The following is a 70611-nucleotide window of genomic DNA, read 5'->3' on the forward strand; positions in this document are numbered from 1 at the left end:
GGGTTCGCTGCAGGGGCCATGGAGAGAGACATGGGTCGCTGGTGCCAAAGGTCCAGAGTCAGAGCCAGGGAGGCCATGGGCCTGTCCTTATGGAGCTGTCGGGTCCTTGGGGTGCGGCCTACTCAAGGGGTCACTCCATGGACATTGATTCCAGTGTGGGGCAGAGACCAGACTCTGTGAGTCCATGACACGTGCGCTGCCTTTTGCATGAATTGTCTGTCTAGTCTAGTTAGAAAGTAACCTTTATAGGGCACTGACCATCTCCAACTGTGTCTGGGCAGCACCTGGTGCAACAGGGCCCTGATCTCAGCTGGGGCAGGGATTGTCTGTCACCGTGGGTCCATGAAGCGCCCAGTGCAACGGGGCCCTGATTGCAGCTGGGGCAGGGATCGTCTCTCGCCGGGGGTCCATGCAGCGCCCAGTGCAATGGGGCCCTGGTCTCAGCTGGGGCAGGGATCGTCTGTCACCATGGGTCCATGCAGCGCCCAGTGCAACGTGGTCCTGATCTCAGCTGGGGCAGGGTCTGTCTCTCCCTGTGTGTCTGGGCAGCGCCTGGTGCTGTTACCTCAGAGGGGTGTGGTGTGAGAAATAAAGACTGACTATAGGTACAGTTAAAAACAACAAGTAAGTGTATTGAGGGAATAAGTACAATAAAGGGAAGGGGTTAAGCATGAATAAAACAGCGGCTATGGAAAACTAACACAAAACAGTGAAACAGCAGCTTTAAAACAGGAGTATGAAGCTCAGACCCAAAATCACCCTGGGGCAATCAACCGTATAAAACCCCGATTAAGAGATCCCTAATTATCTCGCTATCAGCTACCAGGACCAGCACTCGTTGGGTAATCGAAACCCGCAGAGGAGGAGCACTGGAGATTCCCACGATGTCACTCGGGAAGGAAGAAGAGGATTGAGAACCCTCCGGTGGTATCGTCCCCAGGAACAGGAACAAGTAAGGTGCTGTACGGCTTCTTTCTTCTCTTCACTTCAGGAACAATGGTCTCCTCCGACCACGCACTGATGCTGCGAAGACCTGAACCGCGCACGCAGTCACTAGGGTGGCCTGTGCCACTTGTCTGTGGTCACAGTTCTTTTATGCAGTTTGTGGTGGGAAAACGTGGTACAGTCCCAGCAAAGGCGGGAAACAGTGTGAGGTAAAATTGTTCTTGAGATCGCTCAGTGGTGGGAAAAACCAGTTTGATCAAGTTATAACTAGGCCAGGAGGACAGGGCACAAAGGGGGTGACAAGATGGAGTTCACAAAATGGTGGGTCAGACTCCATTTTGAATTGCTGCTGTATCCTTACCAATTACATATTGGGTTTAACATACACATATTTTAATAAGCTATAACAGTATAACAAATCACACCCAACAGCGCAACGGGGCCCTGATCTCAGCTGGGGCAAGGATTGTCTGTCGTCGTGGGTCCATGCAGCACCCAGCGCAACGGGGCCCTGATCTCAGCTGGGGCAAAGATTGTCTGTCGTCGTGGGTCCATGCAGCACCCAGCGCAGCAGGGCCCTGATCTCAGCTGGGGCAGGGACTGACTGTCTCTTGTTGTGTGTCTGGATAGTGCTTGGCACTGCTAGGTGCTGCACAATCTCAGCTGGGGTTGCCAACTTTCTAATTTCTGAAAACTGGACCACCCTGCCCCACCTCTTCCCCCTGCATCCCCCCTCCGCTTCCCCTGAGTCCCTGCCCCCTCTTCCCTCAAAGCCCTGCCTCTTACCTGCTCCTCTCCCCCCGTTGCTTGTGGCTCTCCCTGCTACTGTGCTGCTTTAATGTGTATCCCTCCGCACTTAAACTGTGACATAAGAGTCACAGAGAAATAAATTCAGGCCTGGTGTAAGCAAGGGACCCGTCCCTAGGAGTTAACAGCCTCGGATCTGAATTTGGCCTCTTTGCTTTAAGAGGAGGCCTAACAAGCAGCTTCCCCTCCCAGCGGCACCTCTCTAAACCTGGGGCAACTGCAACGTGAGCAGCCCCAAGGGACTTGCAAACCCCAGACCCAGCAGGCTGCCTGGGAGAGCAGGTCAGAAGAGCGTCGCGGCCACACGGGAGCAGCCAAGCAGCCCCGCTGATGAGCTAAGACATGGCCCCCCTGCCCAGCAGCCTCCCGCCTCCCTCTGCGCTGCCTGCCCAGCAGCCTCCTTCCCTCCTCACCCCGGAGCTGCCTGAGAGCATGGCCGGGGGAAGTGCTGGCTGGCCAGGCAGTTCGCATTCCTTCCCTCCCAGGGAATGTCCCATACCCTGCTCGGCATGGGCCCCCCCACTCTGTCCTCTGTCACAGCCCCGCGGGACCAGCGGACCCTCCACAGGCAAGCCACCGAAGGCAGCCGCCTGCCATGCTTGGGGCGGCAAAATGCCTAGAGCCGCCCCTGGTCCTGCAAACCAGGCTCCCCAAAGGGGCCGCCTGAGCTGGTGCATGTGTGCTGCTGCAGGAGCCGCCTCTTCTGGGCTGGGCAACAGGCTGCCACTCCCGCAGCCCCTGCACTTGGGAAAAGACGGTTACTCACCGTAGTAACTGTTGTTCTTCGAGATGTGTTGCTCCTATCCATTCCAGTTAGGTGTGCGCGCTGCGCGTGCACGGCTCTTCGGAAGATTTTTACCCTAGCAACTCCGGCGGGCCGGCTGGGCGCCCCCTGGAGTGGCGCCGCTATAGCGCAGGATATATACCCCAGCCGGCCCGTCCGCTCCTCAGTTCCTTCTTGCCGGCTACTCCGACAGTGGGGAAGGAGGGCGGGTCTGGAATGGATAGGAGCAACACATCTCGAAGAACAACAGTTACTACGGTGAGTAACCGTCTTTTCTTCTTCGAGTGATTGCTCCTATGCATTCCAGTTAGGTGATTCCCAAGCCTTACCTAGGCGGTGGGGTCGGAGTTAGATGTTGCAGAGCGCAACCGCTAAGCCAGAGGCTGCAACAGCTCTGGACTCCCGGACCAATGAGGCAAAGGTGTGGACCGAGGACCAGGTAGGTGTACAACACATCCCCCGAAAGGGAATGCGAGCCAGGAAGGCAGCTGAGAAGCGTGAGCCCTGGCGGAATGTGCAGCAAGGTGGCTCTATGGCACATGGGCCGAAACAGAAGAGGTGCAGATGCACAACATCATTGAAGATGAAATCCTCTAGGAGGAGACAGGTATGCCCTTCGTCCGGTATGCCGGTACGATGAAGGTTGTGGGGGCGTTACGAGAGGGCTCTGTCCGCTAGATATAGATTGCGGACGCCCTGCAGATGTCGAAGGAGGGCAACCGTTGCTCTCCTTGCACAGAGAGTGGCTTCGGAAATAAGACCGGAAGGAAGATATCCTGGTGGATATAAAAGGCCGACACCTCCTTGGGGAGGCAGGTCGGACGTGGTAATAACTGCCCTTGTCCTTGAGGAACACAGTATCCCTTGGGCCTATTGTGAGAGTCTGACGCTTGGAGACTCGTGTGGCCGCAGGAAAGACTACAGGAAACTGCCTTGCAGGACAGTTATATCAATGAGCATGTTGACATTGGCTCAAATAGGGCAGTCATAAAACTGGGTAGAACCAGATTGAAGAGCCAGGTTTATGGCGGGGCCCCACTTGGGGGGGGGGTGTATAAATGCTCCAAGCCCTGAGGAACCAGATGGAATGGAGCGGGATCTCGGCGGGAGAAACCTTGCGCGTTTCGGAGCAGCATGAGAAACGCTTCCACTCGGCCAGATACTTTAATCGAATGGACGAATTTTCTACCACCCCGGAGAATCCCGTAGAACCGAGGCCGAACAACGTAACTCGGATCGGTTTAGCCCGCAGGAGTCCTGCCGTGAGGTGCAGGGATTACAAGACCAGGTGGTGAAGGTTGTCGTGATTCCGCGTCATGGGGTCTGTGCCAAGAGGGTTGCTACCGAGAGGTGTAGCAACATGGTGTGCCAGTGCTGCCCAGGTTACACTGGAGCGAACCCGATCAGGGGCGCTCTGTCCCTGCGGAGTTTGAGCAGGACCTTGTGAACCAGCGGGGACAGTGGACAGCGTATGGCAGATGGCTGATCCATGGCCTCAGGAAAATCCTCCAAGACCGAGCCTGGGGAGAGGCCTTGGAACGAGGAGAATTTCTCTCTCTCTTTCCGTTCTCGCGAAAGCGAGGAGGGCTATGCGGGGGAAGACCCACTTCTGGAAAACGGAATAGATAAAGACGGGAGGAAACCACCACTTGTGAGACAGGAAGGATCTGCTGAGACGATCCGCCAGCTGAATCGCCTGGTACACAAGGCAGACTGCTCTCAGCTCTCGGACATTGATGTGTAAGGCCAGCTCTTGCGCTGACCGAAGGCCGTGAGTGCGAAACTACACCAGGTGCGCACCCAGCCGAGAGATGGGCTGTCTGTCACGAGGGACCCCAAGGGGTGAGTGAAACAGCATCCCCGGATACACCGGGGAGGACGCCGACTCCCGGTCGAGGGAGCCTAGGCTGCTCGGTGGAAACGAGACGACCACGAGTATGCCATCTCTGCCCGGGTGGCACCCCCAGGTGAGCCACGATTGAAGTGAACAGAGGCAAAGCCTGGTATGTTTAGTTGCAAACGTGTAGACAGCCATGTGACTCAGGAAACCGAGGCAAGAGCGAGCCCAAGTTGGCGGGAAGGTCCGTAGACCTTGTACAATTGTTACCCTCGCCTGAAACCAAGGCTGAGGAAAGCAGGCTCTGGCGAGTCTGGAGTCCAGGACGGCCCCAATGAATTCCCTTCCCTATATGGGAATCAGAGTGGATTTTACTATTGATCATCAGGCCTAGACACAGGAAAAGGTTCGTGCCGATGCCCACATGACTGGTACTTTGGGCCCGGGGGTTCTTCGAATGAGCCACTCGTCTAGACACGGAGAACGTGTATCAGACGGTGGCGAAGAAAAGCGGCGATTACAGCCATGCACCTTGAATACCCCTGGGCTGTATAGAGGCCAACCGGGAGGGCCGTATACTGGGAATAACGATGGTAGGCCCCAAACCGAGGGTACCTTCTGTGTGGAAGAGAAATGGCAACGTGAAAAACACGCGCCCTTCATATCGAGGGCGGCGTACCAGTCTCCGGGATCCCAGGATGGGATGACGGTCGCCCTGGGTACCATGCGGAACTCATCTGCATCGTGACTTGTTGAGTTCCTGCAGGCCTAGGATAGGTCTGAGACCTCCCTTCGCTTAGGGGAATAGGTTTCGCCCTTAGGTACCTCCTGTATAGCTCCGATGAGGAGGAGCGTCCGCACCTCTTGCCAGAGGAATCGCTCGTGAGAGGGGTCCTTAGGAGGGGCGAGGATGGGTAGGCTTTTGCCCCATTGGTGGTCAGAAGGACCCTAATTCTGGCTCCTTTGGGGTGCGGATTGATGGCCACGACCGTGTAAGCCACGCCCGCTGGCCATGTCCTGACCTTGTCAAGGCGCAGGGTAAGAGCGGAGGTTGGGGACGGAAACGTCGACGCTGAATTACCGGCGTGTGCATGCCGAGAGAGAGAGAGAGAGCAAAGTGACCCTGCTGCCCTTTAGGTTCTGCAGCCTAGGGCCAGTGTTGTCAGAGAACAGACCTGTGCCACTGAAGGGCAAGATCTGTATAGCGTGCCGCAGCTGCGAGGGAAGGCTCGATAACTGGAGTCCTGAAACGCGCCGCGTGGCAACACCCGAGGCCAGAGTCATGGCAGCGGAGTCAGCTGCGTCCAACGAGGCCTGGAGGGAAGCTCTCTCCAGCTCCGTCCTTTGCTGCAGGAGGGCATCGAACTCTTGACGGGAGTTCCGAAGAACCGACTCTGTAAATTTGCCCACCGCCACCCACAGTAGCGGATAAGCAGGGCTTGCTGGTTCGCTACACGAAGTTGCAGGGCCCCCTCCGGGTACATCTTATGGCCCAGTAAGACCACACGCCCAGCCTCTTTGGATTTAGGGGCTGGTTGCATTTCGATTAGAGGAGGGCCGGAGGGGTATGTTCCTGCCCCCGCCTCATCTGGGCAGGAGGAAGAAGAAAGGCCAGGGACAAGCGGGTCCTGTGTGGGCTCGAGCTCCTGGACGACCTCCTGATCCGGTGGGATCTGGGAGCCCGGTGCTGAACCGGGGGTTGCTCTGTACCGGTCGGACGGGGACGACTAATTGTCACCTCTGGCACCCAGAGCTCGGAGGGAACGGAGCGAGATGGGATCACCGGTACGCCTCTGGCGTGGTAGCACACCCACGGCGTCCAGAATGACCACTGATAGGTCTCCTCGAAGACTCTGGAGGGCACATCGGAAAACAGAGTGCTACGCATATGAAGTGTCCGCACGGGACGACACTGATGCGTGGCTGGATGGCCCTGGAGGAGCTGAAAGCTCTTGGTAGAGTCTCCGTCTGTAACTGACGTCGCTCGATGCGGCACCGGGGATCGGTACCGGTAGACAGACCGGTACCGAGAACGGGACCTGCCACCGAAGCTGTGCCGGGCGGTCGACCGAGGGCGGTGCCTGAGGCTTGATCGGAGCTGAGTGTCCCGGACCGGCGAACGGGATGCTGACCGGTGCCGCGAGCACTACTGGTACCAACAGGGAGAACGGCGCCGAGACCTAGATCGGTGACGGGACCGAGAACATCTGCGGAACCGCGACCCTGAACGGTGCCGCTGTGCGGTGCCGAGGTAGGGTGGTCTGATCAAGGCAGGCTTGCCCATCGACTATGTAACCCCCACCGGCGGTGCCCGGGGTTGAGGCAGCGTAGATGCTGTCGTGGACACTGTCTCCGGCGTGGAGGGAATAGTGAGCTCGACCATAGCTGGCACCCCGGATGCAGCTTCATAGTGAGCTCGACCACGGTCCATACCGGGGAGTGTTCCAGCACCGGACTCGATGGCTTTTGCCTGGCCGGAGTTAATGGTGCGGGCATTGTCGGTGCCGCGGTAGACATCGGTGCCGGGCGATCCGACGGAGCATAGCGCTCGGCTGCGGAGCAGGCGGCTCGGACGCAGCTTCAGGGCGAGCTCGACCACGGTCCGTACCGGGGAGCTTTCCGGCACCGGACTCGACGGCTCTTGCCTGGCCGGAGTTAATGGTGCGGACATTGACGGTGCCGCGGCAGACATCGGTGCCGGGCGGTCCCACTGAACATAGCGCTCGGCTGCGGAGCAGGCAGCTCGGACGCAGCTTCCTAGCGAGCTCGACCACGGTCCGTACCGGGGAGCTTACCAGCACCGGACTCGACGGCTCTTGCCTGGCCGGAGCTAATGGTGTGGATACTGTCGGTGCCGTGGCAGACATCGGTGCCGGGCGATCCGACTGAACATCGCGCTCGACTGCGGAGCAGGCGGCTCGGACGCAGCTTCCGGGCGAGCTCGACCACGGTGCGTACCGGGGAGCTTTCCGGCACCTGACTCGACGGATCTTGCCTGGCCGGAGTTAACGGTGCGGATATTGTCAGTGCCGCGGCCGACATCGGTTCCGGGCGATCCGACGGAGCATAGCGCTCGGCTGCGGAGCAGGCGGCTCGGACGCAGCTTCATAGCGAGCTCGACCACGGTCCATACCAGGGAGCTTTCCAGCACCGGACTCGACGGCTCTTGCCTGGCCGGAGTGAAAGGTGCGGATATTGTCGGTGCCGCGGCAGACATCGGTGCCGGGCGATCCGACTGAGCATAGCGCTCGGCTGCGGAGCAGGCGGCTCGGACGCAGCTTCCGGGCGAGCTCGAACACGGTGCGTACCGGGGAGCTTTCCAGCACCGGACTCGACGGCTCTTGCCTGGCCGGAGTAACTCTTTATCCTCCAGGAGAGAGGTCCATGCCGAGGGTACGTCGGAGTCAGCGACGGCGGTGCCAGGAGGCCTTGGCGGCACCGGCGGTCCGGTGCCGAGGGAGCGCGCCGTGAAAACTAACTAGCGCTCGGCGCCGAGAGCGGAGGAGCAAGAGCTGCCTCCCTCAGGAGCTGTTTAAACGAAAGCCCCGCTCCCCTTTGTTCACTGATTAAGGGCCTCACAAATGCGGCACTTATCTGTGAGGTAAGATCCCTCGAGGCACTTAGGAGAAGATCTCTTGTCGGCAGCGGCTTGTGGCCGGCCGAGCATTAGAAAACCCTGTGGACCGGGCATCGGACCCGGCCCCGGGTGAGGGGAAGGGGATAAACCCCAACCCCTGTAAAATAAATACACTATACTATTCTACAAACAAACAGAGTTAACTACAACTATAAACAGAACGAGAGAAAACTACGAGTAGCTAGGGAAGTGGAGGTCAGCTAAGCTGTGCTCCACTGTTCCAACGGCCGTCACGGGCGGAAAGAAGGAACTGAGGAGCGGACGGGCCGGCTGGGGTATATATCCTGCGCTATAGCGGCGCCACTCCAGGGGGCGCCCAGCCGGCCCGCCGGAGTTGCTAGGGTAAAAATCTTCCGAAGAGCCGTGCACGCGCGGCGCGCACACCTAACTGGAATGCATAGGAGCAATCACTCGAAGAAGAACTGGACTTTTAGTGGCTCGTCAGTACATCTGACCGGACACTGCCAGGTCCCCTTTTTGACTGGACTTTTTGGCCGAAAACTGGACACCTGGCAACCCTAGCTGGGACAGGGCCTTTCTCTCGCTGTGTGTCTGGACAGTGCCCGGCCATCATCTCAGTGGGGTCTGTAGGTGCTGCCATAACAGTATAGGCTGTTTAAAACCAGTACAAGTCGCCTAACCGCAGAGATTAACTTCTATGGGATGGTTGAGAAAAGGGGCCATACGTCCTTGTTTGTATTACAGGGGAACATTAGCTCCTGTGATTACAGGGCCATTCTGCTAAGTGTTGTGCATAGCAAGAGACAGGTCATGAGGATTTTAACAATCTAAAGAGACTAAGGGTGGTGGGAGGAAAGTGAGGGGAAGGCCACACAGCAGCAGTGCCAGAAGTAGAAGCTAGGAGTCCTAGTCGAGCGTGTATCCACTGGTCCACACTGCCTTCCAGACACAGGGGGACTAATATTCCCACTGGCCAGCCAGGGAAACTGAGTCACATAGAGATTTAAATCTGTGGCAGATCTGGAATTAAACCCAGAGCCTCTCGGCACTAGTCTATATGCACAAAGCCATGATTCCTCTTGACAGTCCCACAGGGCTGCAAGAAGGGGGGCATTATCTGTTATCTTGCATCATATAATTATTTCACTTTTTGCTACTTCTACATTTTTTCTTTTCCATTCCCTATTTTTTCTTTCTTTTCACTTTTTCCACTTTGTCATTTATTTTTCTGCTGTTTTAAAATCTATTACTATTGTTTCTATGACTCGGCTTTTCCCTGGGGGTAGCATCTGTTTCCATTCCCTCCTGGCAAACAACCACCAGACGTCTTGACTCTGGGCCATCCTGAGGATAAACCACACCCAGCTTTCCCTGCAGCTGCAAGGGGAATCCCGCTTGTCCCCTTTGCAGATTCCTGAATGTATGGCTGGCTCCTTAGCAAACTTGTTGCTCAATTCCCTGGCCACTAAACTCCTAATTTGTTTTGGATCTAAGAAACTGAGCAGCTCCGTAGGTGCATCTGAAATTCACAAGTTCAGCCAGCGCTGGGCTAGCTAATTCTGTCTGTGTCCTGGTACACAATAAATGAGAAAGACAACGTGGGTGAGGTAATATCTTTTATTGGACCAACTTCTGATGGTGAAAGAGACGAGCTTTCCCAGACTTGAAGAAGAGCTCTGTGTAAGCTCAAAAGCGTGTCTCTTTCACTGACAGACATTGGTACAATAATAGATATTCCCTTGCCCATCTTGTCTCTCTAATGTCCTGCTACAAGAACACTACGAACCCAATAAATAACTCATCCTCAGCTCGCTATTAACGATCAAATAACTGGCATGGCTTATGTTGTGGGAGTGGTTTATTGGAACATCAGAAGAAAGTCAGTAAACCCACTTCTCTCCCCCTGGTTAATTACAGCTGGCCTCCTGATGGCCAGACATGAGTCACTCAAAGCCTTCATGAAGCAAGAGGCCAGGCTGCTACTCGCTTCCTATTTGGGTCCAGCAGGTGATGGCGAAAGTCCAGTCCCAGTGGAGCCGAGGGAACCTTTCCCAGTTAGCTCATCATCACAAGGATTTGGCATTTGGTCCCTATATAAAGGGAAGAATCAGAAGCAGAGCTACAGGCAGAGGGAGAGGGACAAAGTGGACAGCTGCCTCTTCTCCTCCACCTTTGATGCGATAAGTCAGAGGGGCTGGAGGTAAGTGCGCCGGCGGTGTCTTGTTCTGGCTCAGCAGCTGCTGCTGTTTGTTGAGAGGCTGATTGTAACTAATCCATCCAGACCAGGATCCTGCTGCTGATCTTGAGCCGGGCAGCTCCAGGAGAAGGGACCTGAACCTTCCCAAACAGACCTGCCTAGAGAGGACATTTCCCCCTGGTGCCGGCTCATGAGCGGTTGGCTTGTGTCCTAGATTGTGAGGCCCCCAGTCCTACCTGGCATGACCATGGCGGGGTTTGTTATCAACAGACATGTCTAAGCCTTTGGCAAGTCCTGCCGAGTGCTTTGCTTTGATTAGGTCATGTGGCAGTGTGTTCCACAGGCTGACTGTGCCTTAAGGAAAAACTGGTTTTTTGCCCCTTGAATCGCTCTTCAGTTTGTCCGCTGGCTCGGAGAAAGGCGGTGGGCTAGACTCCTGGCCTGGGACTCTGGACTCCTGGGTTCTCGTCCTGGCTGCACTGCTAGTTGACTTTAGGGAAAGTCACTTCCTCTGTCTGTGTCTCAGTTTCCCTGTGTAGAAAATAGAGATAATGCTCACAGCTGCCTTTGTAAAGTGCTTTGAGTGCCACAGGTGAAGAACTAGGTATGATGCTTCCTAAAGGGGCGCTAGTGGTTAGGGCACTAACCTATCTCTTAGGTGCAATGGCATCAAGTCCTTACTAAGCTACAGACTTCCTAGGTGTCCTTCAGCAACTCATGCAGCCTCCCTGTGTACTGGGGACACCTGCACTTCCCTGTACCCCCAGGGTAAGCACCATGATCACTGTGAGGTGCTTTGCTAATGGAAAGCCACATAAGTATCTAAGCTACAGAATAACATCTAGTGCTGTTCACCAGTAGATCTCAAACCATTTCACAAAGGAGGGCAGTATCATTATCCCTCTTGTACAGATGGGAAACTGAGGCACGGGGCGGGGCATGACTTAGCCAAAGTCACCTGACCAGTGGCAGGAATAGAACCTAGGACTCACACCCTGTAGCCCGGCTTCCTACTCATCAGCCAACATTGCCTCTGCAAGAGCAGCTAAGTCTGCGATAAAAACCAGACCATGGGTGGACATTTCTTCCCAGCCTCAGGGGCTGCAGCAGGGAATCTCGGCCCTGGGCTGTTTCTGTGCAGCGCGCTGTGTGCTCTCCATTAATTCGAGATGTGTCTTCCAGCTGCTGAACAATGCGCTCGGACATGGGGCTCGGAAAGGCCAAGCTGCTCCTGTGGGCCAGGATGGTCGTGCTCTGGGGTGAGTGATCCAGGGCTCACAAAGGCGCCTCTGTCTCTTTCTTCGCAGCTTGACAAGCTGATCACCTAACTGTGGGTGACGCCCAGGAGTTTGGGGCCATGTAGATAGAACCCAGGAGTCCTGACAGGGCTCGCCATGCTGCAGGGAGCAGGGTGGGAGCTCCGTAGGGGGCGCTGTGCTGCAGGGAGCAGGGTGGGAGCTCCGTAGGGGGTGCTGTGCTGCAGGGAGCAGGGTGGGGGCGCCGTAGGGGGCGCTGTGCTGCAGGGAGCAGAGTGGGAGCTCCGTAGGGGGCGCTGTGCTGCAGGGAGCAGGGTGGGAGCTCCGTAGGGGGCGCTGTGCTGCAGGGAGCAGGGTGGGAGCTCCGTAGGGGGCGCTGTGCTGCAGGGAGCAGGGTGGGGGCTCCGTAGGGGGCGCTTTGCTGCAGGGAGCAGGGTGGGGGCTCCATAGGGGGCGCTGTGCTGCAGGGAGCAGGGTGGGAGCTCCGTAGGGGGCGTGGTGCTGCAGGGAGTTGGGGGGGAGGCTAAGCAGTGGTTTCTGTGCTCCAGGGATTGCGAAGGGGGCACTGTGCTGCGGAGAGTGAGGGGTGCTCTGTAGAGGGCATTGTGCTGTGGGGAGCAGGGTGGGAGGGCTTATTTGAGGTTGCGCTTCCCCTGCAGTCAGTGCTGATCCAAGTAGAGATGGAGATTAAACCCAGGTTGCCTGAGCCCCATCTAGGGCCTTGACCAGAAGACCTTGTTCCTCGTTTTCCGTCTCTCCGAACGCTTGGCAATAACAGACAGCACGAGCCAGCAGGTCCTTGTGGACTGGTCTTAGTGCTTTAATTCACGGCAATGGTCATGACTGTCTTTATAAACCATTCAGCCTCCCCCGGCTCTATTCACTGCATGCTGAGTTGTAATGGAGCTGGAACCAAATGACAATAACCCCTTTCATCACAGCGTGTGATGGGCTCCTGTACCAATTTCCAAACAAGCCCCTTTGTGATTTCCCCCACGCTGCCCTGTATGGTTGGCAGGAGGACCCCACAAAGCTTCACAAAGCCAGCACATGCTCCACCTTCAAATCCTGCCACAAGGACTACAAAAATCTTGACAATGGTTACGCCGCTGGTCATCTGATAACCCACCATGCTGAGCGATGTCTTATTGGCTGTTCCCTGGTGCTCCACGTCTGTCTGTATCCATCTGGGGTTGCTTTTCTTATGCTTAGTTCACACACTCATCTTTTTGTTCTGTGGTCCATGATCAGTAATGCGACCCCTATAACAACAGCTGTCTTCTCCTTCCACTTGTGTCTCCAGGCATGCCTAACCTTCCTCTCAGTGTGGTATCTGGGGAAATTCTGGGGCCTTCCCCTCCGCGCCTTCTTGGAAGAGAATTCATCACAGCCTTCATGCAGAACGGCTTACAACAAACACTCAACAGCGACTTCCGGCTATTCATCACAGGCTACGCCCCGGCCACATTGATCACCATCTCCATGAAGAAGCCGGCGCTCAGGGTGCCCATCCAGGTGAATGCTGGCCAGACCGCAACGGTGTTAATCCCAGCCCACGCTGAAATGGTAGGGGCCAAAATCTTCGACAACACAGTCGTTGTCCGTGCTGACAATGATGTCTCTGTCCTCTCACTCAACTCCAAACCCAACTCGGCCGACACCACCCCCGTCTACCCAGTGCAGAGCTTGGGAACAGAGTATTACGTTGTCACACCGATCATGGGCACGGATCGCTTTGGAGAGTTTGCCATCGTGGCCTGGGAGGGCCCCACTACAGTTGATGTGCACCTGAAAGGGGCTGTCATTTTTCAAGGAAAGACGCACTTCGGAGGGAGCAGGCTTACCATCAAGCTGGAGGCAAACCAGGCTGTCCAGCTGCAGAGCCCAGTGGACATATCTGGCACCAAAATCATTTCCCAGAAGCCTGTGGCTGTCTACGTTGGACACACCTGCGTGACAAGATCCAACCAGTGTGACCACGTGTCTGAGCAGCTCCTGCCTGTCTCCAGCTGGGGGACCACCTTCATCGTGCCCCCGTTATCCTTTGAGATGCAGGGTGATATCGTCTACGTCTCCACCTCCCAAGCAACTGAGGTGGAAGTTCAAGTTGGGATGAGCAAGAGCAGCATGAGGCTGCTAGCTGAGAATGCTGTGCAGTACAGAACCCCTAGCTCCAATGCCTTGTACTTCTCCGCTAGCGCTGGGATCCAAGTCATCTTCTTCTGTGATGGTGGCACCAAAGGAAACATCAGATACGACCCCTTCTTCATGGCCATCCCAGCCATCTCGAGCTATTGCCAGTCCTATCACATCTACGGGCACAACGAGTTTGAGAACTACGCGCTGATCATCGTCAAGACATTGGAGTCCGCTGGGGTCACCGTTGATAAGAGACCACTGCGTAATGTCCTGTGGAAGCCAGTTCCAGGCACAGAATATTCTTGGGCTGAATACAGCCTTGGCAAAGGGTTCCAGGTCCGTAACGTGGAGCACGCCAGCTCCCCCTTTGGCCTCCTGAGCATTGGGATCGGAAACCAGAAGGCGTACGGCTCCCCAGCCATTTGTGCCAGCGGTGAGTATGGTGTCATGGATTCTGTCCACCTCTCCCTAGCACCCTCCTTCTCTCCCTTGATTCAGCCTCAGGATAGTTCTCTATAAATACGTCAAAGAGATAAACACCAGGGTGGGAGAGGAGTCATTTAAGGGTCAATGCTGGCAGAAGAACAAATGCAAGTTTAGGCTTGAAATTAAATGAAGGTTTCTAACCACCAGAGGAGTGAAGTTCTGGAACAGCTTCCCAAGGGGAGCAGTGGGGACAAAAAGCCGAACTTGTTTTGAGACTGAGCTTGATACGTTTATGGAGGGGATGGTATGATGAGACTGCCCACAATGACATGTGGCCCATCAGTGACTGCTGATAGCAAATGTCTCCAACGGCCGGTGATGGGAGACTAGATGAGGAGGGCTCTAAGTTATGACACAGAATTATTTTCCAGGTGTCTGGCTAGTGCATCTTGCCCACACACACAGGGTCTAACTGATCACCATATTTGGGGTTGGGAACGAATTTTCCCCAGGTCAGATTGGCAGAGACTGTGGGGGGGTTTCACCTTTCCCTGCAGCATGGGGCACAGGTCACTTGCTGGTATGAACTAGAGTAAAAGGCAGATTCTCTGTCCCTTGAAGTCTTTAAATCAAGATTTGAGGCTGTCAGTAACTCAGACACAGGTTAGGAGTTGGTTACACAAGTGGGTAGGTGAGGTTCTGTGGCCTGTGATGTGCAGGAGGTTGGACTAGATGATCATAGAAGATTAGGGTTGGAAGGGACCTCAGGAGGTATCTAGTCCAACCCCCTGCTCAAAGCAGGACCAATCCCCAGACACATTTTTACCCCAGTTCCCTAAACGGCCCCCTCAAGGATTGAATTTACAACCCTGGGTTTAGCAGGCCAATGCGCAAACCACTGAGCTATCCCTCCCAACAATCTCTTTTGGCCTTGAAGTCTATGAGTTAGTGGGAGCTACAGTTACTCAGTTCCATCTGGATTAGCCCTTGGGTATCCCATGGCCATCCCATGCCTGGCACCCAAGCTGGTTCTGTTGAACACAGGGGCCATGTCAGGCCTCATTCCCCAGCAAAATCCATTGGAGATGATGTTTTTTTCAGATCCATGCAGAACACTGAATTGCCGGGAAAAGGAAACATGCAGGATTAAGAATGGCCAGGCAATATGCTTCCATGACTACATGGGAACCTGCCAGGGGTCCCTGACCTCCCAGTACTACACCTTTGATGGTCTGACCATGGATATCCAAGACACCTGCACCTATACCATCACCAAGTACTGTGGCCATGACCCCACCCTGGAGCCCTTCACCATCGAGGAGAAAAACAGCAACATGGGGAAACAGGACAGTTCCAACCTTGGGTTGACCACCATCCACGTCTATGGCTACAACATCTCCATCCACAAGGGAGAGAGTGGAGAAGTCAGGGTGAGTTGTCTGGCTCGGTTCACTTTTTCACATATAATTAGAACTGGGCAATTTTTTTCGGATAAATACTTTATTGAACAAAAGAGGCAGTTTCAGTCAATCGAAAACTAGTCATGAATTTGACACACATGGTTTTAGCTAGTTACAAAATGGCTGAAGGAGTTGCTGCATGGCCAGTTTTTAGCCCACTCTTTAGGGTTCTTAGTTGGGAAACAAAAGACCCGTGTTCAAATCCTACCTCTGGAACAGGCCGCAAATGCTCCTTAGCAATTCCGCAAAAATTCAGATTCGGTTCAATCCGAACCACTTTTTCTTTTTTGCAGCCGGCGCCAAACTGAAAAATCAGCTACTCATCCCATTCTATAATACAGTGTTGTTCTGTAAGTAGCCCTCCACCCAAACTGTAGGGGAGTGAAAAACTGCGGAGGTGGAGACAGCTGAGCAAAAATCAGCATTTCAGTCCCCTCGTGGAAAGTCTGCATGTTTTAATGTTTGCTGCCATTGCAAATCGAGATGAAGTTGAAATATCAAAATTTTCATGCAACGAAAGTTCCCAAACATTTTGATTCGGAAATGTCACATTTCTAATGTTTCAAAGTTCTCTAGAATCCACATGCAAGCGCACATTGTCTAGAAACTTAATATGTTTGTTCGAGGCCGGGGGTAGGGACAGTGGCGTGAATTTGTAGTTTGCCCATAAGAACAGCCATACTGGGTCAGACTAATGGGCCACCTAGACAGGTATCCTGTCTCTGACAGTGACCAGTGCCAGATACTTCTGGCAGTTTGAGGTTTAGGGACACTGGAGCACAGGGCTGCGTCCCTGACCCTCATGGCTAATAGCCACTGATGGCCCTATCCTTCATGAACTTAGCAGATTCCTTGTTGAACCCAGTTATACTTTTGAACTGCACAACATCCCCTGGCAACAAGTTCCACACATTAACTGTGTGTTGTGTGAAGAGGTACTTCCTCTTATTTGCATTAAACCTGCTGCCTGTTAATTTCATCAGGTGACCCTCGGTTTTTGTGTTATCTGACGGGGTAAATAACACTTCTTTGCTCACTTTCTCCGCACCAGTCAGGATTTTATAGACCTCTACCACAGCCCTCCTTAGTCTTCTCTTTTCCAAGCTGAATAGCCCCAGTCTTTTAATCTCTCCTCCAGTAGAAGCTGTTCCACATCCCTAATCGTTTTTGTTTCCCTGCTCTGCACCTTTCCCAATTCCAATATACCTTTATTGAGACGGGGCGACCAGATCTGTGCAGAGGGATTCCAGAACCAAAGGGCTGGTCTCTCTGTTATGCCTCTCCTTGTGTCATGTTTTCGTGCACACCCGTGGCTCAAACTATGGTACTGAATTGCCCTAAATTGAGCTTACCTGGTTGAATCTGACCTCAGGTGGGGTCCAGCTCCCAATTCCAGGCTGAGCAGAGCAGTGTGTCGTAGTGGCTAAAGCATTCAAAAGACCTGAGTGTTATTCTTGGCATTGCCTGCTGAGTGATGGTGAGTGAGTCACTTCTCTGCTATGTGATCCAGTTTTCCCTTCTGTAAAATGGGGATTATGACACAGGCCCCCTTAGAAATGCACTTGAAGATCTACTACTGAAAAAGCATGATGTAAGAACTAGTGACCATTACTTTAACTTTTTATGTCCTGGTTTTGAGACATTTAAATTTAGCCACAGTCTAGATTCTGGAAGGGCACAAGGAAGCGCTGGGTAATCTTAACCCTGCATCCACAAAGTTTTTTGGTAATAATAATAATAGGAGATATACCAATCTCCTAGAACTGGAATGGGCCTTGAAAGGTCATTGAGTCCAGCCCCCTGCCTTCACTAGCAGGACCAATTTTTGCCCCAGATTCCTAAGTGGCCCCCTTAAGGATTGAACTCACAACCCTGGGTTTAGCAGGCTAATGCTCAAACCACTGAGCTATCCCTCCCCCCAGAAAAAAAATTAAGGATGTGGAAGGCTTCTTGAAAACTGTGCTTTACTCCAGGGTTCCTGGTCTCCTAATTCCCACAGAGACCCGACCATACCTTCTTCCAGGCTACAAAGCCCTTCCCAGCAGCAGCCCTTAAAGCTGTCCCCAAAGTGTAGCTGGAGAAGACTCCATCGCCCAGACCCTCAGCCACTAATTTGGCAGTGAATTTCCCTTGTCTTTTGCCTTGGTTGGTTTTTTGGATATTTGTGGCAGTGAATTGTTACCCAGAGAGCTCACAGTGGCAGTAAGAGCAGGTGTCGTGGAAAGAGCAATAATGCCTCCGTTTCTTCCCCCTTCTCTTTCGTTAGTTAAATGACAAGAGCGTCCGCCTGCCGGTCACCCTGGAGGCTGGGAAAATCAAGCTCTCCCAGAGCGAGAGACGTCCCGTCCTGCAGACGGATTTTGGGCTCCAGGTGCGGTATGAGAGCGACTGGGCTGTGCTCGTGACTCTCGCCAGCAGCTATTTTGGGAGCACTTGCGGGCTGTGTGGGAACTTCAACGGTGACACTGACGATGAAGAGACGCTCTCCAATGGCACCAAAGCCTCTTCCGTCCTGGCCTGGCTTCATAGCTGGAGAGTGGAGGACTCAGACCCCTCCTGCAGGGATTCCTGCCAGGGGAAATGTCCGGTGTGTGAGGAGAGCAAGAGGCAGCTCTATGGGGGGGACAGTCACTGCGGGGGGATCAGCAAAGCGCCAGGAGGGCCCTTCAGAGAGTGTCACCCCAGAGTGAGCCCCGACGAGTTCTTCCACAGCTGCGTCTACAACGTGTGTCTGAATGAGGGCGACAAGAGCATCCTGTGCCAGGCGCTGGAGGCCTACGCGGACGCCTGCCGGGAGCACGGAGTCACTGTCTACGACTGGAGGACGCCCTCCGGCTGTGGTGAGCGCAGCATCTTGTTTTCCTTATTGATATGGGAGGGAATAGGGCTAGTCTGTCGTTTTCCCCTGTTGATGCGGGGGATGGGGAGGGATGTGAGTGTGGGGAGGGAATGTGCAGGATCCTGGGGCATTGCGGTCACCACTGACATTGAGGGAAGAGCACCTCCTGCTGAGCTTCTGCGCTGCCCCCTGCAGCACAGCACCCCCTACTGAACCCCCTGCCCCATCCCCTGCAGCACGGCACCCATGACTGAACCCCCTGCACCAACCCCTGCAACATGGCTCCCCCGCCCCCTGCAGCACAGGGCCCCCTACTTAACCCACACCCCGACCTGTGTAGCACGGCGCGCCCTAGTGAGCCCATCACCACTATTTCCTGTGGCACCATGTCCATCTCTGAGCCCCCTGCCCTGCTTCCTACAGTTATTTTTACACCCAATCTCTGCTTCTCCTTAGCTGCTGAGATCTGCCTGGCTCATAGTGCCAGGAGCTTTGGCTGCAGACACGCAGAGAATAGTGAATATTGTGCATGACCTTTCATTGTCTGCATATGGGAATTAATTCCCTGGCCCATCCCTGTTGGCTCATACAGCATCCTGCAAGGTGGATAATGCACTGACTGCTGCTCACATGTACGAATCTGTCTGTAGCGCTCACTGTCTCTAGGTAGGTTATTTAGTTCACTGCAATCTCCCTCTCTCTGACCCCCTGACAGTCCTGCCCTGCCCTGAGAACAGCCACTACGAGGCCTGTGGGAACGCCTGCCCAGCCAGCTGCTCTGACCGAACTGCCCCCTCCTCCTGCCGGGAGCCCTGCGCGGAGACCTGCCAGTGTAACGATGGTTACGTCCTCAGCGCTGGCCAGTGCGTCCCCATGGGGAGCTGCGGATGCGACTATAACGGCCGATACTACAAACCCAGCGAGGAGTTCTGGGCTGATGAGAACTGCCGCTCTCGGTGTAGATGTGACCCCAGCTTGGGCACAGTAGTTTGCCAGGAAACCAGCTGCAAGAGCAATGAAAGATGCGTCATTGTGAACGGTGCCCACCGCTGTAAAGCAACTACCTACTCCACCTGCATAGGTACTGGAGACCCTCACTACACCACCTTTGATGGGAAGAAGTATGATTTCCAAGGCACCTGCATCTACCAGTTCGCAGCTCTCTGCTCCGAGGACGCCACACTCACCCCGTTCAACGTCAAAGTGGAGAACAACAACCGAGGCAGCAAGGCCGTGTCCTTCACCAAAACAGTGACCTTAGAGGTCTACAACGTGACCATCAGCATGAGCCAGGATCATCCACGCAAGATGCAGGTAGGGATGCAGAGGGATTATTGGGATCGCTTGCAGGGTTTCCATCTTCCCATACCAGAGTTTGAACTAGCTGAATATTTTCACATACAAATATTTGGTTGAAAAATGACCTATTTTCGGTGGGAAGAAATTCATGAAAATGATTACATTTAGGGTGGAATTATTTGGTTTTTGAAAAACTGTTGACGAGCACTAGAAATGCAAACTGGATCCACTTTGTTTTTCATCTTCCTTTCTTTTTATTATCACATTTGGTCCCCTTTGTTTCAGGTTGCTCAGCCCCGCTGCCACTGTCTGCCACTGTCATCATAGTCATTGAAATGTGGGGCTGTGTGGGACCTTGAGAGGTCCATCTGAGTCAACCTTTTGTTTCAAAGTGTCATTTTGAAATGATGTTCCAAATGTTTTGTTCAACCTGATCAAACGTGCCAGGGGTTCATTTATGTGAGAAAACCTGGACAATTCAGTTTCAGTTTAAAACCAACTGAATTTGGGGTGTATTTTTTGGTTCAGTCTCTGAACACTGCTGTTAACACTCAGAGGAGAATCAACCCGAGTGTTTGATCCAAATGTCCAAGCTCCTGAGTTCTGCAGCCCTTGTGCCATCAGCAAAATTCTTTGTCTTCGCCCTGACACCCTGGAGTAGAGGAGAGGCTAGTCACGTCCTTTCAGCAAACTCTGAGGTCCCAAATGGTGTCCTCAGTTGTTATACCCTATTTGAGGGTTCACGAGAGGAAGACAGCCCTATTATTTCTATTGGATTTCCCAAATGAGCTCCTGGGTTTCAGCTCTCTCCACTTCTCTGTTGTTTCTATCAGTCTCCAGTAGCTGGTGCCAAGCTGTCCTTCAGTGGCACAAGAACATGAGTACCAACGTCAGGCAGACTGCTAAGAACCAGGGCACAGACCACAAACTGGTTGTGAGTTCTGTACTTAGATTTCACCCACCAAGTGTAAACTCCAAACACACTACAACAGCCTAACCATGGAGTCACAGCCAGTCCAGTCTGTCTGCTACCTTGTGATAGATGGTCCCTTACACCAAAAATCACAACCACATTCAGGCTGCTGCCACTCTCAAAGGACCTGTCACTTATCCCAGGCAGCCAATCCTATAATAAACTATCTAAAGATTTATTATAAAGGAAACTAGGGAGTTATTGCTAAGGTTAAAGCAGGTAAACATAGATACACAAACGAGTTACAATCTTAACTTTCAAAAAGTAATAGAAGCTGTCGTAATAAGCAAGTTCTATGTCCTCTAGGCTAAGCGAACCCAGGCTAAGCACTGGGGATCTCTTGCTTATACCTAGTAAACCTTGCCCCTCAGAGTCCAAGCAGCATAAAGATACAGGTCCTTCTTTTTAGGGGGTGTTATCCCCAACCTCCTTTACAGATTCAGCTGATGGGAAGAATCTATTTGCATGACTTACCTTCGGCGGGGGGGGGGGGGGAGGAGGAGGGGAGCAGGGCAGGTGCCAAAGAGCAGCGCAACAAAGTCTTTTGTCCTCTTAATCATTACACAATAGTCGGTGTGGTATCGACAGGCCTTCCGTGTTGGCCAGCATCTTTTGTTGGAGACCAGCACTTCACACTAGTTAATGTCACGCTCATGTCTGGTGATTTACACAGTAACAGAGGCTCACACTGCAAATGCTCAAATATTGCCTTACCATATGGGATACAGATGCTATAGGTAGATTAACGCAGGCAGCAACTCACAAGAATTCAACAGTCTAAATACTAAACACTTTCTTACAATTCTATCACCTCTTTTACCAATACTAACACTCCGGTGAACCAGACTGATTCCAGCTACATATGTGTCAGTATTCAACTGAGGCTTGTGGACCTTGGCATGATCTGCCAGCATTGCACCTCCAGTGATGGGGGCTCCATGACCTCCCTTGGAAGCGTATTGCAGAGTTTAACACCCCTTCTTTTTCCTAATATCTAACCTCAATCTCCCTGCTGCAGATTAAGCCCATTGCTTTTTATCCATGCTTCTGTGGACATGGAGAACAATCCATCCCTGTCCTCTTTATAACAGTCCTTACCATATTTCAAGACTATCAGGTTCCCCCTCAGTCTTCTTTTCTCAAGACTCAACATGTCCAGTTTTTTACACAGGAGGATGGGAGCATGAAGCAGCCACACTACTAGTCCCAAGAGTCACCACCATAGCATTTTGGCATAGAAGTATTTCACATTTCGATTTTTCACAGACAACTTGAAATTTTCCCTGTGGAGTTAAAAAAAGAAAATGTGATTGGTTCTAGGCAGGTATCCCCCCTCTGGCTCCTAGATAAGCTTCTTGGAGCTCCCTGTGCAGAGTTTTATGAAACATTCAGTTCTTGAGGTAGGTGGTCCAGGCTGCTCCATCTAAGGATATGTGGAAGTGTTGCAAGCTCTGTGCATGCAGGAATAGACCATTGACTGTCCATGCCATGTCTTTTCCAGGTGGATGGCGTTTTTGTGGACCTGCCCTTCTCCCACCAGCACAAGTTCAAGGCCTACATCAGTGGCGTTCATGGTTTCATCAAGACCGACTTCGATCTGAGAGTGAGCTTCGACTGGTACAGCTACGCCAGGGTCATCATACCCAATACGTACGCCAACGCTGTCTGCGGCCTTTGTGGCAATGCCAATCAGGACCCCAGCGACGATTTGACCATGAAGGATGGAACTCAGACATCTGATGAGATTCAGTTCGCCGACAGCTGGAAGGTTGGTGACGTCCCGGGGTGCTCGTCTCGCTGTACCGGGGACTGCTCAGTCTGCAGTGAGGCTCAGAAACAAACCTACAAGGGAGACCAGTATTGTGGGGTCCTCACCCGACAGATCGGGCCATTCAGACAGTGCCACGGGGCCATCGACCCAGCTCCCTTCTTTGATGATTGTGTCTTTGATACCTGCCACTACAAGGGTCATCGTGACACTCTGTGCAGCGCAATCAGTGCCTATGTGACAGCCTGCCAGGCCAGGGGCATCCGGATAGGGCAGTGGAGATCGGCCTCATTCTGCAGTAAGTGTCACTCCCTGAACATGTTGCTGTAAGTTTAATACAATCACAAACTGGCCAGCAAGCACATGCACCAGCACCCTCTGCTGGGTGGAATCAGAACAGCTCACCCATGTGTCATAGGCAGAACCTTTCAAAAAACAGGGGGAGTGGGAACATTTAATAAAATATTCCTAAATATTCAAGTTTGTTTGCATTTTGCAGTGCTCATAATGTAACAATTTTCCATTTTTTCCAATTTTCTTTGTGATTTTTTATTAGAATTTTGGTCATTTCAAAATTTCTAATTTTAGACATTTCAAATTTTCATTTTTCCTTCTTTCTTGATCTCCTTTTGTTCTCTGTTTTTAGTCACAATGCAATAAAATGAATTATATCCAGGTTGTTTTTCTCCACTTTTCTTGTTTTCTTCCCCCCCCCCATTTTATTACTCTGAAAATTTCAAAACTTCTCGAGTCAGAGTTTCATTTTTTCCTGTTTTTTTTTCAAAGTAGAGCAAGTTTTGAAAAGTGGAATAAGGAGAAATGGGGGGAAAAGACACTAAGTTAGACATTATTCCTTGTACTGCATTCACTGGCAAAACAGGGAAATCAAAGATCTGACTATTTGAATTGTCAACACTTTAAACATTTTTAATTTTAATGAAAAATTGGAGAATTTTAAAAAATTAAAAGCTTTTTGTGAAAGCATTTGGTTTTGAGAAAAACAACAACAACAACAACATTATTTCATCCAAAACAAGTTTTGAATGAACAATTTTAACCTAATACAAGTCCAATAAAAACAAAATCTCATGCCTGACAATCCTTCACCCCACAACATCAAGAGAAGGTGAAAATATAGAATTAGTCTGGAATTTTCCCCCAAAAATGTTTGTTTGTTGGGAAATGTCACTTTGCCAAAACCAAAACTATTTGAGAAAAAGAAAAGAAACAGTGCTGAAATTTTCAAAACATCTTGTTTCAACCTTTTTTGAAATCAAAACTTTTATTTTCTTGAGTCAAATGACTTTTTGTTCTTAAATCTTAGTTCACTTATACCAAAAATGTTTATTTTTTTAAAAGGTCAAAATCTAAATGAAACATTTTGAAATGGTCAAAGCAGCATCTTTCAAGTGACCAGATCACAACTGGTTTCAGATTATTGCACTGTGACAATGCTAAAGATTTCAGCTTTTTGCACTATTTCAAAAAGGGCCAAAATTCAGAATCTCAAACTCTTGCAGGAGGGAAAAATTGTTGTCTGCCCAGCGTTAGAGAAAACATGGACTGTGTCTTCAAAAATCAGATAAATCTAGTAGAGAACCACAGTCACACGACAATAACTTGCTAGGGATATGGTGATTTCATGGTGTCATGACGAGGGAGAGTTAAAGCACTTTGGTTGTCCTAATTGTTCATTTCCTTTGGGTTGCTTTTCAGTTTAACTTTAACTCTCAGTTTCCTGGGTTTACAATGCCTGGTGGTAGGATAATTGCAACACCCCTGCAATGCATTTTACCTTAATTACGGATATGTATTCTCAGCCTTGAGCCATTTAACAAGTTCTGTCTAGTAACTGATATTATTATTGTTGTTGACTGCACTCTACTCTAACCATTAGACTCTGCTCCACTTCCAGAGCTAGGAAGAGAACTCAGTAGTCCTGGCTCCCAGTCCCCCTCCTCTAACCCACTAGACCCCACTGCCCTCCCAGAGCAGTAGGCACCATGTCTTTTCCCAGACTTCTTGGTGTTAACAGAGATCTGCATGCTCAATCCAATGTCTCCTGCAGGCCTCACCTGTCCCCGGAACTCTCACTACGAATTCTGTGGGAGCAGCTGTCCTGCCACCTGCCACAGGCCCTCGGCTCCGGACAGCTGTGAGGAGCCCTGTGTGGAAGGGTGTTTCTGCGACCCCGGATTCATCCTCAGTGGAGACCGGTGCGTCCCCATCACGCAGTGTGGCTGTGTGCACCAGGACAGGTACTACCAGAAGGGAGAAGAGTTCTATACCAGCGCCTCCTGCCAGGAGCGGTGCCAGTGCCAAGAGAACGGGGTCGTCGAGTGCCAGGAGGCCTCCTGCGGAGCCAATGAGGAGTGCAAGGTGGAGAATGGAGTCCTGGGCTGCCACCCGATGGAGTATGGAATAAGTGTAGTCTCCGGTGACCCTCACTACATCTCATTTGATGGACAGGCCTTCGACATCCAGGGCTCTTGCGCTTACACCTTAGCCAAGGTCTGCAGCAGTGACCCCCGGCTGGTGGAATTTTCCGTGGTGGTTGAGAACGAGAGCATTGGTGGTGGCCGTGTGGCTCAGACGAGGGCAGTGGTGGTCTCTGTGCATGGTTACACCATCTCCCTGGAGAGGGGGAGGAAGTGGAAGGTGGAGGTAAGTCCCTGCTTGAGATTAGTCTCATTGAAGCCAACTGAGTGACTCACACCATTTGTGATCCTGACGTGTGTGTGTGTGTGTGTGTGTAACCAGGACACTGCTGCTAAGTCCCTGGTAGTGACTGGTGAATTTCCCTCTCATTGGCACAGGTTGGTGGAGAGCTCTACACTCTCCCACTGGCTATGGACGATGGGAAACTTCAGATCAACCAGGAAGGGAACAACATCATTGTCCAGTCTGCCTCTGGCCTCCAAGTCTTTTATGACACTGCCTCCTACCTCCTAGTGTCCATCCCCAGCACCTATAAGGGACACATGTGCGGTCTGGCTGGCAATTTCAATGGTGACAAAAATGATGACTTCCTGCTGCCCAATGGAAAGAGCACTCAAAGTCTGAGTGAGTTTGTCGCCTCCTGGAAGGTGCCTGTTGATGGTGCCATGTGCTCCGATGGCTGCGGTGAGAGATGCCCCATCTGTGATGGGGCCCAGACAGCACCATACCAGTCTGAGCGCTCCTGTGGGCTGATCAGAGCCACCTCAGGTCCCTTCAGAGATTGTCACTCGCTGGTCAGCCCTGCCGAGTACTTCAACCACTGTCTCCACGACATGTGTGCTACCAACGCGACGGGAGAGACCCTCTGCCAGAGCCTCCAGGCCTACGCGGCCGCATGCCAGACAACTGGAGCCAAGATCAGAGCCTGGAGAACAGCCTCCTTCTGCCGTGAGTTTATAGAGCAACCTACAGCCCTGGTCTTTCCATTGGCTTCATTTCAAGCCCATTAGCCCCCAGAGGATTTTTTTTCCCTGATGGCAACTTAGAGCTCAGGTTTATTATATCTTCAGGTGTTTGCAGACCCTCTGTAGCCACATCATCTGCAGCATGACTGATTGCAATTTACGCACCTGTGTTTTTGATTGGTTTTGTCCAGCCAGACCACCCTTGGGTCAGATCTCCATGGGTCTTTGGGTCAGGATTGGAAGAACGTCGGTGACCCAATGGGGGACACACAGTCCTCTGGCTCTGACTCCAATGTCTGGTGCTCTGGGACACTGCAGTAAATGCTACGGTTAAGCCATATCTGAGGTGATCCCACCACTGAGTCAACCCACCACAGCACCCAGCTCTGAGCTAGGTGGCACTGTGCTAGACAGTGTAACTATGTCTCCAGTGGAAATTATTTTTAAACCTTCACTCCATCCTCTTTCTCTCTTGCTTCTCTCTCTCTCCAGCCCTTGCCTGCCCACTCAACAGCCACTATGAGCTGTGCACCAAGTCCTGCGATTTCACCTGTGCTGGCTTGTCTGCCCCTGCTCAGTGCACCCAGAATTGCTTTGAAGGCTGCCAGTGCAATACTGGCTACATGTTCGATGGGGAGGGGTGCGTGTCCATGGACAGGTGCGGCTGCATGCACGATGGACGCTACATCAAGGTGGGTCCTGGCTGTTCTGTGCAATTGGTGCCTTTAGAGCCTTAGAATAACAGGGCAGAATTGATAAAAAGTATATGAGTTTTCTAAGAGTTTCCAGTGGACTCCACCAATAGAGAACAGAGTCCATTAGTATGACAGACCTAGGTTTCATTTTTTCCATCTTCATTTCCTGAATTTTGATTTTTGTTTATGGTTCTCATTCTGTTCAGATGTCATTTTGGTGGCCCGTCATCATGATTTATCATTTTTGCCCTCCTTCTTGACTGTGGTTGGTCATCACCTTCTTCTGTTATCTTTTCCTTCTTTATTTGGTCATCATGCTTATTCCTTATACATTCCCCTTTACTGTGCCTGCCTTGTCTATTTAAATGTTAAGCCCTTCAGGGTGTGGGCTCTCTCACTGTATTTTTGTACAGTGTCTGGCACAATGAGGCCTCATTCTTGACTGGCCAATAGGCACTACCATAATAAATACAAAATAATTGTCCTTGTTTCTTGATTCATGTCCATTGTCTTTTGTCTTTTCCTTCTTACTTGGGTCATCACTGACATCCTTTGTCTTTTCCTTCTTTCTGTGGGAGCCACTATCATCCTTTAATTGCTTGTTTCCTTGATCTTCACAGTCCATCCTTTGTCTTTTCCTCTTTCTTTGATTGGTATCCTCTTTGGTTGACATTATTATCATTTAAAGTTTCCGTGTTTCTTTGATCCTCACCACTGTCCTGTATCTTCTCCTTGTTTCTTGGGTCATTGCCTTTGTCTTTCTGTTCTTTATTTGGTCATTATCGTCATCCTTTGTCTTTCCCCATCTTGTCTTTTGTCTCCTCTTGGTGAGAGTTTCCCTAGGTATTCTAACACTGTTGCTGTTGATCTTTGGAGGCTAATATCTGACCTAACAGAAAGTTTTAGAAAGTTGTTTATTTTGGAATTTCCCTCAGTCCAGGGAGAATGTCATCTCCAGTGATTGCTCAGAGAAATGCACTTGCCACCCATCAGGTGGGCTCATCTGTGAGAAAAACAGCTGCCCCACTGGAGAGATCTGCGTGCTCAGGGATGGGATGCATGGATGCGTGAAACAGGAAGGCCGGTGCATGGTCTCTCCGGGTGCTTACCTCACCACCTTTGATGGTGCCAAGGGGAAACTCCTCTACAGTGGGACGTACAAAGTGGCCTCACTCTGTGACGAGAGCTCTCCTGCCTGGTTCAAGGTGGTGGTAGACATCAGCGAATGCACCAATGACGCAATACCAGCTGGTGCAGCCATCTTTGTTTTTTTCCGAGAAGCTCTTGTCACTGTGAACAATAACATGGAGACCTGGGTAAGAGGGGGTTGGGTTGAAACATGCTGAACCAAGGGGGCAAAAGCTTCCTACATCAGTTGGAGCCCAAGTGAAAAATCCTTCACTCTAATTTGGTGTCTCCAAGACCTTGATAAATATTAGTGAATTAATCCCCATAACCCCTACCTAGGACTAAAGTAAGGGGCAGGAGGGGGGAAATACCAGAACTTGTTGGGAATTTTCAGACAAAACTTTTTTTTCCATCAGGAAATATCGATTTGTGAAAACTTAATCTGTTTGGGACATTCAAATACTGTTGAAAAATTCACAAAGAAATTGTTGAAACATCCCATTTTGACCTTTTCCAAATGACAAGTTTCAGTTTTCAGTTCAAAACAACTTCTCATTTAGAAATGTTACTTAATTTATAAAAACAAAAAACGTAAAAAAATTTAAAAATCCAAATAAAAATGAATCATTTCAAAGGATAAGTCTACAATATGGGATTATTCCGATGTCGTCAGTCAATCCTACTTCCTTGAAAGCAACGGCAGACAATCATTTTGCGCCCTTTTCCCTGGATTGCCCGGGCAGACGCCATGGCACGGCAACCATGGAGCCCGTTCAGCCTTTTTTCACTGTCACCGTATGTCTACTGGATGTTGCTAACAGACGCGGTACTGCAGTGCTACACAGCAGCATCTCCTTGCCTTTGCAAGTTAGCAAAGACGGTTACCAGCTCTACTGTACCGTCTGCTGCTTTGCAAGTTGATAATGACGGTTACCAGTCATACTGTACCGTCTGCTGCTGTCATGGGTGCTCCTGGCCGGCCTCGGTGAGGTCGGTCGGGGGCACCTGGGCAAAAATGGGAATGACTCACCAGGTCATTCTCTCCTTTAAGTTTTGTCTAATGGAGAGTCAGTCCTGCTTAGAATATCAGGCAAGCCTACTAAAGAACCAGAGAGGCAAACGGACGCTCCGGGTCAGAGCCCCAAACATCCCGCAGAAATGATGAGCTGCATGCCATTCTAGGGGGTGCCCCTGCAACAATGCCACCCATTGCTTCCCTCCTCCCTAACCCCTTCTGGGCTACCATGGCAGTTATCCCCCCATTTGTGTGATGAAGTAATAAAGAATGCATGAACAAGAAACAACACTGACTTTATTGCCTCTGCAAGCAGAGATCAAAGGGGGGAGGGGAGGGCAGCCTCCAGCTGCTATGATATTCCAGGTAGGAGTGAATCTCCATTAGACAAAACTTAAAGAAGAGAATGACCTGGAGTCATTCCCATCTTTGCCCAGTCACCCCTGGCCAACCTCACCAAGGCCAGCCAGAAGCACTCACGGGACGACGATGACGGATATTAGTCATACTGCACCATCTGCCGTCCGCAAGGGAAGGGAAAGGAAGGGGATGCTGCTGTGTAACACTGCAGCACCGTGTCTGCCAGCAGCATCCAGTAGACATCCGGTGACATTGAAAAAAGGCGAGAGAGGATTTTTTTCCCTTTGCTTTCACGGGGGGGGGGGGGGGCAACGACATATACCCTGAACCACCTGCAACAATGTTTTTGACCCTTCAGGCTTTGGGAGCTCAGCCAAGAATTCAAATGGTTTTCAGAGAGTGCAGGAACTGTGGGTAGCTATAGTCGTCAGTCGCCCCTCCCTCCGTGAGTGTCCATTTGATTCTTTGGCTTTCTGGTACGCTTGTCTCAGCTCCTTAAGTTTCACGCAGCACTGTGTTGAGTCCCTGTTGTGGCCTCTGTCCATCATGGCCTTGGAGATTTTTTTCAAATGTTTTGGCATTTCGTCTATTGGAATGGAGTTCTGATAGAACAGATTCATCTCCCCATACAGAGATCAGATTCAGTAACTCCCGTACGGTCCATGCTGGAGCTCGTTTTTGATTCTGGAACTGCATGGTCACCTGTGCTGATCAGCTCTCCACGCTGGGCAAATAGGAAATGAAATTCAAAAGTTCGCGGGGCTTTTCCTGTCTACCTGGCCAGTGCATCTGAGTTCAGATTGCTGTCCAGAGTGGACACAATGGTGCACTGTGGGATAGCTCCCGGAGGCCAATACCGTCGAATTGCAGCCACACTAACTCTAATTCAAAATGGCAATACTGATTTGAGCGCTACTCTCCTCGTCGGGGAGGAGTACAGATATCGATATTAAGAGCCCTTTATATCGAAATAAAGGGCTTCGTTGTGTGGACAGGTGCAGGGTTAATTCGGTTTAATGCTGCTAAATTCGAGATAACCTCGTAGTGTAGACCAGGCCAAAGTTATGGAAACGAAACATTTCACTTGATCTGATCCAAAACAATTTGCAGATTATCAGCTTTTTTTCAACATTTTGACTTTTCCTCGCATTTTCGGATGGCAAAAAAATGTCAAAATCTCAATTATTGTCATGGGATAGGAAAACAATTTTCCCTCTCAGCTCTAGAAAATAGAGATCGCCATGTCTGCTGAAAGAAAAGGACAGGACCTTATATCTCTGTAGCTCTGGTAGAAAGTACCCTTCCCTATTGCTCTCGGTGACTGCAAGGAGATCTCCCACTATGGTTTCAACCTGCTTTGACCATTGAATGGGACAGGCCTTAGTATCCCCAGAAACTCAGGTATAAACTGATCAAATGTCTTGCCTAAGGTCAAATAGGGAGTTAGCTGAGCAGTTGGGAATAGAACCCAGGAGTCCTGACTACAAGCTCTCCTTGCTCTAACCACCAGACCCCTCCCAGAACCCAGGATAGAGCCCAGGAGTCCCCCAGCAGCTGCATCCACTAGATCTTATTCTAGACCCCATTGACTTGTAACGGGGCCCATGGACTCTAGCTCAGTCCCTGCTCCATCTCACTGACCCCCACATCCCCCTGCTCTCCCCCGACCTCCCCATCTGTGCTTTCCAGGTGAACGGGCGCTCAGTGCAGCTCCCGGCGAACGTCTCCGATGCCGTGTCTGTGAGTGAGTCTCAGGGCGGCGTGGCCGTGGTCCAGGCCTCGGGGATGCAAGTTCTGTTCAGCCCCAGTGGGGAGGTGATGCTGAGGGTGGGCGAGAGCCTGGCTAACAAGCTGTGCGCACCCTGCGGGAACTTCAATGGCGACGTCTCCGACGACCTGCAGCTGCCCAGCGGGCAAATCGTGGGGAACATCGCCGAGGTCATCGACGCCTGGAAGGCCAGAGACTTTTTAGGATGGTGAGTGGCTCTGCAGATGTGGCTTGTTCAGTCAGTGCCTAGCAATGACTGATTGTAGTTGGGATACAGAGTTGGGCTGGTTGTATAAACCCTGGGTACTAGCAGAGTGTAGGGACAATCCTGTCCTGGGACTAGCAGGCTGTAGTAGATGGGGATTCAATGGGGCTTCTCCGTCTTTTTTGATTCTGTCCACAGTGACTGACACACAAAGGCAAGATGCTTCTCTGGCTGGTAAGTGACCTGCTCTTTCTAATACATCACAGCATCAGCTCTGCATACATCTGATGGTTTAACTGGGCTGCTTTCATCAACTCTAATTGCTTTACAATAACGTTTTCTGTGATTTAATTTCCTAGGTTTTTATTAATGCTTAAGCATGGGGTCGGAGGCTGGGCAAAAGGTTGGAATTGATCTATGAAGGGAGTAAAAGGGAGAATAGAGCCAACCCATTTAATCGTAAATGTCTTTTTGACCAACTAGAAATTTCCATGGACAATTTTTGCTTTGGTCAAAACTTTTTGGGTAGTTTAGGAAAAATGTTTTAAACTAACCTGACTGAAAAATGTTTTGAAAGGTTATTTTGTTTGGAGGCCATTTTCCCCCCGTTTGGTTATTTCACCCCTTTCTTTTCCTTTCCTACTGGAAAAATGGGAAAAAAGGGAGGAGTAAAAAAACAAAAAGAAACACAATGTTTGCAATTTGAAATGAAATAAAAAAAATTGAATTTTTTCTTTGAAACAATTCCCAGAAATTTTTAAAAACAAAATGTGTTTCTTTTGTGATTTTTCATTTAAATTAAAATGTAATTTTAGTAGGAGAGCCCCTGATGACAGATTATTTTATTCATCAGCAATAGCACATCAACAAACCTCTTTCCCATTGTAGGGTAAAATCAGATGGAATAACATAGACCCTGACAGAGAAATCTTATATGTTCACATAGTCCCTCAAGCTTATTTGCACATAGTCCATCGTATCTAGGGACATAGGACTGGACAGAACCTCCTGGGCCATTGTGTCCAGTCCCTGCTATCACAGGCCATCATGTCCTATAATTCCGGTCATAAATGTATTAAGCTCCATCTAATACTAGTTAGGTTGTTTGCTCTCATTTCTTCCAAAACGTCACTCCCCTAGAAATCTTCTGCTAATCTCCAGCCTAAATCTGTTCATGTCCATTTTATTCCCATTTGTTCCGGTGCCAACATTGTCCTTTAGCTTCAATAGCTCCTCTCCCTCCCTGATGTTTAGTCCTTGATGCGTCTACAGAGGCCAATCATATCCCCTCTCATCCCGTGTTTTAAGCTAAAGAAACCAAGGTCTTTCAGTCTCCACTCATAAGATAGGCTCCATTCCCCCTGATCATCCTCGCACCCATCTTCTGCACCTGTTCCAGTTTGAACTGATCTTTCCTGAGCAGGGGTAACCAGAACTGGACACAGTATTCCAGATGAAGTCTTCCCAATTCCTTATACAATGGAGCTAATATTTCCCAGGTGCACACAGTCCATCAGGTTTATGTGCATGACCCATCAGTATCAATAGTGGAATGTCAAGTCGGAGATGGTATTATCTCAATGTAGGCCATTTATGAGCTCGTTTCTGGTATTGGGTCCAGTTCAGAAGTCCACACTTAAAAAAAGAGATGCTGACGAATTGAAAAGGTTCAGAAAAGAGCAAAACTTGTCAAGATTTCAAAAAATTTCCCATTCCTCATTGAGACAAAACCAAGACCTTTCAAAGTGCTTCATGGAGAAAAAGCTTCTCCCTAGAATACCCAGAAGCCTGGGGGTTAAGACATTTACCTGCAAAATAGGTGACCCATGTTCAAGTCTCTGCTACTGTCATTCTCCAGCATCCCAGGTGACTGTCCTCCCCACCAGGCTCTTGGCTATTCTGGGGCAGATCTTTTTCTGGTTTTGCCCAGAAATTCCATCCTGGACCTGAGAAAACTATCTCAACAACAACAAAAAAAGTGTTACCTGTTCATTCCCATGAAAAGTTTTGGTTTTGACCAGTCGGCATTTTCTGAAGAAAACCTGTTTTGTCATAAAATCCCTGACCAGTTCTGCATGAGAATAATCCAGTCAGGAAATCCCACCCTAGAGTGAGAGACTTAAGGAGCTGTATCTATCTCACTTATCCAACAAAGGCTAAGAGGTGACTTAATCATGGTTTGTATGGACCTCCTCTAGAAGGAGGAGATTTCTGACCAGAGAGGGCTCTTTGATCCAGTAGAAAAAGGCAGAATGAGATCCAGGGGTTAGAACCTGAAGCAAGACAAATTTAGGCTAGAAATAAGGCACAGATTTTAAGAGTGAGCAGAATTAGCTGTTGGAATAGCTGACCTAGGGATGGGACAGACTGTCCTTTACTTGCAGTCTGTGGGTCAAGACTGGAAGTCCTTTTAAAAGCTATGCTATAGCTCTAACAAGAAGTTATGGGATTGATGGGAAAATTACTGGGTAAGATTCTCTGGCCAGTTCTAGGCAGGTCAGACTAGATAATGGTCCTAGAATCTATGAATCATGCTTATTTGTACACATGCTTATGCACACAGAGTGTATCTATTTTACAAGCATACACCCATTATGCTTTTGCACATATGGCCCATCAAGCTTATGCGTACAGCACGTAACTTTTAGATGCATGAGCATATAATTTATCTGTGCAGCACTTAACATATATCCACTGGTTCATAAAAGTTCAGTTACGATGAAAAATGGCAAAAAATGATCAGAAATCCCTCCCCCGCATCCAATTTATTTGTTACCACAAATCTATTCAAGATAAACTTCACTAGTAAATCTTGCCTGGATAGACAACTTGTTTAAAAGATGTGTCAACAAAGAAAGATTCCAAGGACTGCTTTTAGCAAGAGTACAATTTCAAAGGCTTTTGATTAGAAATGCACTGTACATAGAGAAACCAAACAAAAAAAGTTACGGAAAATTCAAACTACACTAAAAGAACTTTGTTTCCACAATCAAACCCTCAAAAAGTTAGGAAATGCCAGCATTAAGGTTGCCTGTGTAATCTTAATTCAGTCCCCTTGTCTGATTTGAGACCTTGGGTCTGATTTGCAGAGGTGCTGCACACTCCCAGCCGTGACTGAGATCAAGGGCAGCTGGGCTTTGACCATAGACTGAGCTATGGAAATGCTCAGCACTCTGGGAAACCATCGCAAATTGGGCATCCAGAATTAGTAGACACTTTCGGACAATTTTGGCCTTAAGGCCTGGTCTACACTTGGGGGGGGGTATCGATCTAAGATACACAACTTCAGCTACGTGAATAGCGTAGCTGAAGTCGAAGTATCTTAGATCGATTTACCTCGGGTCCTCTCGGCACGGGATCAACGTCTGCGGCTCCCCTATCGACTCTGCTACCGCCGCTCGCTCCAGTGGAGTTCCAGAGTCGATGGGGAGCGCATTCGGGGATCGATATATCGCGTCTAGATGAGACGTGATATATCGATCCCCGAGAAATCGATCACTACCCGCCGATACGGCGGGTAGTCTGGACGTACCCAAAGTCTCTGGCCTTCAGTTCCTTATCTGTACAATTGGGATGATAGTGCCACCTTTCCCCACAGGGATTGGATGCAGAAAAATCCATTTGTGACTGCGAAGCACTCGTATACGATTAGTCCAAGTGCCCTGGAAATGCCCAAGATGATGTAAAGAACTCTTGAATAACTCCCCATTCACTGACAGTGGTGGGGATCCTGTGGAGAAATAGTCAGTGATCATATCATTAAAATATCATTAAAGCAGCCATCCCCAAACTGTGGTGTGCGCCCCCCTTGGGTGGCGCAGAGACATTCGGGGGGGGGGGTGCGGCTGGGTCCCAGGCCAGCTCTGGAGGGTGGGGGGTGGGGAGAGGACACCGCCCAGCTCCACTCCTGGCCCCACTTCCAGGGCCCCTCTGCCACTTCCAGGGCCCCCCTGCCAATCCCCAGCTATGGCCCCGCTCCAGGCCCCAGGGTGGGGGCGGACAATGGTGGGGGGGGGGCATGACCCTGAAAAGTTTGGAGACCACTGCATTTAAGGTTGTATCACAGGGGTAGGCAACCTATGGCACGTGCGCCGAAGGCGGCACACGAGCTGACTTTCAGTGGCACTCACACTACCTGGGTCCTGGCCACCGGTCCAGGGGGGCTCTGCATTTTAAGTTAATTTAAAATGAAGTTTCTTAAACATTTTAAAAACCTTATTTACTTTACATACAACAATAATTTAGTTATTTATTAGAGACTTATAGAAAGAGATCTTCTAAAAACATTAAAATTTATGACTGGCACGCGAAACCTTAAATTAGAGTGAATAAATGAAGACTTGGCACACCACTTCTGAAAGGTTGCCAGCCCTGTTGTATCATAATGCAAACTCACAAGGGGGCTGAATTAAGGTTGCCCCGGAGCCTGACCCATTCCCCACCCCTGAATCTCTTCTCCCTTCCTACTGTGCCCAGCTCTGCTCCCCTCTTGCTATGTCTTTCTCCTCCATGCTGAAAACCAGCAGGGGGACCACAGAAAGCACAGGAGACACAGTGTTCTCCATTTCGCACCTAGCTGCTGGGAGGAACAGTTGAAGGGAAAGTGCTGGTCAGCTCCAGCAGGCTTGGGCTGGACCATGCTCAGTCGCTCTGTGGGGTTGGTGCATGTGCAGTCTGGTCATATGTAGGGGGTGTGAGGAGAGGCTGGAGCATGCTCAGTGAGGATGGAATTTTTGGAGATTTTAGTTGTAAAACTCAAAGTCTCTACTGAGCATGTGCAAACTGAGATTTTTAAAATGCTTATAATTTGCTGAAGTTAAGTTTCTTTCACAGTGGTGGCAAAAGGCACCTCCCTGACCTCAGGGTGGCTGTCTCCCTAAGTTTAAGTCTTTGCTCCAAAACGTGGAGGTGCTAGAGCTTCTCAAAGAGACTGTGGAAAGATTTTTTTTAACATGGGCAAAACAAGGTATTGTTCCTTAATTAGTTGTTGTGCCTCAGGGTACCTTTCAAAAACAAAACAACCTGAGGCAGAGGCCCAGCATGGGAAATTTCAGCCTGAACAGTTGAAGTCTGGCAAAGTTATAAGCAACTGAAAATAGGGTCTTGTTGGGAAATCTTAACCATAGATGGCGCCACCAGCCTAGCATATAATGTAAATGCATCTATCTTCAGATTGCTGCAACAAGAAGGGTAAGTAGTATCATCCTAGTTTTACAGTGTGTGAAACTGAGGCACAGAAATGAAGTGGAACAGAACCCCAACCTCTCTCGTTCCAACTGCTACAGCCCACTTCTGTCCCAGAGCCAGGACTAGAACTCAGACATCCTGATTCCTAGCTCCCCCTGCTAAACACCATTCCTCCCACAGAGGTGGGAACTGGGAGTCCTGACTCCTAGCCTCCGCCACCACCACCCTACTTTAACCATTAGACACCACTGCTCCCACAGAGCCAGGGATAGAACCCACGAGTCCTGGCTCCCAGCTCCCCTGCTCTCAAGGGGGCTGAATTAAGTTTTTACAGGGCCACTTTAACTGTGGCATTTCCTAAGTTTTGACCAAGTGACTTAACAACCTTACTGCTCTTTTACGGTAGCTTTTGTGTGTGATATAGGTAGATCTATAGCCAGTCACTCAGCCCACCCTCCTGTAATGTAAACATATACCACCAGAATGTGGCAGTGAGGAGGGTATTATCCCAGTTATACTAAGGGGGAAATGGAGGCACGGTCATACCCAGAGCAGCCAACCCGATGGCTTGTTCCCTGTTCACTCTGGGTTTCACACCCTTCTCCAGAGCGGTGGGAAAACCACGTGCCCCACCCCCATCTGATTGGCTGCCTTTTCCCCCCATGATTCTGCCTCGCTGGGGAAGGGTAGCCAATCAGAGCCTGGTCTCTCAGCAAATGTCACAAACAGCACTCTCCTCCCCCATCCTGCAGGAAGTGAAAAGGCTCAGCTTTGGAGGGGCGGGGGGGTCATCTGATAGGGGCTGCTGCCCCTTCAGCCCTATAGCCCCTCACACACACACAACCTAGCAGGGCCTGGCCCTGTCCACAAACTGAGCCCTGCTCCCTTGTGGGTGGAGTTTCCCTTCCCATTCCAAGCCAGGCCCCTCCCACAAGGGGTGGAGCTACCCCATCTATGTGTCAGTGGGGCTGAGCTGCCGGATTTGAGTGGTGGAGGGAGTGGCCACTCTCAGCAGCTCCCCACATGAAACGGGAGACTGGGGGCGAGGGAGGAGGGGTGGCTGTGAAGCAAGATGGCACCAGTGCTAAGGGGGCAGCTGGTCACGGGGATTGGGTGTAGGGTTACTGGGGGCAGAAGAACATGGCACCTGGGAGTTCAGAAACGGGGAGAGGGCAGGGCCAGGCCAGCCAGCACCATCTATTCAGGGAACTGGGATCGTCTGCCTCCCAAACTGGACAAAACTTGTGCCGAGTCCTGGGGATGGGAGGGGAAGCAGTGCCAGAATCTTTGCCTCCCCTTCCTGGGGTGAGCTGGGTAGGAAGAGCCAGCTCAGGGGCATGGGGAGAAGCAGAGCGGTCTAGGCGGCCAAGAGAGTCTCAGGAGGACGTACACAGGGGCTCTGTTACAAGGAGACAGCCAGGGCATCCGTCCCAGCTCATGCCCGGCCGTGTTTTCTCTTCTAGCCACGCTTCTAACATCGTTTGAGCTGACCTGGGAGCTCCGTCGGTCCCTGCACATTAGACGGCCCCAGCATGGGTTTGGCCCAGGAATTCCCACTACACAGAGTGCTGGAGGCAGCTGGGACTCACCAGGCCATGCATGTGGCTGAAACCCTGGGCTGATGTGTACAGAGCTGTGTGAGGGAACTGGGTGCGCCACTTTCCCAGCTTTGGATATCTCAGCCTAAACACACACACACACACGCACACACTCACGCAAACATGCATTGTATAGAGCTAGCTATAAGGTTAGAATCACAGAATATCAGGGTTGGAAGGGACCTCAGGAGATATCTAGTCCAACCCCCTGCTCAAAGCAGGACCAATTCCCAACTAAATCATCCCAGCCGGGGCTTTATCAAGCCACACCTTAAAAAATATTGAATTATCAAAAGTATCCAAAGGAATTAGGCACTAGAGCTGGTTGAAATTTTTTGGCCAAAACTGCAGAATTGATGACACCAAAATGTTCCACAAATTTGGGTTGATTTTTGACAAATTGCACATTAAGAAAAAAATGTAAGGGGGAAAAAAGGAGGCTTTGTCTTGATGTTTTCGAAATAAAAGGTTTCAATTTTAAAATTTCCTTTTATTTTTTAAAAATCCCAAAACATTTTGAAGTGGTCAAAATTTAAATGAAATGGTTCATTTGAACCCCAAATAATTTTTGTTCAACTTTTCAATGAGCCAAAAATGATGAAAAGTTGCATTTTTGGTCCAGCCTGTAACATTTCCCCCCCCCCCCCCCCCAACTTTTCAAAATTGTAAATGAACCAAAAAAATCAAATTATTTGCCCATCTCTATTAGGCTCACAGACTTTAAGGCCAGAAGGAACCATCATGATCATCTAGTCTGATCTGCACCTCACAAGCCACAGAATCTCATCCACCAACTCCTGCAACAGACCTATAACCTCTGGCTGAGTTACTGATGTCCTCAAATAATGATTTAAAAACTTCCAGTTACAAAGAATCTATCATTTACTCTATTTAATTCAAACCAGCAAGTGACCTGTGCCCCATGCTGCAGAGGAAGGCCAAAAAAACCCAGGGTCTCTGCCAATCTGACCGGGGGACAAATTCCTTCCTGACTCTAAATATGATGATCAATTAGACTGTGGCCCACCAGCCAGATCCAACCCACCAGCCATTTTAATCTGGCCCTTAAGCTCCCGCTGGGAAGCAGGATCTGGGGCTTGCCCCACTCTGGCACTCCAGCCGGGGAGCAGGGTCAGGGACTACTCCATGCGACTCCCAGAAGCAGTGGCATGGCCCCATCTCTGGCTCCTATGTGTAGGGGCAGCCAGGATGCTCTGCTCTGCACACTGCCCCCGCCCCAAGCACTGCCCTTGCATCTCCCATTGGCCGAGAACTGCAACCAATGGGAGCTGCAGGGGCGGTGCCTGCAGATGGGACAGCGTGCACAGCCACCTGGCTGCACCTCAGTGTAGAAGCCAGAGAAGGGACATGCCGCTGCTTCCGGGAGCTGCCTGAGGTAAGCTCCGCCCTGAGTCTGCAACCCTGAGCCTCTCCTCATGCCCGAACCCTAACCCCCAGCCCTGATCCGCCCTCTGAACCCCTCGGGCCCAGCCCGGAGCACCCTCCTACACCCCAAACTCCTCATCCCCAGCACCCCACCCTCCACCCCGGCCTGGAGCCCCCTCCTACACCCCAAACTCCTCATCCCCAGCACTCCCCAGAGACCATCCCCTGCACCCCACCCTCCACCCCAGCCTGGAGCCCCCTCCCGCACCCTGAACTCCTCATTTCTAGTCCCACCCCAGATCCTGCACCCCCAACCAGAGCCCTCACCCCCGTCCACACCCCAAACCCAATTTTGTAGGTATTCATAGCCTGCCATACAATTTTTATTCCCAGATGTGGCCCTTGGGCCAAAAAGTTTGCCCACCCCTGGGTTAGACTTGGAGCATGTTGGCAAGACCCACCAGCCAGACACCAGGGAAAGAATCCTCTGTAGTCACTCAGAGCCCTCCCCGTGTAGTGTCCCATCGTCGGCCATTGGGGATATTTGCTATTAGCAGTCGAGCATGGGCCATACACATCACACCATCCCCTCCATAAACTTATCAAGCTCGGTCTTGAAGCCAGTTTGTTTTTTGCCCCCACTTCTCCCCTTAGGAGGCTGCTCCAGAACTTCTTTCTTCGGATGGTTAGACACCTTCGTCTAATTTCAAGCCTAAACTTGCTGATGGACAGTTTATATCCCTTTGTTCTTGTGTCCACCTTTGCCCGAAATAATATTACGCACCCAGCACAACCAGGTGTGAGGACATGCAGCTCCTTTACAAATCCTACCCTCAACGGTTGAAATGCTGCTTTCTTGTTGTCCGTTTCCAGCCAGACCTGCTGATTTGGGGATAACGCAATAAATGTGTTTACAAACTTTTACCACTGTTTGGTTGGTTTTTTCCACAGCTGAATCTCAGCCTGGCCCGCCTGCCCCATCCCTGCCACTGTGGATCAATGGGCTCATCTACCCAATGTGCCCCTTGCTGTGCCATAACAGACCTGTGGGCCCATCTAGCTCAGTATCAGGCCTCTGATAGGGCCAGTGTGGAACGATTCAGAGCAAGGGGTGAGCTGCCCATGTTGTCCCAAAACAGAAGTTCCTTCCTGTACCCTGAAAGAGGGTCAACTTGTACCCTCAGACCAAAGGAAAATGTGATGGCATAATCCACATCACACTATTGTTTTAACCTACCCTGCAAAGAGTCCTGCTCTTTCCAGGCCACTGGGACCCCCATTGCTAATGCCCCTCAATCCCATTGCAGAGCCTCCTGCTATCCCAGCCCTGGGCTAACCCCCCCACAATTTTGCTAGTGCCCCTCGATCCTGACCCACAGCCCCCTGCTATCCCAGAACTAGGTTCCCTCCCCCCACCTAGTTCTGTAATTGCTTAGTAGATTTCATCCTGGAATGGGCCACCAGATACACCAAGAAAACCTGCTTCAATACAGAAATAAAACCCCTTCCACTGCACATCCCTAGTTATCACCTACCACCCCACACTGGAACCCATACAGGGTATCATCATCAAACAATTACATCCCACACTAGATGGAGACCCCATCCTAAAAGAAATCTTCTCTGAACCCCTTCTTCTGGCCTTCAAACAGCCCCCCAGCGTCACCAAGCTCATCCTCAGAAGCAAGCTCCCCACTGAGCTGGACACACGAGCTCAAAGCAGCACCAGATCCTCCCAGGACAACAGATGTAAAACCTGCAGATATATCCCCACTGCTACAATGATCAACACCCTCCACAACACACCTTTCACCCCCCCACACACATACGTCCCATCCTACACACACCTATCACAACATGTGGGGTACTTCATCCAAGGCACTAAATGCCCCAACAACAGCAGTGTGGGTGAAACCAGACCATCACCGCGCTCTCCAATGAACGCACACAGAAAAATGATAAAAGACAAAATACCCAAGCACCCCTGGGCCATTTTGGTGCCCTACACAGACCCCCACGGAGGGGCTGTTTGGGGCCCCAGGTCTCTGTGCAGGAGGGGGAGGGGGAGAAGCTGGCCCCAGACCTTCACAGGGGGCCAGGAGCAGGCTTGGGGGTAAAGGGGAACCTCCCCCCAGCCTGAGCCGGCAGAGCAGAGTGGACTGGGGCTGAGTCACTCCACTTCCTGCCGCCTGGCGAGTGCAGGGCAGGCCCGACTCCGCACTCACGGAGGAAGTGGAGCGACCTGGCCCCAGCCCACTCTGCTCTGCTCCCCTGGCTCCTGGACTTTGGGGAAGGGGGGAACCGCTCCCCAGCACTCACCGGAGGCGCAGCTGGGAGCCGGCAGTGCGGAGGGGCTGGGGCCGGACTGCTCCTCCATTTACTGCCACCTGGTGAGTGCAGGGCACCTGACCCCTGTGGCAATCCTCAGGGGAAGGGCTGCAGTGGGGGGTGGGGCAGGGGTGGGGAAGGGGCGGGAATGGGATGGAGCAGGGCAAGGGCTTTGGGGAAGGGGTGGAGTGGGGGCCGGGCTGGGGCGGAGCAGGGGCAGGAAGGGGCAGGGTGGGGCGGAGTCAGGGCGTGGGCTTGGGGCAGGGGTGGAGTGTGTGTGTGGGGGGAAGAGGCAGGGCTGGGGCGGAGCAGGGGCGGGGGCCATGGGGGAGAGGCAGAGCAGGGGCTGGAGCAGCATGTAGCTGTGTAGGGCAACCAGGAAACTGGGTGCCCCAAATTTCCTGGTGCCCTATGCAGCTGCGTACTTTGTGTTTGGGTAGGGATGGCCCTGCCTGGGCGAAGACTCCAGAAAGCCATCACTCCACATCTGACCTCTCTGTCCCCACCCTCAAAGGAAATCTGCACAGCACCTTCAGAAGGTGATCTTGGGAGCTTAAATTCATAGCTCTGCTAGACACTGAAAATCATGGACCAAACAGAGACACTGGATTTATGGCTTATTACAACAATCTGTAACTTGCTCACCCGCTCCCCTCCAACTTCCCACTCCCCAGGACTGGAGGGGTGTTAACAGGCCACTTAACCTTGAATGGTCCCTTGAAATAAGTGTTAATTGATGCTAAACAATCTGTTCTACCTTGTATTTAACTGTGACAGTCCAGTATCTTCCTCAGGCCTGAAGAAGAGCTCTGTGTAAGCTTGAAAGCTGGTCCCTCTCTCACCAACAGAAGTATATGACCTCACCCACCTTGTCTCTCTCTCCCGGACCAGCATGACTACAATTCTGCCTACAAATCAAAGATCCATACAGGTTAATCTCCAGCTGGCAGATTGTAGCCAGGGCCAGATTTCCAATTAGGCACAGTAGGCACTTGCCTTGGGGCGCCAGCGTTCTAGGGGGGCCTAAAATGTAAAAAGTCAATGCATACGTGGTTAAAGGTGGGTGGTAAATTATAAACAACCCAATGATACAGCAGAAGCTCAGAGTTATGGACACCCCGGGAATGGAGGTTTTCCATAACTCTGAAATGTCCGTAACGCCGAACAAGACCTTACGGACTTCAGCCAGCCAGCCAGCCAGCCAGCGTGAGTGAGTGAGTGAGTGAGTGAGTCGGGGTCCTTCGGGAGCACCAGGGCTCAGGGCTTTAGATCTGGGTTTGGGGCTCTCCGTGCCTGACTTCTGCCTGGAGGACTGGGGGGCAGGACACCAGGGCTTGGGGCTCCCCACAGCTCCTGTCCCATCCTCAACACTTGACCAGCCCAGCCTGAGTGCAATGCCCAGGGCCAGATGACCCGTTAGGCTCATAAGGCTATAGCATTAGGCCCTCCTATTTTTTAGGCCCTGGTCATCAGGCAGGGGGCGGGGCCAGGCTGGGGGATGGCGGAGAGCGAGCTTGCTCACCTGGCCCTGCTGGAGCGCTCCTGCCAGCAGGAAAGGCAAAGCAGCCGCCTGTGGCTTGGCAGGAGCTCAGCCAGCTGCCTGCTGCGTCTCCCCGCGCTGCAGGAACACACTGCCAGGGATCTGGTTAGCTCTGGTGACCGGACACTAAAAATCCGGTTACCACAGGAACCCGTGCCAGCCCTGGGTGTCGTTTGAGCAGGCATTGCCCCCCTCCCCCCGCCCCAATTTCTCAAGAGCTCTGCTTAGCTGTCAGGGAGGGAAGGGGTCCCTCTCCTTGGCTGAGGCTGGCAGGCAACTCCAAGACGCTGCCTCCTGGGTCCTAGTGCTCATTACCGTTATCTTCTATGTGTGCAGGGTCCCATTTCTGGACAACTGGTGAGTGCCTGCAGGAGAGGCAGTAGGAGTGAAGCTTGCACAGAACCTGCACACACTCTATCCAGCTCCAGCCAGAACGATTGCCCCTCCCATGTATAAGGAACGAATTCCCACACATTTGTAGGAAAAACAAAACAAAACATCCCTTTCTGGATACCAGTCCTTTAACTTTTACAGAACCTTCCAGCGAGGGGCTTCAAAGTTATGATGCACTGCATTGAACTGTACTAAAAATCAAAGAAATCCAATGTTTTCCTTTGATGTGTTTTTCTGTACTGGGATGCACAAGCAACCGAGTTCTTTCCTTATGCTCAGCCTAGTTCCACAGGCCAACACATCTTTGTACTTTTAAGAGGTTGCAAAAGCACTGGAAGAAGCTCAGCACACAATGTTGAAGGTTTCTCCCTCCCATCTCCTGCAAGGATTTTAAATCCACTTCTTACCAGGCTATGATAGAAACACTGGCTGGATAGGCTAAAGGCCGGTTCTGTCCATTTGCTGGTTCTCTAGCTGTTCAGCCATCATAGAAGTACCTCACATTTGATTTCTTTTGAGTTTCATTCCAAAAACTTAAACTAAATAAACCTGAAGTTAGTCCTCATTTTTCTGCCCCAACTCAAACTCACCTCTTTCCCAAGCGGAAGATGTTGGTTAAGCCTGGAATGTGATTCAAGAAGGGAATGAGAACTGACAGGCCAATTCCTGCTGACAGTTACACCTGTGTAGCCTTATTGACTTCAGGGAGAACAGATTTTTGCACAAGAATAGATTTTGGTCGCTTCTGCTTTTTCAGACCTGGTATAAGCAGAATCTTATTCACGTTCCTCCCCTAAACTCTGAGCACTTTAAGGAAAAAAGGAAAAAAAAACCAACAAAGCAAGGTCTGCTTGATTTACACATGCACATGAAACAGGAACACCAGCCTTAAACAAACACCAGACCTGATGTAACTAGGGTGTCACTACAGCAGCCATGGTTGGACTGTTCTTTTGAAAGATTCTTAATGGTTCTTTTAAGATGCTGATTTTCAGTGAAGTCTTTTTGTTAAGGGGGGGGCAGAGAACACAACAGGGAATAGCTCTGTTTTGTCAATTCCTAGTCATTCAAAAGCTGAAAGGCTTTAGATTGTTTGTGTAATGTTTGTACAATGATTATTGAAGAGCTAACATAGTACAGAAATGCTAAATATTATGACTGGGCAACTATCTAAAGATCTGTGTCCCTTCTAGCTAGGGTGACCAGATGTCCTGATGTTATAGGGACAGTCCCGATTTTTGGGTCTTTTTCTTATATAGGCTCCTGTTACACCCCATCCCCTCCCGATTTTTCACACTTGCTGTCTGGTCACCCTAAGCTGTTACCTTTTTCTTACAGAAAGTTTAAACCAAACAAATGCAAACTGTAGGGGGCTGGTGCACACAGAACTCATGCTTACAAAGCCTCATGTTAGAGCTGCTGATCACACAGTCTGGAATAGATAATGCTTAGTCCTGCCGTGAGTGCAGGGGACTAGACTAGATGACCTCTCGGGGTCCCTTCCAGTCCTTTGATTCTATTCTGTGATTCTAACTGTGGAAGAACTTGGTGATAGAATCGCCTGATGTGGTGAATCACTGGAGATTAACTACACAAACTAGGTATCATCCCACAACTATTTTTGGGTTCAATGTGAAAATTGTAATTCATTGTCCTCAGCCAGTGCAACACTGGGAGGCAGCTTTCAGAGCAAGACAGCCTAAAATACAATGCCACCCCAAGTCATTTCCCCACTACTACTTCCTCTACTCCAGTGGTTTCCTTTTACATAATAAAAGCTGGCTGCCTCCCAAGTCAGAGTGAGAAAGGGTGTGTGGTGTAGAGGCCACAGCTTGAGGGAAACACGGTCAGGGCTTGGCCTTGCACTGTGCCAGGGGAGAGCTGAGGGTAGAAGCACAAGGCTGAAAGAGGTGAGCAGGCTGGGGATGTTGCAGTGTTCATCCTCAGACAGAGGAGCACTGCACTACCTAGGAGGAAGGAGGCCTAAGAGAAGGACAGCTTAGCAGCCCTCTGCTACCTCTAACTCAGAAGTATCTGTTTGGAGAATTGAGTGTTGTGAGAGTAGAATAAACTTGTTAATTTTACATAAATAAATAATATGTAAATATGTGTGTGAGAAACGTTTGATAACTGCATAATTTTTTTGCAATATGTCATTCATACTTAGGCCCTTCCCTCCCATTAGCCTTAGGCCTCTCATAACTGTAATCTGGCCCTGGCGATGGGATAAGCATGTTTTAATCTCTGTGGAGTGACTATGTTCCAGAACCTCGTTACTGGTAATTTTACCCGGCGGTGCGATGCAGTGCATGGCACACAGGTGTTGTAAATGGAACTCATCTAGCAGTTTAACAGAGCAGGTCCAGGTCTCACACCCAGCTCACAAGTTAGGCAGCTTTATAGATTTTTAACTTCGTTTGAAGCTTCCAACAGCTGCCCAGTAATGAACTGGCTTTGTTGCTATGACTTGTCAGCGCCTTGTCTGTAGTAGCAAGGTTACAACAATACATACACATTGAATTACCAAATTGAAATTTAACACTGAAGAATTATTAAATAGTAAAATTAAGAGCTTTGTTAGTCATAGTTTAATACTTTATAATGATGGCTACTGATATAATTTATAATTATGGCTGCAGTAACACTTAGCCCAAGGCCTCTGTCCAAGGTAACAGGAGAAGTATGACAAACATGAAATTGTAAAAGTCCCTTTTACTGGGAAAAAGGAAGTCAGGATGACATGAAAACACAAATGACAAGGAAATCATATAAACAGCAAAACCTGTGTAAATTGACGCTTGCGTATATGTGTTGTACTGGTTACATGGACAAAGGCTTAATGCTGATTGGAGAAAAGGTAATGAACATGTTATGTGGAAATGGACACGGAGCCAAATGAAGGGAGGGATCCAAGTTGGAGAAGTATTGGAGCAGAAACTGAAAGAACAAGACTGAAGGACCAGGGATTGGCAGCTCCAACAACCATGATGCAGTTCAGATGAGCTTCCCTGTACCCCATATGGGGAAGAAATATTTGATAATGGGCTTTGCAATCTAGCAGAAAGAAGTCTCACAAGCTCCAGTGGTTGGGGGTCGAAGCTATACAAATTCGGACAGAAAATCAGGCATTAATTTTTAACAGTATTTAACCATTGGAACAACTCACCAAAGTCATGGTGGATTCTCCATCACTGGCACTTTTTAAACCAAGATGGGATGTTTTGTTAATTGATCCGCTCTAGCTCAAACAGGAATTAATTCAGGGAAGGTCTCTGGCCCGTGTTTTACAGAGGGTCAGAGGAGTGCATCACACTGACCCCTTCTGGCCTGGGACTGTATGGAGCCACTATATGCTCCACTGTCTTGGGGGCCCACAAAATGTGCAATCCTGACCGGATATTAAGAGTACAGCTGACTGGAAAATGGCATTTTCCTGCTGCCTCAAAACTATTTGATCTTTGAAAACAAAAATTAGGACAAAAATGTCAAAAAAAATGGAAACTTTTGATGGGAGAAAAATCTCAGAAACATTCAGTGTCAAGAAAACTGCAGTTTTTGGTTTACTCCTGGCTTTTGCCGACCTCCTCCCATGGTTCTCAAAGGGGACTTCAATCACCCCGATATCTGCTGGGAGAGCAATACAGCAGTGCACAGACAATCCAGGAAGTTTTTGGAAAGTGTAGGGGACAATTTCCTGGTGCAAGTGGAGGAACCGAATTAGGGGCAGAGCTCTTCTTGACTTCCTGCTCACAAACAGGGAAGAATTAATAGGGAAAGCAAAATTGGATGGGAACCTGGGAGGCAGTGACCATGAGATGGTTGAGTTCAGGATCCTGACACAAGGAAGAAAGGAGAGCAGCAGAATATGGACCCTGGACTTCAGAAGAGCAGACTTTGACTCCCTTTGATCCGATGGGCAGGATCCCCTGGGAGAATAACATGAGGAGGAAAGGAGTCCAGGAGAGCTGGCTGTATTTTAAAGACTCCTTATTGAGATTGCAGGAACAAATCATCCTGATGAGTAGAAAGAATAGTAAGTATGGCAGGCGACCAGCTTGGTTTAACAGAGAAATCCTTGCTGATGTTAAATACAAAAAAGAAGCTTACAAGAAGTGGAAGATTGGACAAATGACCAGGGAGGAGTATAAAAATATTGCTCAGGCATGCAGGAGTCAAATCAGGAAGGCCAAATCACATTTAGAGTTGTAACTAGCAAGAGATGTTAAGAGTAACAAGAAGGGTTTCTTCAGGTATGTTAGCAACAAGAAGGTGGTCAAGGAAAGTGTGGGCCCCTTACTGAATGAGGGAGGCAACCTAGTGACAGATGCTGTGGAAAAAGCTAATGTACTCAATGGTTTTTTTGCCTCTGTCTTCACAAACAAGGTCAGATCCCAGACTACTGCACAGGGCAGCACAGCATGGGGAGGAGGTGACCAGCCCTCTGTGGAGAAAGAAGTGGTTCAGGACTATTTAGAAAAGTTGGACGAGCACAAGTCCATGGGGCCTGATGCACTGCATCCGAGGACGCTAAAGGAGTTGGTGGATGTGATTGCAGAGCCATTGGCCATTATCTTTGAAAACTCATGGCGATTGGGGGAGGTCTTGGATGACTGGAAAAAGGCTAATATAGTGCCCATCTTTAAAAATATGTTGTAAATGATTCCCTGGTCTATCTCCCATTCGTGGTCCGAAGGAAAACGTCTGCTTAACTCGTCGGCGGTGGTGTTCATCACTCCTGGGAGATAAGCAGCTGATATGTGGATGTGGTTCGGAAGGCACCAATTCCAGAGTTTTATGGCCTCTGAGCAAAGAGAGTGGGAGCGAGCCCCTCCTTGTCTGTTTACGTAGAACATGCAGGCAATATTGTCTGTCATTATGCATACATGCTGATTTTTGATCAGTGGTAGGAAGTGGCGGCATGCATTGCGTATAGCTCGAAGTTCTAGAACATTTATGTGCAGGGAGGTCTCGGCAGGAGACCATAACCCGTGGACTGTTTGGTGAGAGATGTGGGCTCCCCAGCCAGTGAGAGACGCATCAGTCACCATTATTAGAGCTGGGGAAGTCTGGAGAAAGGGGACTCCAGAGCAGAGGTTGTAGGGGATCGTCCACCAAAGAAGAGAGTCCTTGACTCGGTAGGGCAGGGCCAGTTGTTTGTTTAGTGAGTGTACATTGGGTTTGTAAACCGTGGCCAGCCAAGCTTGGAAGCGAAGCACCTCATGTAGAGACGTGCATTCTGGACCACGAAGGTGCACGAGGCCATGTGCCCTAGTAGTTGGAGGCAGTCTCTGGCAATTACCCGAGGACTGTTGCGAAGTCTCGTAGCCAGCAGTTTTATGGTATTGAAACGGTCAGGTGGGAGAGATGCCAGCCCGGTTGTGGAGTCGAGATTCGCTCCTATAAATTCCAGGTGTTGGGTTGGGTTTAATGTGGATTTGCTTCTGTTTATTTGCAGGCCCAAAGATTGGAAGCAATCGATGGTGAGTTGTGTGAAGCGGAGGGCGTCGTCGAACGTGGAGGCCTTCAGGAGGCAATCGTCGAGGTAAGGAAACATTATGACCCCTTTTTTCCTGAGATAGGCAATAAGTACCGCAAGGAGCTTGGAGAAAACTCGGGGAGCAGTAGAAAGGCAGAAGGGCAGAACTCTGTATTGGTAATGTGTTGATCCGAGGGTAAAATGCAGGAAGCGTCTGTGAGCCGGGTGGATAGTGATGTGAAAATAAGCATCTTGTAGGTCGAGGGCTGAAAACCAATCGCCCTGTTCCAGGGCTGGGATTATCGTGGTGAGAGTAACCATCTTGAACTTTTGCTTCTTGATAAACTTGTTGAGCCGCCTGAGGTCGAGGATCGGTCGCCATCCTCCAGTTTTCTTTTCTGTTAAAAAATAATGGGAGTAGAACCCTCTTCCCTTGTGGCAGTCTGGCACGAGTTCGATAGTCCCCAGGTGGAGGAGATGTTGTACTTCCTGCTGGAGGTGTAGCTCGTGAGAGGGGTCCCTGAAGAGGGACGGGGAAGGGGGGTGGGTGGGAGGGAAGGAGAGGAAAGGGATAGAGTACCCAGTTGTGATGAGCTCTAGAACCCACTTGTCGGTGGTAATATTCTGCCATTGGTGTAAAAATGGCTGTAGGCGGTGTCCAAAGATGGTTGTAAGCGGTGTAGACGCTGAAGTTGGGGCGATGTTTACGAGACGCTCGACCAAAGATTCAAATCTGCTTATTAGGGGGAGGTGGTTGGGGCATCCCGGAAGAATTGGGGCGACGTCTCTGGTATCTGGATCTCTGGCGTTGGTGTTGCTGATGTTGATCCTGAGATCTTGGGAACTGCTGATTATATGAGGGGTAGCGTGGACGGTGATATGGTTGATATCTGTACTGTCGCCTTCTGGTTGTAGGAGTTTGGATGCCTAAGGATCGAAGAGTTGCCCTTGATTCCTTCATCGAATGAAGCACCTCATTTGTAGTGGAAGCAAAGAGTTTGTCACCGTCAAAAGGGAGATCCTCTATGGTGCTCTGAACCTCACGAGGAAAGAGGGAAGAAGAGAGCCATGAACCTCGGCTCATGACCACCGCCGTAGCGGTGGACCTTGCTGCGGTATTGGCTGCATCCAGAGCTGCTTGAAGAGCCGTGCGAGATATGATTTGGCCCTCGGAAACTAAAGTTGAGAACTGTTGTTTCTTCTGTTCCGGAATGTGTTCAATAAAGTCCATGAATTTATTATAGTTTCTGTGGTCGTACTTTGCCAAAACTGCTGTATAATTGGCAATTCGAAATTGTAAGGTCGAGGAGTCATACACTTTTCGACACAGCAGGTCTAAACGTTTGCCTTCCTTACTGGTTGGGGTATGGTGGGAATACTGTTGTTTATTCCTTTGATTTGCTGCATCCACTACCAGTGAGTTTGGCGCAGGGTGGGTGAAGAGAAATTCAGAGCCCTTAGTGGGGATGAATTATTTACGGTCCGCTTGTTTGCAGGTAGGCTGGCTCGTGGCTGGAGTCTGCCAGATGGACTTAGCAGGTTGCAGAAGGGCTGGATTGATTGGTAATGCCAGTCTGGATGAAGAAGAGGGTTGCAGGATATCCGTGAGTTCATGTTGTTGGTTCGATACTTCCTCTAGATTAATTCTGAGGTCACTGGCAACCCTTTTAAAGAGATCTTGAAATTTCGTAAAATCATCTGAAGAAGTTGGGGGGGCGGAAGTAAAGCTTCTTCAGGCATTACTTCAATTGGTATTTCCATTGGTACTGGGTCTGGAGCAGGATTTAATTGATCTTGAGGATGAGAAGGTGGCGGTAACTGAGTGATATTATCTGGACGGTGATGTCTCGTGGAAGTGGAATAGCGGGTGTGCTGCGGAGGGAAAGATGCCCATGGGGCCGAATACTGCCATGGTGGTGGAAAGGGCATAGTCGGAGCCATCCAGGGGTTAACGCCCCAGGAGGCAGGATCTCGAGGACAGTCTAGACCAATGTCCTGTGCCCACGTTTGGCAGGAACCCGAGGATGGAAGTCTTTCTGTATAGAAGGATCCCCCTGTAATTCAGACAGCAGCTTCCTTCGCTGGAGGAATGCTGTTCAGACCCAGATTCATTTGTAAAGGAGAAGCAATCTTTAAGGAAAAGCGATTGCATTGTAGGTGACACTAATAGGTCACTTGACTGGGTAAACGGCAGCCCTGAGGTAGTAGAAAGTGAAGGCTGATAAAACTGCTGCGCGGGAACTTGGGTTTGCAGCGGAGTTACAAGTGTTGGCTCAGTGCCAAGTAATGTTGTTAATTTCACTGCCAGAGTTACAATGGTTGGCTCAGTGCCAAGTAACGTTGTCAATTTCACTGCCGGTGTCGGAGCCGATGCCTCCCTATTAACAGCCATCTGCGGTGCCTCAGGAGGGTCCTGGGATGTCGGCACCGCATTCCCCACGGTGCCAATAGGTGCCATAATCGAGGCAGGCAACTGAAAGCCTGTCGCCTCGGCACCGCAGCTTCGCGTCGCCGCTGACAGCACAGGTGGGTTTGAAGCGATCCCTGAGGCGCCCGGCTCGTCGAAAGTGCTCAGCCTGGGGAGCACTGGTAAGGAGACCGTGGATCTCACTGGCGAAGGTCTGTATCCGAGGGCTTCCTTAGGTACTGACAGGGGATGCCCTCGTTTTGTAGATTACTTGTGTTTTTTTGCGGGAGAGCTGTGTCGGGCGGAGGCAGAGTCCGTGCCAGGGTCTGAGGCGGACCCTAAGGATTTTTGCAGTAAAATAAGTTTAAGTTTTAGCTCCCTGTCCTTTCTTGCTCTGGAGCTTAGTTTGGTACAGTGTGAGCATTTCTGGGGAATATGAGTTTCTCCCAGACATTTTATACAGCATGAGTGCCCATCAGAAAGAGGGATAGCGTCCTTACATGAGGAGCAGCGCTTAAAGCCCGTGGAGCAGGGCATGTCTGAAGCGCTGAGAGAATTTTTTTTTTTTTTAAAAGGTAGAGAAAAGGTAAGTAACACTAACTAACAACTAACTAACACGAAAAAACGATCTAATTCTAAGTAATTTAAAGATGAGGAAAGAAAGTGTTAGGAGTCTGCTGAGCTCCGTCTCAAGCCGGGGACGGTAGAGAAGGAACTGAGGGAAACGGCCATGCATGCTCACTAGAGCTATACTCAGAGTCGGGGGCGGGGAGGCTCTGAGCATGCATGGCCGGTAGGAGTACTGCTGCAAAAAATCTCCCATCGAAAGCACAGGGGCGCACCGACACCTAAAGTGGAGCACCCACAGGGACATCTCTCTCGAAGAAATGTTATTCCTTGACTTTAGCAAAGCTTTTGATATTGTCTCCCACAGTATTCTTGCCAGCAAGTTAAAGAAGTATGGGCTGGATGAATGGACTATAAGGTGGATAGAAAGCTGGCTACATCGACGGGCTCAACGGGCAGTGATCAATGGCTCCATGTCTAGTTGGCAGCCGGTATCAAGCGGAGTGTCCCAGGGGTCGGTCCTGGGACCACTTTTGTTCAATATCTTCATTAATGATCTGGAGGATGGCATGGATTGCACCCTCAGCAAGTATGCAGATGACACTAAACTGGGAGGAGTGGTAGATACGCTGGAGGGTAGGGATAGGATACAGAGGGACCTAGACAAATTAGAGGATTGGGCCAAAAGAAATCTGATGAGATTTAACAAGGACAAGCGCAGAGTCCTGCACTTAGGACAGAAGAATCCCATGCACTGCTACAGACTAGGGACTGAATGGCTAGGCAGCAGTTCTGCAGAAAAGGACCTAGGGGTTATAGTGGAGGAGAAGCTGGATATGAGTCAACAGTGTATGCTTGTTGCCAAGAAGGCTAACAGCACTTTGGGATTGAGGGATGTGATCATTCCCCTCTATTCTGCATTGGTGAGGCCTCATCTGGAGTACTGTGTGCAGTTTTGGGCTCCACACTACAAGAAGGATGTGGAAAAATTGGAAAGAGTCCAGCGGAGGGCAACAAAAATGATTAGGGGGCTGGAGCACATGACTTATGAGGAGAGGCTGAGGGAACTGGGATTGTTTAGTGTGCAGAAGAGAAGAATGAGGCAGGATTTGATAGCTGCTTTCAACTACCTGAAAGGGGGTTCCAAAGAGGATGGATCTAGACTGTTCTCAGTGGTAGAAGATGACAGAACAAGGAGTAATGGTCTCAAGTTGCAGTGGGAGAGGTTTAGGTTGGATATTAGGAAAAACTTTTTCACTAGGAGGGTGGTGAAGCACTGGAATGGGTTACCTAGGGAGGTGGTGGAATCTCCTTCCTTAGAGGCTTTTAAGGTCAGGCTTGACAAAGCCCTGGCTGGGATGATTTAATTGGGGATTGGTCCTGCTTTAAGCAGGGGGGGTGGACTAGATGACCTTGTGAGGTCCCTTCCAACCCTGATATTCTATGATTCTATGGGGTGAACCACTTGGTTGCCACCGATTTCCACCATCAAACAAATGGGCTGGTGGACAAATTTAATGGAACTCTGGGGGCCATGATTCGTACATTTGTGAATGAACACTCCAGCGATTGGGACCTAGTGTTGCAGCAGTTGTTCTTTGCCTACAGGGCTGTACCACAGCCCAGTTTGGGCTTTTCACCATTTGAACTCGTTTATGTCCGTGAGGTTAAGGGGCCATTACAGTTGGTGAAGCAGCAATGGGAGGGGTTTACACCTTCTCCAGGAACTAACATTCTGAACTTTGTAAACAACCTTGTACAAGAATTCACCGGGGCTCGACCCTCTCTGGGGCGGAGGGGAGCCACGCCGGCTCACTACATGCCGATGGGTCTGGGGAATTAGTCCGGCCTGGGGGTCTCCCTCGGTAGCCCTTGCGGTAGCCAGCTAAAAATGTGGTTAGTCTGACCCTGGCTCAGGTGAGGCAACAACCGCTGAGTCAGGGGGCTCAGGCCCTCAGGCAGGGTAGAGCAGTAATAATAGGCTCCAGCCTCCTCAGGCCAGGGAGATGGGGAGTCTGCCACCCTGGAGTTGGGTGGCAGGGGGGATGCAGGCCCTCCCACTCCACTGCGTCCCAGCCCGGGGCCCTAGCAGTGGCTGACGATCCGCTGCTGAGTCAGTGGGGATCCTGGCCGCAACACACTGACATAGGCTCTGGTAATGCTGCAGCCAGACTGGGGTCGGCTGCCCCCAGGCTACTTCCACACTCCCCCTCGGGCCCTATGTGGGTCCTGGCGTTGGCCTCTGGGGGGTCCAGGAGCATGGGTTCTTCGGGACAGGGGTTGGTCGGCATGTCCAGCAGCTCCTCCGGATAGCGGGCACAGGGCAGCTCTGGCAGCTCCCCTGGATAGCAGGCACAGGGCAGCTCCGGCCAGTCTGGGCAACTGCCTCAGGCCGCAGAAGCTTCCCAGTCTCAGGCTCCCCGAGGGACGTCTGCTCTCTCCGGCGGCTGGGCTCCTGTTGAAGCTCCGAGGGGGAGTCTTTATAGTTCCGGGTCGCCGCCTGACCCTTTGAGGGGCAGGCTCAGAGCTCCCTAGCTCCGCCCACTCTGGCATCTGAGTGGGCTCTTCCTTCTCCGGGGCGGAGGGGAGCCACGCCGGCTCACTACACACCTACAAAACACCCTCTGAGACTCTTTAGTTCTTGCTAGAGAAAACCTAAAAGATGCTCAGGAAGAGCAAAAGGCCTGGTATAATACACATGCCAGAGAGCGTTCCTTCAAAGTAGGGGACCAGGTCATGGTCTTGAAGGCGCTCCAGGCCCATAAGATGGAAGCGTCGGGGGAAGGCCATTTACGGTCCAAGAGCACCTCGGAGTTGTTAACTATCTCATAGCATCACCAACCTCAAACCTAAAGCCTAAGGTATACCATGTTAATTCTTTAAAGCCCTTTTATTCCAGAGAATTCAAAGTTTTTCAATTGATAGCCCAGGGAGGAGATGACGCTGAGTGGCCTGAAGATGTCTACTATGAGAGGAAAAAGTGATGGTGGTGTGGAAGAGGTGAACCTCTCCATGACACTTGGACATATACAGCCACAGCAGATCAAGGACCTGTGCACTAGCTTCGCACCAATGTTCTCAGCCACCCCAGGATGGACCGAATGGGCATAACACTCCATTGACAGAGGTAATGCTCACCCAATTAGAGCCCAACCCTACCGGGTGGCTCCTCAAACCAAAACTGCTATAGAATGAGAGATCCAGGACATACTACAGATGGGTGTAATCCACCCCTCTGAAAGTGCATGGGCATCTCCAGTGGTTCTAGTTCCCAAACCAGATGGGGAAATAGGCTTTTGCGTGGACTACTATAAGCTAAATGCTGTAACTCACCCAGACAACTATCCAATGCCACGCACAGATGAGCTATGAGAGAAACTGAGACGTGCGCAGTTCATCTCTACCTTAGACTTAACTGGCTAGATGAATCCGCCAAGGAAAGGTCAGCCTTCATCACCCATGTAGGGCTGTATGCTCCCTTTCGGGCTGCGAAATGCATCCGCCACCTTCCAAAGACTTGTAGATGGTCTCCAAGCGGGATTGGGAGAATGTGCATTCACTTACCTTGACAATGTGGCCATCTTTTCTGATTCATGGGCAAAACACCTGGCGCAAGTACGAAACGTATTTGAGCATGTAAACGGGCCGACTCACCGCTGCCGCGCCTCCTGCTGGTTGGTCTCGGAATTTCACTCAGTCCAGCCCTGGAGCGCCCTCGGCAGGCTGGTGATCCCCCTGTTCGCAGGCCCCGTGTCCCTCCCTGAACCCGGTGCCCCTTTCTATAATTGGGTCTCCCCCCTCCCAGGGGAACCCCCACCCTACTATCCCCACTTTGCCTCAGTAGTGGCCACTGACAGTCATGGTCTAGCCCCACACCCTGGGGCAGACTGCAGTATCAGCCCACTCATCACAGGCAATAGGGGTTTGGACCTGCTGCTTTGTCCTACCCCTGGGCTGCCCTCTGCAACTCCCAGTACCTTTGGCCCTTTGCTAGGCCGCAGCCTGGGGCTTTCCAGGCTGGAGCTTCCCTAGCTCCTCAGCCTGTTCCCAGCCCTGCTTCACTCAGGTATCTAGCCTCAGGCCCTAAGCAGCCAGGCCCATCTCTCTCTGCCTCCAGAGAGAGACTGTTTGTGCGCTGGCTTCCCTGCCTCTTATAAGGCCCTGCTCCTCAGTTTGGGGCGTGGCCCCAGCTGCAACCACTTCCCCAATCAGCTCAGCTCTGTCAGGCCACATTTTAAACCCTTAAAACCCCGGAGCAGGGTCCACCCTGCTACAGAGCACATAAGGGAGGCAGGACTAACTGTTAAGGCTAAAAAGTGTCAAATAGGCCTAAACAGGGTGACTTACCTTGGACACCAGGTGCTATCCAAAAGTGGCCTGTCCCAAAGTCAAAGAAACAGGTCCAATCCTTCTTAGGCTTTGCCGGATATTACAGGCGATTTGTACCACACTACAGCCAAATTGCCACCCCACTGACAGACCTAACCAAAAAGAAACAGCCAAATGCAGTTCAATGGACTGAAGAGTGTCAGAAGACCTTTAACCAGCTTAAAGCAACAGTCATGTCTGATCCTGTGCTAAAGGCCCCAGACTTTGACAAACCTTTCCTAGTAACCACAGATGTGTGCGAGCGTGGTGTGGGAGCAGTTTTATTGCAGGAAGGACCAGTGGTGTGGAAGCAGTTTTATTGCAGGAAGGACCAGATCAAGAATTCCATCCTGTCGTGTTTCTCATAAAAACACTGTCTGAGAGGGAAAGCCACTGGTCAATCAACGAAAAGGAATGTTATGCCATTGGGTACACTCTGGAGAAGCTACACCCATACATTTGGGGACGGCGTTTCCATTTGCAGACTGACCGTGCTGCACTGAAGTGGCTTCATGCCATCAAGGAAAATAACAGGAAACTTCTTTGGTGGCGTTAGCTCTCCAAGATTTTGATTTTGAAATACAACACATTTCAGGAGCTTCTAACAAAGTGGCTGATGCACTCTCATGTGAAAGTTTCCCAGAATCAACTGGTTAAAATCATCCTTGAAATGTGGAAGATACTGTTAGTTCTTATATAATCAGTTGTATGTGTAGAAGTGCATTTGTCTTATTAACTCTGTTTTCTCCTAGAGCTCCAGGAAGAAATCACAGCCAGTATGGAACAGGCTGTCCAGCACCGTCTGTGATTTGGGGGTGCATGTCATGAATATAGGTGGAAGGGTAGCAGCCTTTATGTATCCTTGGCAGCTGTACTGGATTGCCTTACCTGTAATGGGTTAAGAAGTTCACATAACCTAGCTGGCACCTGACCAGAAGGACCAATGAGAAAAGAAGATACTTTCAAATCTGGGGGAGGGAAGGATTTATTTGTTGTTGTGTTGGTTGTTCTCTCTCTAGATGGAGGGCAAAGCCAGCAGGTTCACTATCTCCCCAAAACCATACCTGGAATACTTCAGCTAAAACAACAGAAACTGCAAGTAGGGCAAGGAAATGTGTTAAGTTATTTTTTGTTTTGGCTTGTGAATTTTCCTGTGCTACAGAGGTTGTTTCATTCCTGTTTTGTAATTGTGAAGCTGAGCCCAGAGGGGAATCCTCTGTGTTTTAAATATTTCTATTACCCTGTAAAAGTTAACTTCCATCCTGATTTTGCAGGTGCGATTCTTTTCCTTTTTTCTTTATAAATAAAGTTCTTCTTTTAAGAACCTGATTGATTTTAGTGTCCTGAAGACAGAGGGTTTGGTCTGTGCTCACATTGCTAAGCAACTGGTTGGTAGTTTATTCTCAAGCCTTCCCAGGAAAGGGGGTGAAGGGGCTTGGGGGAATACTGGGGGGATAGGTATTCCAACTGACCCTTCCCTGAATTTTTGGTGGTGCAAGCAATACTGTCCAAAGACAAGGAAAGGAATTTGTGCCTTGGGGAAGTTTTTAACCTAAGCTGGTAGAATAAAAGCTTAGGGGGGGTCTTTCATACGGGTCCCCACATCTGTACCCCAGAGTTCAGAGTGTGTGTGGGGGAATCCTGACAGTGACTATGTGCTATGATGGTTATTGGTTAATAGAAAGAATAATGCATAGCATGGGGAAGGATCAATAATGTTGCTTCTGCACTGCATGGTGAATAACTCAGCTCCTAGCTACAGCTGGCTACAGATTTTCTGATGGGGGTGCTTCATTGGAAAATGCGGGAAGAGAAAGTTACTCACCTTGCAGTAACTGAGGTTCTTCGAGATGTGTGTCCCTGTGGGTGCTCCACTCTAGGTGATGGTGCATCCTGGCGCTGTCGATCGGAGATTTCCGGTAGCAGTGCCTGGTTGGGGCGCACGCACCCAGATGGTATCCCCCGTCTAGTTGGAATCTTCCTGCCTGTGTGCGCCCCACACCCTCCTCAGTTCCTTCTCTACCGTGGAGAGTATCTCAGTACTCCAAAGAAGAGGGGAGGAGGGCGGGGAGTGGAGCACCCACAGGGACACACATCTCAAAGAACCTCAGTTACTGCAAGGTGAGTAACCTTCTCTTTTTCTTCGAGTGCTGTCCCTGTGGGTGCTCCACTCTAGGTGAATGTGTAGCAGTATCCACTACGATTGGTGGGACTTTGGAGATATGGCAGGGAATACTGAATATAGTACTGTATGACCTACTATTGCGTCTGCCGTGGTGTCTTGCGTTAGAGCATAGTGTTTTGCAAACGTGTGTTCAGATGACCATGTAGCCGCTTTGCAGATGTCAGGAATGGGAACATTGTGTAGGAAGGCAATGGATGCCGACATGGCTCTAGTGGAATGAGTTCTAATGCCTTCGGGCGGTTGAAGATTCTCCGCACGGTAACAGGATCTGATGCAATCAGAGATCCACTTGGATAGACGTTGTTTAGAGATACCCGTGCCTTTTGATCTTTCGGCAATGGAAACGAAGAGTCGTGGAGACTTGCGAAATGGTTTAGTCCTGTCTAAATAAAAGGCAATTGCTCGCTTGACGTCGAGAGTATGCAGGGTTGCGTCCTGTGGAGTTTTGTGAGGTTTGGGGTAGAAAGTAGGTAAATATATAGGTTGGTTGAGGTGGAAGGTTGATACCACCTTAGGAAGAAATTTAGGATGTGGTCTCAAAGTGACTTTATCTTTGGAGAAGATTGTGTAGGGAGGGTGGGCCATCAGGGCACTCATTTCACCAACTCTCCTTGCTGATGTTATGGCAACTAGGAAAGCCACCTTCATGGACATATGGAGATGAGAGGAGGTAGCCAAGGGCTCAGATGGAGGTTTCATGAGAGCATGAAGAACGAGGTTAAGATTCCATGTAGCCACTGTTGGATGAATTTCAGGGTAGAGATTTTGCAGGCCAGAGAGAAAGTGTTTAATGGTGGGGTTGGTAAAGAGTGAATACCCATCCAATAGTTCATGGTTGGTGGTAAGCGCCGCCAGGTGCACTTTGATGGAGCTGAGCGAAAGTCCGTCCTGTTTTAGTTTGAGGAGGTAGTCTAGAATGTTAGGGAGGGTCACGTTATTGGGTGCTAAATGTTTATGTGAGCACCAAAGAGCGAAGCGCCTCCATTTCTGAAGGTAGGTTTTACGAGTGGAGTCTCTCCTACTGTGCAAGAGGACATATAGGACTTGCTCAGAACAGGCTAGTTCATGGGTTTGGAACCATGAAGGAACCAGGCTGTGAGGTGGAGCTTTTGGAGCTGGGGGTGAAGGACTCGTTTGTTGTCCTGGTAAAGGAGGTCTGGCCTGTTGGGGAGAACCCATGGGTGACGGGAGGACATGCGGAGAAGGTAGGGGTACAACGTCTGTCTTGGCCAAGCCGGGGCAATAAGGATGACCTGGGCCTTGTCGTCCGCGATCTTCCGAATAACCCTGTGTAGTAGAGGGATAGGTGGGAAGGCGTACAGGAGGTAGTTGTTCCATGGGATGAGGAATGCATCCCCTAGGGATGCAGTCCCGAGTCCCGCCCTGGAGCAAAACAGGGGGCATTTTCGATTTCGGGTCATGGTGAAGAGATCTATTGACGGGGTGCCCCAGTAGGAGAAAAGCTGTTGGAGTACTGCGGGGTGCAGTTCCCATTCGTGTTCTGTCGAGAAGTGCCTGCTGAGTGCGTCGGCAGTAGTGTTGTGGCCGCCTGGTAGGTAGGAAGCGATGATCTGTATTCGATGTTGTATGCACCAATTCCATAGTCGAATGGCTTCGATGCAGAGGGAATGTGATCGGGCTCCCCTCTGTCTGTTTATGTAATACATACATGCTATGTTGTCTGTTAAAACTCGCAGGTATTTGTTCTTTATAAGGGGAAGAAAGTGAAGGCATGCTCTCCTCACTGCTCTGAGCTCTAAGAGATTTATGTGTAGATGCGTCTCTGATGGAGACCACCGGCCTTGTGCCCTGTGTTCCCCTAGATGCGCTCCCCAACCTATCAGGGAAGCGTCCGTGGTGAGCATGAGCGTTGGGGATCATTGCTGGAAGGGAACCCCTGCGCAGAGGTTTTCTGGACTTGTCCACCATTGTAGGGAAGTTATAACATTGGGAGGAGGAGTTAGCAGCATCCCTAAGGGATGTCTGCTGGGTTTGAAACTGGAGTTGAGCCAGCCCTGGAGGCATCTCATATGTAGCCTGGCATGTTGAACCACGAAGGTGGTAGTTGCCATGTGACCAAGGGGCTGTAGGCAGATTCTTGCTTGTGTCCTGGGACGAGTAGAGAGCGTGTGTATGAGCTGTGTGATAGCGAGGAATGTGTTGTATGGGAGCGAGGCCCTGCTCTGGGTTGAGTCGAGATGAGCTCCAATGAACTCTATCTGTTGCGTGGGTATCAGGGTGGATTTTTGGGTGTTTATTTGGAGACCTATGCTGTGAAAGAGGGAGATGGCGAGATGCATGGCTTGAAGTGTGTCACCATAGGAGTCGCCCTTGATGAGGCAATCGTCCAGGTAGGGGAAAAGTGTGACTCCGTGTTTGTGGAGGTGAGCCACAACGATGGCTAGGGTCTTGGAAAAAACTCTTGGAACCGTGGAGAGTCCGAAAGGAAGAACTCTGTATTGGAAGTGATCCTGACCAATTGTGAATCGTAGGAAGTGTCTGTGAGCTGGATGAATTGATATGTGGAAGTAAGCATCTTGTAGGTCAAGGGCTGTGAACCAGTTCCCTTGATCCAATGTGGGTATTATTGTGCCCAGTGTGACCATCTTGAATCTTTGTGTCCTCACTAATTTGTTCAGTCGGCGTAGGTCTAGTGTAGGCCTCCATCCTCCGGTCTTTTTCTGCATTAGAAAGTAATGGGAGTAGAAACCTGTCCCCTGGTGTTGCAGAGGCACAGGCTCCACTGCGCCTAGTTGCAGAAGGTGAGCCACTTCTGTGCGAAGTAATTGCTCGTGAGAAGGGTCCCTGAAGAGGACGGGGAAGGGGGAAGGTAGGAGGGTAGGATATAAAAGGGATGGAGTAACCGGTCTGAACTATTTCGAGGACCCAGTGGTCCTGTGTGATCCACTGCCAGGCATGTTGGAAATACTGGAGGCGGTGGCCAAATGGACAAGTAAGTGGTGGAATCAAGGGGTGGTCGTGCAGACCCTCGACCAATGCTTCAAAACTGTTGTTTATTGCCCTGTGGACGGAAGGTGGTGGCTTGATTTTGATTTTGTCTGCGTTTGGGGGGTCTAGTACGATTCCTAGTTGTGTCGTATGGTCTGGATTGAGGGCAATAGTACTGATGTGGGCGTGGTCTTTGGTAGGGTTGGTATCGCTGTCTCCTGGGAAGAGATGGGTGAATGCCCAGGGTGCGCAATGTCGCTCTGGAATCCTTCATGGTGTGGAGGAGTTCATCAGTTTTTTGGGAGAAGAGTTTGTCTTTATCAAAGGGGAGATCCTCCACTTTAGTCTGGAGTTCTTTAGGAATGCCGGACGCAGAGAGCCATGAGGTTCTGCGCATAACCACAGCAGTTGCAGTAGTACGGGCTGCTGTGTCCGCCGTGTCTAAAGACTCCTGTAGGGCCGTTCTGGAGATCAGTTGTCCCTCAGACAGGATTGATTTAAAGTCTGCTCTTCTGTCCTGTGGTATGTAGGAGGCAAATTCGAAAAGCTTATTGTAATTATCAAAATCATAGCTGGCGAGGAGGGCAGAATAGTTAGCAATCCTGAACTGTAGTGTAGAGGATGTATAAACTTTGCGGCCCAGGACATCAAGGCGTCTAAGGTCTTTGTCTTGCGGGGTGGGTCGATATTGTGACTGTTTGGTCCTCTGTGCAACTGCATCGATGACAAGAGAGTTCGGTGGTGGATGAGAAAATAGGAAGGCTGCATCCTTTGCAGGAACGTAGTATTTACGTTCGGCCTTCTTGCAAGTTGGTACCAGAGAAGCTGGGGTTTGCCAGAGAGCGTCATCTGGCTCCATGTGTGCTTCATTTATAGGGAGTGCGATTTTCGAGGGCGCAGACAGTTGAAGGATTTTAAGGAGTTTGTGTTGCTTCTCCTGAACCTCTTCCAAGGGAATATCCTGGCTGAGCGCAACCCTCCTAAAAAGTTCTTGGAATTGTTTGCAGTCGTCCACGGTCTGTGGAGGTGAAGGGAGGATGGCTTCATCTGAAGCTGATGGAGAGTTAGGGTTAGGCGAGTCAGGATATGGTGCGTAGCTCCCTGGCTCAGGAGGGGGCTCAGGCACCCTGGAAGTGGAAGGAGCAGGAAATTGAGGTACCGAAGGAAGATGATTGGTAGGAGGATTCTGCCACGGGTACCACTGAGGCCAAGGCATGGGGTAGGAGAACCCAGGCATCACCCAAGGGGAGGCAACATAGGGAAACTGAGGCTGCTGAGCTTGAGCCGTGACCTGAGGTGGTAAAGGCGCCTGTGGAGGAGAAGCAGGAGGGGAGAACTCTGCTTGCTGCTGTAGCTCAAGTTTACCATCAGTGAAAGCCAGTTCAGGTGGAGAAAGTGGCAGGTCAAGAAAGGAGTCCTCTGTATCTAGGAGCGGAGAGTGAGGCTCAGGTGGCACTAAAAGGTCACTTTGAGTGAGCAGCTGTTGTTTCTGGTCTCTAGGCTGAGCTGAGCCTGCTCTCTGCTCTAGCTCTTTACTAGGAGAGAGTGACAGAGTGTGTCCTGTTGTATTGGGCTTGGAGGTGCCCTGCACGGGGTCTGCTGCTGGTGCGCAGGTAGCAGAGTGGCTGGGTGCCGACGCTCTTCTCGGTGCCAAGGCTGATCGCGCTGTCGGCACCGCAGCTATTTTTGTTGCTGAGGCAGAGCGCGCTGGCTGGATCGCGGCCGCTTTTAGCGCTGAAATTGACCAGGCTGAGAGTAGCGCGGCTGTTCTGGGTGTCGGTGCCGAATGCGCTGCCGGCACCGCGGTCGTTGCCGGTGCCAAGGAGGTATGTGGTGCCGGTGCTGTAGCCTGTCTCGGTGCCGAACAGGAGCGAGGGGTCTGCGCCGCAGTCGTTTGTGGCGCTGAGGGGACCGAATGAGCAAGTGCCTTCCCAGCACGGGAGGTCTGGTCCCTGCCTTTCAGCTCTGTCAGAGCAGTAGCTGAGGCATCAGAAAAGACTGAAGCAGCTGTATTTCATGCTGTCAGCACAAGGGGTAGGGATCTCGCCGGAGACCCCTTACCCTTGTTAGAGTCTCGTTTGTGAGACTTTTGCGCTTCGTGCCTCCACTCCAGGGAAGGTGAAGCGACGCTCCCCACTGGTTCCGATCTGGCTGGGGAGCGTGTGGGAGCGGGTTCCACTTTTCCCGTCTCCGACAGTGGCTGCAGGGATTTCTCCATCATAATGATCTTGAGGCGCAGATCCCTGTCACGACGAGCTCTTGATTTGAGGCTCGCACAGTGTTGGCACTTCGCGGGGATGTGGGTGTCCCCGAGGCACTTCACACACTGAGAGTGGCCATCTGACCGTGGCATGGAGTCCTGACAGGAGATGCAAGCTCCTGGTATTATGAGTTAGAGATGGGCGAGGAAAGTGTCTCAATGGGAGACAAGCCTGAGGGTTTTTGTTTTTGTTTTTTTAAACTAAGTAACTAACTATGTAACTATACTAAAGGAAAGGAAACAACTGGGAAGTAATTAATAATTATTTTTATGTTTCCTATAGAGACCAGGGAAGAGAAGGCAGCACTACCTCGAGTCCCATCTTCAGCCGAGGACGGTTGAGAAGGAACTGAGGAGGGTGTGGGGCGCACGCACTCAGGAAGGTTCCAACTAGACGGGAGATACCATCTGGGTGCGTGCGCCCCAACCAGGCACTGCTACCGAAAATCTCCGATCAACAGCGCCGGGACGCACCGTCACCTAGAGTGGAGCACCCACAGGGACAGCACTCGAAGAAGAACATGTAGATTCCATTGACTTTCAGACAAGAAGGCTGGCTAGTTTCTTACCAGCATGGTATCCCAGCATGGAGTTATGTTGGATTAAAATAATAATTAATTAATACATTTATGTTATGGGAGACAGAATGGCCCAGAACAGACCCTGGATTTGGCCTGCCTGTAACAGGGACCTCTGCTCACCCCCAGTAAAGCACAGGGAGGCTTCTCTTGCTGCAGCACCCGTGGCTTTATTTACACAAGTTTCCACCACCAGTGATACTATTTACAGAGCTTGCAGGCCTGACAATCTCCTCTCCTACATGGAGTCTGCCCTCAGCCTGGAGACTAACCTTCCCCTGGCCATTTCCCCTTCTTCTGGCTGCCAGCCAGCCTGTATAGCCCTTGAACCCTCAGGCCCACAGGTGCAGCCAGTTCTAAAGGCCAGGCACCAGGCTTCTCCCCAGCCCCAATCTATTTCCCCTGATTGGGGCTGGCTGAGCAGGGGCTAATTAGGTGCCTTTGCACCAGCACCCTGCTACACTGCCCATTAGAAAGAAGCAAAGAGTCTTGTGGCACCTTATAGACTAACAGACGTTTTGGAGCATGAGCTTTTGTGGGTGAATACCCACTTCGTCGGATGCATGACTGACATTCTTATCTTGCATTCTTATCTTGCTTGTTTTCCTTTCATATGTTACAAGTGGAATGAATAGGTCTATTGGAGCCTGTCATGCCCCAGTGATTTTAGAATGGTTATGTTAAAGAAGGAATAGGTAATAAAATGTGGATGTGATAAGAAACATGTTAAGTGAAATGGAGTGTGATTGTGGTTGTCTGTTTGCATGAGTAATGGAAGGTTGAGGCGCCAGCCTTAGAATCATAATAAACTACAGGACTGTTTAGCCAAAGAATATGCTAGGGGATAACCCTGAGGCCACACCAGAATCCACCCCCAACTGCCCCAAGGACATGGGGGGCCAAAGATCTGAAGAGAACCACCATTGCTGGGCCATCTGTGTGATTGACTATCACTTCAAACGTGAGAACAGCGTGACAAGGCAAACCCCATGGACTTGTATGAGGATGGATCCCTATAAAGACAGACCCTAAAGACTTTGGGTCTGGTTATGCAACCAACTTCCAGGGGCATTGGATGCGCATCTGACAAGTCCCGGCTCCATCCTCGTGTCCAGGCCACCTGGCCAGTGACTTGGCACAAGCAACTTCTAGGCTGGTAACTATAATAACAACCTTGCAGAACTTGTGTGTGTGTGTGAATGAATGTGTGAGTGAATGTCGTAGCTATAACTGATTGCTTACTCTGATTCTTTCTGTACTCACAATAAACGTGGCATATTGCCTTATCCCCTGAATAAGATCCTGCTGCTTTTCATTTTCTAAGTATAACACTTCCTGTGCAGCCGGCTCCCACCGGAGGAATCATAGAATCATAGAATATCAGGGTTGGAAGGGACCTCACGAGGTCATCTTAGTCCAACCCCCTGCTCTAAGCAGGACCCAACTAAATTATCCCAGCCAGGGCTGTCAAGCCTGACCTTAAAAACCTCTAAGGATGGAGATTCCACCACCTCCCTAGGTAACCCATTCCAGTGCTTCACCACCCTCCCAGTGAAAAAGTTTTTCCTAATGTCCAACTTAAACCTCCCCCACTGCAACTTGAGACTATTACTCCTTGTTCTGTCATCTGCTACCACTGACAACAGTCTAGATCCATACTTTTTGGAATGCCCTTTCAGGTAGTTGAAAGCAGCCATCAAATCCCCCCCTCATTCTTCTCTTCTGCAGACTAAACAATCCCAGTTCCCTCAGTCTCTCCTCATAAGTCATGTGCTCCAGACCCCTAATCATTTTTGTCACCCTCCGCTAGACTCTTTCCAATTGTTCCACGTCTTTCTTGTAGTGTGGAGCCCAAAACTGGACACAGTACTCCAGATGAGGCCTCACCAATGCCGAATAGAGGGGAATGATCACGTCCCTCGATCTGCTGGCAATGCCCCTACTTATACAGCCCAAAATGACATTAACCTTGGCAACAAGGGTACACTGTTGACTCATATCCAGCTTTTCTTCCACTATAACCCCTAGGTCCTTTTCTGCAGAACTGCTTCCTAGCCATTTGGTCCCTAGTCAGTAACAGTGAATGGGTTTCTTCCGCCCTAATACAGGACTCTGCACTTGTCCTTTTTGAACCTCATCAGATTTCTTTTGGCCCAATCCTCTAATTTGTCTAGGTCCCTCTGTATTCTGTCCCTACCCTCCAGCGTATCTACCACTCCTCCCAGTTAGTGTCATCTGCAAACTTGCTGAGGGTGCAGTACACGCCAACCACCAGATCATTAACAAATGATATTGAACAAAACTGGCCCCAGGACCGACCCTTGGGGCACTCTGCTTGATACCGGCTGCCAACTAGATATGGAGCCATTGATCACTTCCCGTTGAGCCCAACGATCTAGCCAGCTTTCTATCCACCTTATAGTCCCTTCATCCAGCCCATATTTCTTTAACTTGCTGGCAAGAATACTGTGGGAGACCGTATCAAAGGCTTTGCTAAAGTCAAGGAATAATACGTCCACTGCTTTCCCCTCATCCACAGAGCCAGTTATCTCATCATAGAAGGCAATTAGGTTAGTCAGGCATGATGTGCCCTTGGTGAATCCATGAAAAATGGGTTTGCAACTAAATGACATTTTTCATGGAAAGTGTCCCCTTTCTGCAGAAAACTCTGACTTTCTGTGGAAAAAACACCAAAAACCATAATGTTTTTCAGTGGGTTTTTCCAATTTAAAGTTTAAATTCTCCACTGAGAATTAAATGTATTTTTTCCCTTCATTTTCATTACAATTGTTTGCAGGAGGGAAAAAAATTCCAATCAGTTCTAGATATAAGGTTAGATGGACCATTGATTGCATCCAGGGTGGCAGAGACTGGGATATCAGACTGGATGGACCATTGATCAGATCCAGCTTGGCAATTCTTCGTGTGTAGCATGTGATTGTGAGTAAGATCACATTCTTTAGTTCCTCCACATCCCTGGGTTTCTAGTATTTATTGCCAACATTCCTCAAACACACTATACAGTTCATCCGACGGTGGAGCTCGGTCCTGTCATACCTGCTCCCCTCGGTGGCCCACGCACACAATGCCACCTCCTTGCCCAGCCTCCCTTACCCTTACGTTAGGGCTGGGGTGGCTGGAGGAGGAAGTGGTGTAGCTAGATATTTGCCCATGGATAGGTCCCTTGGACTGGGAGAGTTCTCCACTAGCTATCTCCGGCCAGCCACATAGCACAAGGTGGACTTAGCAGACTGGAGAGCGTACTGCTGCATCTTTGAAGGAGATATAGCAGGAGATTATCCCTAAACATGAACAAAAGCCCACAATAGCTCCACAAGCTGATACCACCTTGGACAAGAGATTGAGCTGAATTTGTGAACTGGCTGCTTCTTCTATGGGTAACAACTAAGACTTCCCCTTATCTTCCTTCATGGGGAAAATTGGCCTGATTCTCCTCTCCTCGCTGCTGTGTAAGTCAGGAGTGACCCTGGAATTATGCCGGTGTAAAGAAGCACCCAGTTAGCCTCCTGGCGAGCGATCAGAAGGCGTGGGCTGACCTTTCTGTGACGGTGCTGATAATTCCCTGGTGAGGAAAGCCAGAGGGGATGGGGATGATTTGTGGGCATGACCCGCGTGTGGGTCTCGGGGGAAGAGCAGGTTAGGAAAGGCATCGCCTATCACACAGTGCTGACGTAGAGGGAGATTGTGGTTAGGCACCTTCGCCCATAGTCCCTGCAGTGTATCAGCAGCAGGCCTAGGCCCGGATTCCCAATTCCCCAGCCCTCTTTACACCACTCTAGTGCTGAGAAGGGAGACAAATAGCCTGAGTCGCATTATGCTGAGGCTCCTTTATTCCACTTTGGCAGCATAAAGAGGCCTTAAAGGGTGGTGTGAAGGGACCTTAGCACAGTCAGATCCAAGCGGAACACGAAAGCCAGTTCCCGAGGCATGCCAGAGCCAGCTGCTTCAGACACACCTTTGCAAACGTCTCTATTGACAAGTCCAGATGAGATTTTCCGTCATGCACCCGGCACCACTGAACTCATCTGCAATGAGTTCACAGGTGCTCATCCCTGGAGCACCCTACGTGAAGGAACACACGTTTGTGTGCTAAGCTATGACCTGTTATGGAGTAACTGGCCAGCCCAGTCCAATGCAGGGAAGGGAAATGGGGTGGGATCCACCGCAGCTCAGGTGGCTTTTAAAGATCACTAGGAGAGAAAGAGAAAGACAAAAATTAGTCCCTCCTGCTGGGTCACAGAGTGGATTAAGATTGACAGCACTTTGCATCCAACCACCTCAAAATATTTGATGAGGCTCCCTCCAGCAAACAGGAATGAAATCCAGGGTCATCGAGAACCCCAGAGTCCTTACAATGACTGAGAGCATCTGCCCCAGCCCCGCACCTTGCTCTGGGGCCATAAAGGTGACACAAGAAGAATTGCCCCAGGGAAGGAGCAGTGTAGGGCTGGCAGGGGCAGACCTGTGCTGTCCACCTCATAAGCCACAGAGTATAGGTCATCCCAGGGATGGGGCGAGAGGGGTAGTTTTCACAGTCTGTGGCCCTGCAGCAATTCTGGGCTGATCCAGGCTGTGAAGCAGCCCTGTTATAAACCAAAGCAGCCCGTGGCTTCTCTAATATATGCCAGGGGCTGAAGCAGAAGCAGAGCAAAGGAGGCGCAGACCAGAATCAGAGCCATTGTCTTGATGCCAACAAAAGTGGCACTGCAGGTAGCCATGGCCAGTGGTTTCCATATCACAGGTGCTAAGTGGGGGCGGGGGGTTCCTAGTTGCCAGCCCTGAAAGTTCCTTCTGGGATTCAAGGGTACGTCTACACTGCAATCGGGAGAGGTGACTGCAGCATGGGTAGGGCTATCTGAGCTAGTTTTGATCAGGATGGTGGCACCGGCTAGCTGTCTGACCACTAGCCTGTCTCTGACCCTAGATAGGTGCTCGAGCAGTTAGTCCAGGCTATTTTTACAGTCACTGCCATTTTTAGCAAGCTAAGTCAATCGAAGCCAGCTCAGGTACACGTAAACGAGCTGCAATAACACCTGATTGCAGTGTAGACATACCCTAAGAGTCAATCTGGGGTCTTTCCTTCTTGGGCACCAATGCCAGCATAACACCGACAGACCCCTGTCCTCAGTGGGCTGGATCAAACCTGGGATCTCTGGAGTTTAGTGCATGAGCTTCTACTGCATTAGTTAAAAGCCATATGGCCCTTAGCTAAGGCTGTAGAGCAGACTCATTAATCTCTCTCTAAGCGGTTTTGGTGCCACTAGATGGGACAGAGCACCACACCCAAGAGGTGTGTGGGTTACACCAGCAGTACAGGTTCATCAAGGCTGGCTTCACCGTCGGGGAATCAGTTCAACCCTATTGGATACAGGGGGGTTGCACAGGCACGAGTGGTTGGAACAAGAACAGGACCATCTCACTCTTTCAGGGCCGCATTGGATCTACAGGGCCAACGGGAGGAACTGCAATTTTGTAGGGCTGGTTGAAATTTTGCTGTCAAAGCTGTCGTGCCAACAGACAACCAACAAAGTTTTCACTTTAAATGATCATTTTCAAGGAGAGCATCAGCTTTCCTTGAACATTTTTGACTTTTTTCATCCAAAAATCATTAGTGGATCCTCCAAGCACTGAACATTCTGTTATCAAGCCTGGATGGTTTTCTAAAAGATCTGCTCTAACAGGAATTCTTTCAAGGCAGGTCTCTGGCCTGTGTTACACAGGTGGCAGGACTAGATGATCACAATGGATCCTCTTGGCCTTGGAATGTATGGAATCTATGAACCAAGCCAACCACATGATCACACCTAGAATCATAGAATCATAGAATCTCAGGGTTGGAAGGGACCTCAGGAGGTCATCTAGTCCAACCCCCTGCTCAAAGCAGGACCAAACCCAACTAAATCATCCCAGCCAGGGCTTTGTCAAGCCTGACCTTAAAAACCTCTAAGGAAGGAGATTCCACTACCTCTCTAGGTAACCCATTCCAGTGCTTCACCACCCTACTAGTGAAAAAGTTTTTCCTAATATCCAACCTAAACCTCCCCCTCTGCAACTTGAGACCATTACTCCTTGTTCTGTCATCTTCTACCACTGAGAACAGTCTAGATCCATCCTCTTTGGAACCCCCTTTCAGGTAGTTGAAAGCAGCTATCAAATCCCCCCTCATTCTTCTCTTCTGCAGACTAAACAATCCCAGTTCCCTCAGCCTCTCCTCATAAGTCATGTGCTCCAGCCCCCTAATCATTTTTGTGGGAGAGTGAATAGCCAGGCTGTCTATAAGCAGCCCTCTGAAGAGCCACTTACCCTCTTGAGAGTTCTCGTGCCCTCCAAGCTTCAAACACGTCCGTGGTGTTCCCCACGACCTGCCCGCTGGGCAGCCGCAGGTCGTCGGAGATGTCGCCATTGAAGTTCCCACAAGGTGCACACAGCTTGTTAGCCAGGCTCTCGCTGACTGTCACCGTCACC

The 70611-nt window shown here is 50.3% G+C and overlaps 2 protein-coding genes and 2 long non-coding RNA genes across 6 annotated transcripts in view; 3 read left to right on the plus strand and 1 right to left on the minus strand.

Annotated features, from left to right (window-relative positions):
- The first annotated feature begins 1185 nt into the window (after positions 1 to 1185).
- Positions 1186 to 12969, plus strand: LOC123351772. The gene is made up of 4 exons (XR_006574064.1): positions 1186 to 1266; positions 9889 to 10171; positions 11351 to 11427; positions 12728 to 12969. It is a non-coding gene; the product is annotated as an uncharacterized LOC123351772 (long non-coding RNA).
- An 18-nt stretch (positions 12970 to 12987) lies between these two features.
- Positions 12988 to 27773, plus strand: LOC123351885 (IgGFc-binding protein-like). The gene is made up of 7 exons (XM_044991566.1): positions 12988 to 13996; positions 19004 to 19602; positions 22062 to 22626; positions 24397 to 24992; positions 25145 to 25715; positions 26225 to 26424; positions 27363 to 27773. The coding sequence occupies exons 1-7, from the start codon at positions 12988 to 12990 to the stop codon at positions 27771 to 27773; spliced, it is 3951 nt and encodes a 1316-aa protein (XP_044847501.1).
- Positions 27774 to 30739: 2966 nt separating this feature from the next.
- On the plus strand, positions 30740 to 38165 carry LOC123351771. The gene is made up of 3 exons (XR_006574063.1): positions 30740 to 30906; positions 31102 to 31137; positions 37554 to 38165. It is a non-coding gene; the product is annotated as an uncharacterized LOC123351771 (long non-coding RNA).
- A 29793-nt stretch (positions 38166 to 67958) lies between these two features.
- LOC123351767 (IgGFc-binding protein-like) overlaps positions 67959 to 70611 on the minus strand; it is a 111523-nt gene continuing 108870 nt past the window's right edge. For all 3 annotated transcript variants that reach the window (XM_044991379.1, XM_044991378.1, XM_044991376.1), the window contains 2 exons: positions 70450 to 70611; positions 67959 to 68336 (listed from right to left, as the gene is read on the minus strand). The exon at positions 70450 to 70611 is cut by the window's right edge and continues 125 nt beyond it. In XM_044991379.1, coding sequence (XP_044847314.1) covers positions 68327 to 68336; positions 70450 to 70611 — 172 coding nt within the window. In that variant the 3' untranslated portion in view covers positions 67959 to 68326. The remainder of the gene's footprint in view (positions 68337 to 70449) is intronic.

Source organism: Mauremys mutica, chromosome 17 (assembly GCF_020497125.1).
Source record: "Mauremys mutica isolate MM-2020 ecotype Southern chromosome 17, ASM2049712v1, whole genome shotgun sequence".
NCBI lineage: Eukaryota > Metazoa > Chordata > Testudines > Geoemydidae > Mauremys > Mauremys mutica.

Bases quoted from the DNA above. Each gene is read 5' to 3' on its own strand.
- LOC123351885 (XM_044991566.1), top strand. From the start codon at position 12,988: ATGGTAGGGGCCAAAATCTTCGACAACACAGTCGTTGTCCGTGCTGAC. The intron at 13,997-19,003 runs GTGAGTATGGTG...ACCCCCTGACAG, and splicing joins CCCAGCCATTTGTGCCAGCG to TCCTGCCCTGCCCTGAGAAC. The intron at 25,716-26,224 runs GTGAGTTTATAG...CTCTCTCTCCAG, and splicing joins GAGAACAGCCTCCTTCTGCC to CCCTTGCCTGCCCACTCAAC.